We start from the raw sequence: 70,870 nt of genomic DNA, 5'->3' as shown, positions 1-70,870 counted from the left end.
TTCGCCTTCATCACGAGCCTATTTTAATTCATCTGAAGGTAAATAAGTCATACTAACATGTTACGAAGATTTAACTTCGTTCCAGAATATATTACTTCATTCTAGTAGGTTTTTACTTCATTCTAGTAGGTTTTTACTTCATTCCAGTAGGTTTTTACTTCATTCCAGTACTTAAATGTGGTTTCGCCGTCGCGTGCCGTTCTTTCTCTCTACAATATCTATCACCAACGCCATGACGCTAATATGGTTTAATAAACACATGGAATAATGTAATAAATTATTGGAATGAAGTATGTGTAGAAGCATTTGAAGTACAGAATGAAGTAATAAACCTATATAATGAAGTAAAATGGGCTTGTAATGAAGCCGAATTTTTTTTTCACAGCAGCACATCTCATCAAAAAAACTAGATCTAATGGCCCAAATTTGGTCTCTAGTTCGGTCTTTAAAATTGGTTCGACATTGATCACAACTCTCTCTCTCTCTATATATATATAGGGGAGTGATCAATTGCTAACTAATTAGCAATCCCAAGCTAAGACTAAATCTTAGCTATTAGATTAAAAGATCTAGTGGTTGAAATAATGTCACGTGAATTATATTTTTTAATTAAGAAAATTAATAAATAAAATTAGAGGGTATTAATGTCAATTCCCTCTCATTAAAATCATCTTAAAACTTTAAATTTACGTAACTCTCTCGATTTAAATTATTTTTTCGCTAAAAATATATCAAATTAAAGATAATTTTATAAGAATTCCAACAAGATTTCAATTGCATATGTTCCGACGACGTTCGGATGATGAAATTTGACATTTTTTATTTTAGTTTTCGTAAATGTTGATAATCAGATTTTTATCAACAAATACATCAAAAAATCTCAATAAAACCATATAAAAATCTGAATAAATATGTATTGATATTTTCTTGTACTAGTATTGATATTCTTATGTCATATTGTTGATATTTGTAATACACTATGTTGATATAAAAAAACATCCATGAAAATTATCATATGATAACATAATGACGATATTACTCTTTTGTTGATATTTTGTCTACTATTTATTGAGATTCGTAAGATTTAATCTCATCCACTCATTTTAAAATCTAAGGGTGGAGATTTGATTTTGATTTTGGATTAGGGTGCTATAAGCATTAGAATATGACCCTATATATCTATATCTATATCTATCTACACATATATAAAAGGCGGGTTTTGGTCTTATTTTGAATTTTTATAAGTTTTGACGTAAATTTGAATATTTATAACTATTGTGTACTTAATCAATTAAGAGCATAAATGATGAATGTGTAAGTTAAAAACTTCAAAGAAATTAAAGTCTCTTCAGGAACATTATTATACAATAAAATTAAACCACACTGTATGTAATAATTAGGAAATACTTAAATTGGAACAGACAACTATTTTATTTGTATTTAATGTACATAATAACGTTTAGCAAATTTTTTAAATTTTATTTTATAATCTTAACCCTTATTTTTTTTTTAAAAATAAATGGGACAAGTGAAAAGTTTAAGATAAGGTCTTTCATTTTTTAATGGATTACAAATATATGATATGTGGTACTTATAAATCCGTTCAGTCATTATTTTTGAAATATTTATAAGTTTTGAAGTTTAAATATGAATATTTATGAGTTATGGGTGATTGAGTATAAAACTATAAATTTTCAGTTATTATTTAAAAATTAATTATAAATTATTGCAGGTATACAATGTGTAGTAACGGCCAATCATAAGCAGTTACAAATCTTTAAATAGGATAACTTTTAATCCATGACTAATAACAACAAAAATGAATAAGAAAAGTCAAATTTTGAAACCTCTATTGTTTTAATTTTATAATTTATGATGTTTTAATTCCATGATCTCTCATGGACTAATTTTGTGCCTATAAAAGACATAGAGTGTGGATGAATCACACACCAACAATAACATTTTCATTCTCTCTCAAGTTGTCAACATTTTATTGTACATTTTAGGAACATTGTATTACTTAATTTTTGGAGTCTCATCAAGTTCATCGGTGCCTAGCGGGTTTGGGATGTTATGTACGTTAGGAGGATTTCATCTTTGGGGATAATACGTCAATCCGAGATCACTAACCGTAATGTAATTTGTAAGGAGGAGTTTTCTCAACTAGACTTATAGTTCAGTTTATTTTATATAATTTTTATTATAATTTCCATTTCATTTATTTTTGTTTTTTTCTTTTGATTGCAATAGTTAGAGTACTGCGTGTATATATGATTCGAGAATTTTATCCTAATATTTTTTACAATTCTTAGAGAGGGAAGAATTGTTAATTCTTGACTCGAGAATTTTATCTCAATATTTCTTACAATAGTTACATCGTGTATATATCGTGATTTGCATTTTTCAATAGAGAGATATGAATGATTGTTCTAAATATAGTTTTCAAAAAGTATCAACACTTGATACTCTCTTTTTCGTTGTCCAAATAATTGTGTTTGTATTGGTTCCATTTTAAATAGTATATTTATTTAATTGTTATTTATATATATTTTTCTATTTTTAATCTTACATAGTTATACTCCCTCCGTCCCGCTTTAGCAGTCCCATTGACTTTTCTGTTCTATTTTTGTAGAAATGATATAAAATAGTTAAAGTAGAGAAATGGTAAAGTAAGAGAGACAATAATTTAGATAAGACTCTTCTCTATATTATTATCTCTCTTAATTTACCATTTCTCCTCTATAACTATTTTTTATCATTTTTACAAAAAAGGGCAAAAAAGTCAATAAGATTATTAAAGCGGGACGGAGGGAGTATTATTTATCCACTTTTCTATATTGTTTCTGTGCATCTTGGCTCCACTTTTCTAATAATCATAGTGGTTCTTTTTGGTTATACCTAGGATCCATGATATATTGTTTGGGCAAATTCGGTCAGAAAATTGATTACTGATTAGTACGTTGAACATTACTGATTAAATTTTGTTAAACAGACTATTCTCCACTAGACAATTTAATCAAAACAAAACAAAAAAAAATTAGAAAAACAACCGATCGAGAACAAAATAAAATTGAAGCAAAAGCAGAATAAAGTGTTTTAATTTTCATTTTATTTATTGTTGTTTTTTTTCTTTTGATTGCAATAGATAGAGTACCACCTGTATATATGATTCGAGAATTTTATTCCAATATTTCTTACAATTCCTAGAGAGGGAAGAATCACAAATTCTTAACTCGAGAATTTTATCTCGATATTTCTTACAATAGTTAGAGTACATCGTGTATATATTGTGATTTGCATTTTTCAGTAGAGAGATACGAAGGATTGTTTTAATTAATTAATTTATAATTTAAAATCGTATGATGAAAAAATATTCCGGCGTGCATCGTACGTGGGCTAACACTAGTATATATAAAAGGCGAGTTTTGGCCTTAAATTTGAATATTTATAAAATCTGGATATAAATTTGAATATTTATAAATTTTGGGTATGAATTTAAATATTTATAAATTTTAAGCATAATTTAAACATACTAAGTCAATACAGTTACGACTCTATTTAAGAAAAAATAGGTTACTAACGTTACTAACTTAAATTGATATGGGAATATTAGGGTCATATTCTAATGCTTATAGCACCCTAATCCAAAATCAAGGCTAAATCTCCACCCTTGGATTTTAAAATGAGTGGATGAGATTAAAGCTCACAAACCTCAATAAATAGTAGACAAAATATCAACAAAAGGGTAATATCGTCATTATGTTATCATATGATAATTTTCGTGGGTGTCAACATTGTGTATTACAAATATCAACAATATGACATTAAAATATCAATACAAGGACAAGAAAATATCAACACATTTTTATTGAGATTGGACATGCATAATATTGAGATTTTGCCTACAATATATTGAGATTTTTTGTTGCATTTGTTGATAAAAGCTGCTTATCAACATGTACGAAAATTGAAATATAATTTATCAAATTTCATCACCCGAACATCGTCGGAACATATGTAATTGAGATCTCGTTGGAATCCTTATTAAATTATCTTTAATTTGATATATTTTTTGCGAAAAAATAATTTAAACTGAGAGAGTTACGTAAATTTAAATATTTGAGATGATTTTGAGGAGAGAGAAAGTAGTTAGTTATAATTACTACATATAGGATTTGACATTAATACCCTTTTAATTTAATTAATAATTATTTAAATTTAAAATATATTACACTTGACATTATTATAACCATAAGATCTTCTAATCCAATGATTGAAAATTGGTCTTAATTTAGAATTGGTAATTAGTTAGCAATTGATTACATCCCGGGAATATTATATTATAATAATTATCAAATTTGGTAGATAACGTTTTATGTTATAATTCCAAAAGTAATCAAATATTGAATTTTAATTTAAAGCTTTTATGATTGTGCCAATAGACGGTTTTCAATTGAATAATATTATTACATGATTTTATTTTAGGAACGTTGTATTGCTCAATTTTTGAAGCTCCATCAAGTTCATCGGTGCCTAGCGGGTTTGAGATGTTATATACATTAGGAGAAAGTCCTTTCGTCTTTGGAGATAATACATTAGTTCGAGATCACTAACCGTGATGTAATTTGTCTTGCGGAAAGAGAGTTTTTCTCGACTAAATTTATAGTTCGGGTTTATTTTATAATTTTGATTGTAAAATATACTTCAATTGATTTGTGAATATTTATTATTGGATCTCGATGAGTCGACCAATATCAGTTTATTTTTGGATCTTATAATGATTAAAAACTATTCATTTATATTCCGTCGTGCATCGCACAGCTACGACCCTTATAAATTGACCATTTAACAAATTTAGAGAAGTTAAAATATATTTTAGTATACTACTATTACTAAATGATTATGCATTTCAAAGGCAGTTACTACCGTTACAAACTTCAATTGATTTGTGAATATTTATTATCATAATAATTTCAGTTTATACTCATTAAACATCATTCTTTGTTATTTGTTTTCTCTGTTACTATTTCTTTCCAAAATAGGAGGACTCATCTACGTCTATAAATACTTGGCATGTGCAAGATTATAATTTACTTCTTCATTGTCTTCCCTCATTGCATCATAAATTTTCTACAAAAGATAGTGTTGAAATCATGGAATTCACCTTCTTTAACGATCTACAGACTAGCAGTACTTCGTCGATCATTCGAGTCCGGTGTGTGCATGTTTATGAATTCATTAAACATGGAGACAAATCCAATGTAAACTACTTAGAATATGTTTCACACGACCGCGTGATACGAGTGTCGTTTCTTACCTATTACGTTGTTCAAGTTATTTATCTAAAACCATTAATTGTTTATAGAGGGAACATCTTTTTTGGTCCACGAACTTTACCAAAGTATCATTTTAGGTCCGTGAACTTTGAAAATATCATTTGAGGTCCATCAAATATGGATTAATATCATTTGAAGTACTTTTTTACTATTTTCAAATTTTTTTGGACGAAAATACCCTCAATATCTTTATGGGTATATATTTTTAATAAACTTATCATATACTCATATTTTTTATAAATATCTTTACTATATATTTTGATGAATTTTCTAGATATAATTTAACATTCAATATTATCACTTAATTTTGTGACATGCACGAAAAGATTCTTATTCAATTTTTTATTATTAAAGAAAAGTTCTTTATTCAATTTTAAAATTCTTTAATATAAAAAATTGAAGAAGCAATTTTACTTGCATGTCACAAAATTAAGTGACAATATTGAAGGTCAAACTATATTTAGAAAATTCGTAAAAAATATATTGTAAAGATATTTATAAAAAATATGAGTATATGATAAGTTTATTAAAAATATATACCCTTTAAGGTATTGAATATTGAGGGTATTTTCGTCCAGAAAAACTTGGAAATAGTAAAAAAGTACTTCAAATGATATTAATCCATAGTTGGTGGACCTCAAATGATATTTTCAAAGTTCACGGACTTAAAATAATACTTTGGCAAAGTTCGTGGATAAAAAAAGATGTTCCCTCTTGTTTATATTTTCATGCAGGGCACTAGGATTGAAGGCACGTTTCCCTGCAATTTACAAAATAAGTTTTGTGACCAAATTATGGAAGGTTCAATTGTTACTATTTGCCATTTTTTTTAAAGAAAAAATCGGGTACATACACCTATTATAGATCATGAATTCACAATTACTATTTTCATAGGGTTTGTAACATCCAAAATAGTAGGACTCTTCAATATTGGAAGTCTATAAATATGTAGCATGGGCAAGATTATAATTCACTTCTTTTTGTCTTTCCTCGTTGCATCACAAATATTCTGCAAAAATAAGAATTTGTTGAAACAATAGATTCACTTTCGTTGACGATCTACATCTTAGCAATACTTTGTCAGCCATTCGATGCGGTACGTGTGTGTTTATGAATTCATTAAACGTGGAGACAACTCCAACGTAATCTCATTGGAATGTGTTTTCCACAACCGTGTGGTATGAGTTTCGTTTCTTATCTTATTACATTTTTTTAGCTATTTATCTAAAACCATTATTGTTTATTTTTTCCATGTAGGGCACTAGGATTCAAGCCATGTTTAAAACAATTGATCTAATCAAGCTGATCATGAATTCGCAATTACTATGTGCTCTAAAACACCGATATCTGAAGTCAACGACTCCAAATTTTCAAATTTTATATATTCATTTAAAACAAATGATCTAATCAAGCAGATAAAAAAACTGATGTAGAGTCACTCTTTAGTACTCCCTATTTGAGTACTACTGTTGCAATTATATCCTTATTTATTATTGTTATTATTATTTGCGTATTAACATTGTCTCAAAGGATGCACTGTTTGGCATTTTTTAAATATCTCTAAATTATAATATCATTATTTATTTTTAAAATTGTTGTTGCTTCTATTTTTTTATAGATATTATTCGCGCAATTGTTGACTCTCAGAAAGATTATCACCCATGACAATTCTCAACTTATATAGATTAAAATTGCTGATTCACAGTAAGTGTTGATTCATCGTTTTTTTTTTCCAACATTTTGTTTTTGTTGATTTATCTAAAGTTGTGTTAATATAATTTATGTATATTGTTTTGCATAGTACTGACGATGCCACGCATGAGTTCTTTGTTCTTATGGGACGCATTTTTTTGGCATAAAGAACCATTTGGGAAATCATCTTAAAACCAAAAGACCAAAATTTTATGTTTTTGTAAGGGTAGAATAATAAGATTCTTAAGATGTATGCGGCTGATACGAGCCTATTCCATATTTTGTTTAGATAGTTTAGGGATTCTCATCTCTTTTCCGTATCTTTGTTTTCTTGTTCATTAAGTTAATTATTAGCATTATAACTAGGAGTCATTGTAATCATTTGAAATCGATAAGAATATCAATATTATCGTTCATTCTTTTCTCCGAAGAGAGAAAACCGTCGAACGCCCGCGACAGATATTTATCGATCGCCGATCACCCCGATAGGAGGTTTATCCTATCAAATTGGTGCTTTCATCCCGAGCTCACCATCCAAAACACTGATCGAATCATAGCTATGTCACTGCCCGACGGAAATCCACCGCGCACAGCAACTAGCCACACCAATCGAACCATAGCTACGTCGTTGCCCGACGGGAATCCACCCGCGCACAACAACTAGTTAAGCCTTCCCATCATCTCGAACCAAAGCTTCGCCACAGCACCAGATTTGGTTGCCGAGTCCGCTTGTCCGCCGAGCTCTAGCCGCCAGACAACCCTACTTCCGCAGACCGACATCACACCGCCAATAGTCTACCAAAGCTGATGTTTTCAACTCTCTCTTCATCGTGTCGAAGTTCCAACCTTGAGGACAAGGTGGATTTCAACCATGGGGAGTTGATACCAGCCTATTCCATATTTTGTTTAGATATTTTAGGGATTCTCATATCTTTTCCATATCTTTGTTTTCTTGTTCATTAAGTTAATTGTTAGCATTATAAATAGAAGTCATTGTAATAATTTGAAATCAATAAGAATATCAATATTATCGTTCATTCTTTTCTCTAAAGAGAGAGTTCATTCTTTTCTCCAAAGAGAGAAAACCGTCGTATTCGACGGGCACTCGCCCGCGACAGATATTTATCGATCGCCGATCTACGGACGCTGATCACCCCGATTGGAGGTTTATCCTATCAGCTGCTTATGTTGTCTTTCAAGATTTAATATTCTCTAAAGATTTCAAATGTGTTCAGTTACTATCTGTGTTTCGATTACATGATCAATAAAGTCTTTTAACATTGTTAATGATATTATTTATTTCATTTTTATGTTTGTCTCTATTTATTTTTTATTTTATAAATATTATATACTTTTATAAAATTTATATAATTTTATTTGCGATTTATAAATCCTATATAATTTTATCATTTATCATTTTATTTATTTAATTGGCCTTTTTAATTATATGTGAATAAAATTCAATGGATCGTGCAACGCACGGGGTTGATACTAGTCAATATAATAACCGAGTCGCCCTCTTGTACCTCTTATCCCATAATGGTGATGATGACTTATAAAATATACTTAAACTACATAGTGCTCCCTCCGTTCCATAGTAATGGAGATGTTTATTTTTGGCACGGAGAAAAATTGTATTAGGTGAGTTAAGTAAAAGTAGAATAAAGTGGAAAATGTAAAAGGTAGAGAGTTGAAGAGAGAAAAAAGTAAGAGAAAGTAAAGTAGGTGTCGAAAAATATGTTGACTTTTACTAAAAAGGGAAATGACTCTATTACTATGGAACGGCGGGAGTACTATTAAAATAGTAAAGGGAAGAGACTTAATTCGCCTGCCTCCCTTGGTAATGCTCTCTTATTGATTGGTTACGAGAAGATATGAAAATGGATTGCTCTTCATGCTCTTGGTCGCAAAGTAGATACATAGTCATAGCGACGTCATATAGATTTTTAAAGTATGTTTGAGCCAAAACTACCGCTTGCAATCATTCTTTAATTCTCAAGGAGGGAATCCACATTTTTCTAATGGAATAAAATCAATCCAAAGATCTAGTTAAATAAAGCGGACAAATTCTTGATCAATTGAAATAACAAAACCATTCCCCTTGCTATCACCACCAAAACATATTCAATCGACAAGCAGAAATAAGAAATTATACTGAAACTCCAGTGCAAAATTTGAAATGTCTGAATTTGAAGTATTCTTACTCTTTTCCTCTGTTTTTTTGTGCTTTTATTGCCTCAGATTCTTCCACAAACTATGGATTTCCCCGATTCGACTGCAAGCTAAAATGATGTCGCAGGGAATGAGAGGTCCATCATACAAATTTCCATATGGAAACACCAAACAAATCTCTCAAATGAGAAGCCAATTCTCCCACAAACCAATGGATATTTCACATCATGAACATCCTCTGTTTCCTAGGCTTCATCCTCATGTCTATGCTTGGACCAAGGTTTATGGTATGAGAAAAAACCCAACAAAAAAATCCAATCTTTTTATTAGAATCGCTCTAATGATATGATAATATAACAGGGAGAAACTTCATTTGCTGGGATGGTTCAAAGTGCCAACTGTTTGTGACTGAACCAGAGCTGAGCAAGGAGATACTGATGAACAGAGAAGGCGCTTTTCCCAAAATGGATATGGCAGGCTGTCTGAAGAAGCTCGTTGGGGAAGCACTCACCACAAATGAGGGTGTAAAATGGGCCAAAGTCAGAAAACTGGCTGATCGGAGTTTCCACGCTGAGAGTCTCAAGGTAAGTCATCATTTTATATGCTTCATTTTTGAGCAGTTTATAAAGTAGTCAGTTTTGGCAAGCAGGGTATGGTTCCAGAAATGAGCTCCAGCGTGGCGATGATGTTAGAAAAATGGGGAAACTATGAAGGAAGAGAGATTGATGTCTTCCAAGAGTTCAGGGTTCTGACTAATGAAGTGATTTCTCGGACAGCCTTTGGTAGTAGTTACATGGATGGAAAGCTTATCTTTGAGATGAAAGAGAAATTGACAGCACTTGCTGCCAAAAATCTCTTTAAACTCAGATTTCCAGGCATTAGGTATATGGATTTGAGGTTTTGTTGTTGTTGTTGTTGTTGTTGTTGTTTATAGTCTAATTTGATGTATTATTCAGTTTGCTGGTAAGAAGTGATGATGAGGTTGAGGCAGGGAGGATTGATCTAAGACTCAATGATTTGATTATGGAGAAAGTGAGGGAGAGGGAGAGAGATGGAGAGTTGGGCTGTGATTATCTGGGACAACTCATCAGAATCAGCCATGAATCCGATGTGGAGAAGATGATCACAATGCAGCAGTTGGTTGACGAGGTTAAGGCAATCTACGGTGCAGGGAATCGCACCACCACGAGTTTGCTCGGATGGTGTGTCCTGCTCCTAGCTACACACACACAGTGGCAGGACAAGGCAAGGGAGGAGGTGAAGGAAACATTTGGTGGAAACACACCGGATGCCGGTGGCATTTCAAGGCTCAAAATAGTACTAATAAGCTGTCTTGGCTTCATATTTTTTTATACTCCTACGTCAAATGTTTTCTGATGCATATGCTTTGCAGATGAACATGATAATCAATGAGTGTCTGAGGCTATACCCTCCAGCTCTTTCACTGACTCGGAAAGTTGCTAAGGAAACCAAATTAGGCCAGCTATGCCTATTTCCCAACACCAACATTTTCATATCTGTGCTGGCTCTACACCACAATCCTCAAATCTGGGGAGACGACGTGCTTCTCTTTAAACCGGAGAGATTTGCACAAGGTGTTATTAAAGCAACAAACAATAACACTGCTGCATTTCTACCGTTTGGGATGGGGGCTAGAACTTGTGTAGGTATCGAGTTTACCACCACCGAAGCCAAGATTGCCCTCTCGATGATTCTGCACAACTACAAGTTCGTCCTCTCGCCTAACTACGTCCACTGCCCCATCGAGGACATCATTCTTGTCCCAAGAAATGGAATTCAAGTCATCCTCGAAAAAATCTGAGACCAAAATGTTCATCTAGTTCATGATTGTGTACTATAGTGTTGTTATATGTACTCTAAAACACAGCTGTTGTGATCTTGATCTTTGCATTGTTTGTTTCCTGGTTATGAAAACAACCATATCTTTCAGTTTATTTTGGTGGTATTAATTATTAGCATTATTGCTGGTTATATGTTTTACTAAATAAAGGACCACATAGGTTGTTTGCAGGTCACCATTAAGAGTGATCATAGCCAAATATATTTGACTATTATCAACCTTTGAAGGAACAATAATTGAGAAAACTGCATGTTAAGAATAAGAAAAAAAAATTCGATATATCACATCTACTATGCAAATAAGTGGAATAAGATAATTGCCAAAGATTGAGAAAGATAATAAAAGGTTACATTCTCAAAACAAATTCATTCACAAACATAAGTCACAGAGAAAAATCAGTGCTAATGAGAATGTTAGTAGTGATGGTACTTGTTTCAGCAACTTTGTGCTTCTACTTGCTCAGATTCTTGCACAAAATATTGTGGACTCCGATTCGACTGCAAGCAAAAATGAGGTCGCAGGGAATCCGTGGTCCAGCTTACAAATTCCCTCATGGAGACACCAAAGATATCTCTCACATGAGAAGCCAATTCATGGATAAACCAATGATGGATATTTCACATGACTTACTTCCAAGAATTCAACCCCATGTCTATGCATGGACCAAGGCCTATGGTAAGAGACAAAGGTTCATTTATATTTTTCGACTTTTTTTTCTATGACGAGACAAGATTTGATAGACTTATATTTGGTGACAGGGAAGAATTTCATTTGCTGGCATGGTTCCCAGTGCCAATTGTTTGTTACTGAGCCAGAGCTGATAAAGGATATAATGATGAACAGAGAAGGCGTTTTCCCGAAAATGGAGGTCGAGGGTGCTGCAAAGAAGTTGCTGGGAGAAGCACTCATCACAAATGAGGGTGAAAAATGGGCCAAAGTGAGAAAACTGGCTAATCACACTTTCCATGCAGACAGCCTCAAAGTAAGTCTTCTTTTGGCTATTTTCTGGTGAAAGAGATTTTGTTTTCAAGCAGCATTGGATTTGCATTTGCAGAGAATGGTTCCAGAGATGAGTGCAAGCGTCGCCATGATGTTGATGAAGTGGGAGAGCTATGGAGGAAAGGAGATCGATGTGTTCAAAGAATTCGGGGAGCTGACGACTGAAGTGATTTCAAGAACTGCCTTTGGAAGTAGTCACATTGATGGGGAGCAGATATTTGAGATGGTAGCAAAATTGACAGCAGTTACAGTTAGAAATGTGTATAAAGTCAGAGTTCCAATAATCAGGTATATACATACAGTGCTATCACATTACAGCTTGATAATTAAGTTTAAAAAGTTGTGATGTTATTTGTTACACTGTGATGTGTCTGTCCCATTCAGTTCCCTAGTAAGAAACAATGATGATATTGAGGCGAAGAATCTCGAGCAAAGAATCAAGAGCGCTATACTGGAGAAAGTGCGAAAGAGGGAGATAGATGCGAAGAAAAATGGGAATCTTGATGACTTCGGGTGTGATTACTTGGGGCAACTTGTCGGAAGCAGCCATGAATCTGATGTCAAGAAGAGGATCACGACAGAACAGATGATTGATGAGATCAAGGCCATCTACGGTGCAGGCCATCTCACGACCACAAGCTTGCTCGGGTGGTGTGCTGTGCTCCTAGCGACACACACAGAGTGGCAAGACAGAGCTAGGGAGGAAGTGATGGAAACATTTGGAGGGAGCAGCCCGGATTCTGATGGCATTGCGAGGCTCAAAATAGTAATAAAGTTCATTACCAATAGTCTTGCTCTTGCATATATAGTCATATTGAATGAGATTGTTAAATGTGAATGCAGATGAACATGATCATCAACGAGTGTTTGAGGCTATACCCTCCGGTTCTTACAATGACGAGGAAAGTTGCCAAGGAGACTAAACTAGGACAGCTCTGTGTATTTCCCAACACCAACATTTTCATTTCAGTTCTAGCTTTGCACCACAACCCTGAAATCTGGGGCAACGACGTGCTTCTCTTTAAACCAGAGAGATTTGCACAAGGTGTTGCTAAAGCTACCAATAACAACGGTGCTGCATTTCTGCCTTTTGGAATGGGGACTCGGACTTGTGTAGGTCTCAACTTCACCACCAATGAAGCCAAGATTGCACTGTCCATGATCCTCCAAAAGTACAAGTTTTCCCTCTCGCCTAACTACGTCCACAACCCTGCTGATGTCTTCATACTTACTCCCAAAAATGGAGTTCAAGTCATCCTCAAAAAAGTGTAAATGCAGCTCCACTGCATGAATGTCTTTTATGTGTATGTTTGTAATTATGTGTGATGGAAATAAGTTCATGTGTGAAACAAGTGTTTAAGTTGGAAGAAATGATATTTCCTATGTGTAAGTCGATCAGATCGCTGGATGGAATACATATCGAGGAGACAATGAACAATCGGTATCATAACTCATCTTCATCAAAGACAATAACAAACATACAATGTTTAAGGACCACAAAACTATAATATGTGTAAGGACCACAAAAGATTATTCTTATGTCACCATTTTGATTCACTTAATAAAAAACTAGAAACACAATCTTATTATTGAATGCAATAATGCATACATCAGATAACATTAAAAATGATTATAGTTACATCAGATATATTTCATCACCAATATCACTCTCAACTTCCAATCACCCTTTAAACTAGAAATCATGTCATATCATCATCTCATGGACCACCAACATTTTCTGTTAATTTGATTTTCTGAGACTGTGAGGGTTTGATGTCAATCAATGCATAACACCAAACAGAGTAGTTTAAAATAGTACAATAATTGCTTATTTTAATGTCATGAGATTTGGACAATGATAAAGTAATTTAACAGCAAATTAACACCCATACTTCCACAAGGTAATGGCAAACATTGCTAGTTGGTGACTGATGATATAATACTATGCTACCATCAATTATAATCTTCATTCCATTATCAGTTGAAAGAAGATGGCAACTCTTGTAATAGTAACAATCTTTCTTGCTACATGTCTGTTGGTTTATGTCTTGCGAAATCTAGTTCGTTTGGTTAAGAAAGTATGGTTGAATCCAATGCGCATACGCCACCTCATGTCGTCCCAAGGCATCAACGGCCCTCCGCCCAGATGGCTGTATGGAAACACAAAGGAGATTATGGAGATGAGAAGGGAGGCGACCGGACAAGCAATGGACGACGTTTCACACAATATATACGCGAGAATTCTGCCTCATGTTCTTTCGTGGACACAACAGTATGGTAACTATCCTCAAACATAAAAAAGTCGCTCCGTTTTAGTCTTGCTCATTCGGTTTTAATATTCTCTCTTGTGACAGGTGAAAACTACCTCAACTGGTACGGTTTTCAGCCGCAGTTGGTAGTTACTGAAGCAGAACTTGTTAAGGAAATACTAAACAACAAAGGCGGTGACTACCCAAAAATAGATCTTGATGGTTTTGCAAAGAAGTTGCTGGGAGACGGCGTCTCATCATCTAAAGGACAAAAGTGGAAAAGGATGCGAAAGCTTGCCAATAATTCTTTCCATGCGGAGAGCTTGAAAGTAAGTCTGCAACTACACAAGCATACTTAAAACGTAAGATGTTTCACTCGTGTCATGGCTTCGTGAAACTGTAGAATATGATTCCTGCAATGGTCACAAGCGTGGAGTCGATGTTAGAAAAGTGGAAGAGCTACGAGGGCAAAGAGATTGAGGTGTTCGAAGAGTTCAAGGTATTGACATCACAGGTTATTTCAAAGACAGCCTTTGGCAGCAACTACTTGGAAGGGCAGAACATATTTGATATGTTGACGAAGTTAACGTTGCTTCTTTCAAGAAACACTCTCAAGGTTAAGTTTCCTGGCATGAGGTAAATACCCTACTATACTAACTAGAGTTGTTAAACAAATGTTTCAACTTGTTTTCATCTTGAATTTTCTGGCAGCCTGTTCTTGACAGACAAAGACGAGGTTGAATCAGAGAAACTAGAGAAAGGGATCCGCGACTGCATCACACAGATAATAAACAAACGAGAAAAGCAAGGAAATTTGCGAAAAGATTTTCTTGGAATGCTGTTAGAAGCTAATCTGGACAGGGATCAAAACAATAGGATCTCTGCGGAAGACATAGTTGATGAGTGTAAGACATTCTACTTCGCTGGGCACGAAACAACGACAGCATTGCTAGCATGGACTGTTCTTCTTCTTGCCAAGAACCAAGAATGGCAAGACAAAGCAAGGGACGAGGTTACTGATGCGTTCGGGCAGCTGAATCCTAGTGCAGACGGCATTGCAAGACTAAAAACAGTAAGAAACCCTCTCAAAATATTGTTTTACTTTCACAAGTAATTAACATTCTTGAATGGTTGTATTTAGATGAACATGATCATAGAAGAATCACTGAGACTATACCCTCCAGTGCCATTAATAAAGAGAAAAGTCGATAAGCGAGTTAAGCTTGGAAAGCTAACTCTACCGCCTGAAATGGAGCTATATATTTCGCCATTGGCAATGCATCATGATCCTAAAATATGGGGAGAAGATGTTCATCTTTTCAGACCAGAGAGATTTGCACAAGGGACTGTGAAGGCGACTAACAATAATCCTATTGCGTTCTTGCCATTTGGGTTCGGACCAAGAACTTGTCTTGGTCTGAATTTTGCCACTGTGGAAGCAAAAATAGCACTTTCAATGATTCTGCAACATTACCGGTTGATCCTTTCGCCTACATACATTCACTCTCCAGTTCAGGTGTTTATGGTCATTCCAAAACATGGAGTTCAAGTTATTCTCCTGAAAATTTGACGCAAGATTTCTCTATCAATAAGTATGTGTGAACTTGTGGTTTTTCCTTCTAATACAGTTTTAGTTGTAACTAATAAATAAATGTATGTGTGATTGGTAAACTGATTTTTGGTCATGAATTTAGAGCTACATTCTATCATTTTTGTTCGGTAGATAGATAAATGCAAAATGGCTTCACTTATCAATTTCATTCTCTCTACACCTAATTCACTAAACATCATTTTCTTAAATGTCCAATTAATTTACTAAAGGGATAACTGCCTTAAAAATCATTAACTCCCAATCTCACTCACCTTCAATCCCAGAAACTCACGTTCCATAATTGAACCCAGAATCTCACATTTCAAAACATAAACGAGAATCATTTTTGCATCTCCAAACAATGGAGCTCGAATTCACGACGGGAGAGTGAGAATCGCTAATTGAATCAATTATTACCTCGATATGGATTTCAATATGAAGGAGTTAATATTGCCTACCAAGCTGAAGCTCGATTTCGCAATGGGAGAGGCTGAAATTGAAATTGAAGGTTTTAATCCCTAATTCGGGTTTAATTTGGGAATTTGATGAAATTGAAGGTTTTCATTTGTAAAATGACGTCGTTTTGTATATATAAAACGACATAGTTTTATAAATTTCCGGCGTATTCCACGTAAGAACTCAGGCATGCCACGTCCGCGTTATTTCAGCCGGAAAAGTCATGGGTCGGGTCGAAAGGGAAATTTGCACACTCCGACAAAGTTTATGATTTTGTATGCTACAATGAAAAGTTGTGGGAAAAACCGGAAAATGGCGAAAGTTAATGATTTTTAAAGCAGTTATCCCTTTACTAAATATAATTTTCTTAAATCTCACGCCAAAAAGAAATGTCTCATGGAACAATGAGTATTTGTATTTTGAACGAATTAAGTTCTAATGTGAATATAGTTAGAAAGGGGGGATTCATGGTAAAAGCATAAACTACAACATCGATCCAAATTGAAGTAAATCAAAAACTTCATCCATGAACCTGTACAGATGGGATGAAGCAAGTACCTGTCGGGTACCACGTTTTCGAACCAAAAAGGAAAATTACCAGAACAGAGGCCATCATCATCGCCTTCGCTTCCTATTTTTACCCAACTGGCCAGACTTAAATGCATGCTCCTGTTCTTGAAGGAAAGCTCTGTATTTCCCATACATCTCAGTTTTCTCTTCCTGCATTCGCGCCATTTCCTGTTCCTTCACCTCAAACAAGAAGTGGTTATCTTTCCTTAGTTCACGCACAGCGCCTCTCGCCTCCTGCTGCAGTTGTTTCTTCAACTTCTTTATCTCCACTCGCTCCCGATCTGGAGCATAATCTCTTCCCTTCACAAAGCTTCCACATTTCCACAATCCCATCATCAATTTTGTCTCTACCACTTGCAAAACATAATCTACTTAAAATGGGAAAATAACTTGTCCTCAAACTTTGGAATTGCTGTTTTGATAACCTTCTGCTTTCGGATTCTCAGTGGCAGTCGCAGCGACTGAAACTCCTCAGATTTGGTCTTGATAAGCTGTGCCACATCTTTGATCTCAACCTTCAATGCATCGGGTATCAGATCTTCTTCTGCCAGTCCGTCTAATATTTCTGCGATTGGCAAAAATATCTCCGGGAATGACTTGAACCCATCGCTATGTATGCTCACCCTGTGCATATACATACAAACTTATCCTGAATGATAACGACAATCAACGTGGACTTCTGATATGAGTCTGTTAAATAACCCATACGATCTGCCCCTATTATCAAGCTTGTGAAACGAAAATATGAATATTGAAATGACAGAAATCGTAACCTGAAGTTGTCGGAGGTGAAATAAGGAGAATTATCTGGCATGTCCATTAATGTTAGGAAGTCCAAAGAATGAATATCTTCAACACGTCCTTGCATATGGAGTAATGGCCTTAGTGCTTTTAATTCCATAAGATGGCACAACTGTGTCAATAGCAACATCATTAAGTCATTGCGTATGCAAAAGTAAGTGCACCTTCACTATAAACCAACTCGATAAAGCTGGCTTTAGATTTAATGCAAAGCCACGTGTAAGTGCAGTGAGTTAAGAAAAAAAAACCTGAGAAGCTTCATATCTTTGTCTGTTAGTTAGAGCTGCCATTAATATAGTCTGCAAATATGTAATAGCCTCGGGGCAGAACTTTTGGGATTGTCGACTGACCTGCAACAGTTTGCCAGTGTAAGTCCAGAGAGAGAGAGAGGGATTGAACTTCAAACCTCATATAAATAATGCACAGAAATCAATTGACTTAACAGAAAGGCAATATTGATGAAATAATTTGCGAAAATAGGTTATCAGGGAAAAATGCTGATATTTGATGAAATATATGTTCACGATTTCTCATCCAACATATAATCTACATTGCCATCTAATTTGAACCTCTATAATGCATACCTAATGGAGATTTTTTATGCTATTAATAGGAAGAAAATAAATCACAGTTAGTATTTAACCACTGAGCTGGAAAGAGAAGTAGAATATTGAAAATCAAGGTAATCTAGTCATTTCTTACAAAAGGAAATCCAGACAAGCAATGCAATTAAAGACAGGTTAGGAAGTCGTGGTGGGAACAAGGTAGAGAAAGGGAAGGAGCAGTGGCCTAAAAGAATTCTAGAGCAGGTTCGCCCAATTAAACTATCAGTCCCCACATCACTTAGGCACTCGAAATGCTATCATTTCTGGAAATGGATAGCAATGTACTTGGAGATTTAAAGAAACATCTAAACTCAAGTAAAACAAGACAAAAAGTCAAACAGATGATACTCACAGATAGCAACATAGAGCACAAGAAGGAGCCAATAGCAATATCTGGGCCAGAAGTTATCGGACACCGCATAAGGTATTCAGACATCAACAGGATAGCAGGAGTCATAACAGCATGGCGGAAATCAGAGCATGGGAAAATCATAGACCAAAGCCTCATGAGGAAAAGTGTCTTGAGAGATGGCCAACAACTTTTTCCTGTCATGGAAAAAGAGTTCAGAAGTAGATAACAACTGAATAAAATAAGACTCCACTCCACACATCAGCAAATGATCCCCAGAGAATCATAAGGTTAAAGAAAAACAAATCATTTTGAAGGATAAAGCAGCCAACCTGTTTTGCTAATATCTTGGCAGAATAGGGTACGGGTACGAAGCAACCTCTGACGAGCACAAATGGCTGAAAAGTATGGGGTCTCTGTACTCATTTCCATTAGTGGCTTGACAAGCATATTAAGTAACTTGAAATTTAGTGGCTTTGTGCTTGCTAAAACAGCAAAATATTGCAACAATACCCCATAGAACACCTGGAATCCAATTCAATCCATATTAATATTGTCAACAATAATAATAACACAGGAAACCAAAATACTATCATACTTGCATCTTTTTCCGATTTTCTGCAGCAACAGCAATCGCGTTATATGTTCGAATCCGCCTGATAGCTTCCACAACTTGATCATCAGAATAATTTTCCAATAGGGCGCTAAATTCTTCAAAAGATTTTGGAGCTTCAATTGTATATGGAAGCTCCCCTTTCTTATGCACATCCTCTTTAACAATTGGTTTTACTCTGAAAGCACCTGAATCATTATATTGATTGCCCTTGGTTTTCACCAGTAGTATCATCACTGTCGTTGTCGGCGTCGTCTTCTTCGTCTTCCGAATCAATTTGCTCCTCATCACTCTGTTCCCAGTCCTTGAGGAGTCTGAGCCTTTTCATCTTCATCACTGCTCTCTTCAGATCCTTCTTCCTCCTCATCCTCATCCCCATCATCATCTTCCTCGTTACCATCTTCTTCTTCTCCAGAAGTTGGAGCATCTTCTGCATCAGAATCAGTAACACTTTTTTTTGTGAGTAAGTCATCAATCCAGACAGCTTTAGTCTTTGGAATGGCATCAGAAAATGAGTCGCCGAGATCATCCCCAGACATATGACTAATCTGTTTGGTAGCTTCACCAACATCGTCTTTTGAATCATCAGCATCATCATTGCTGGAATCATCACCATCACCAGCAGCCATCCTCTTCTTACGATCTTCCTGAACAATGTTAAATACTCACGTGAGCTTTCCAGGTATTGTTATATTTGCATCCGCTTGAAATCTGCTTCTTATGAGTTCTATTGTGTTATGCAACAATCATAAGGATGCAAATACAGTTCCCAATGTGTATCTTCATGCGATTTGGAAGCAATTCAAGAAACGTGGGAACATATTATTCTCTTTAGTCCATTAATAAAATATATACACGGGTACTAAAATAGCAACACAATTGCAGAGCCTTAAAAGAAGTGCTAATGGAATTCACACAATGGCCTCCATAACCTCCATTCAAGATCAATCATTGCCACACAAAATAGAAGAAAGACGTGTTTAGCAGCCAAGTACCAGAAGCATGATCTACCTCATGGGCCACCAAGCATGGTTAACAAGCAGGTATGGAAATACTTGGGAACGAAAAACAAGCCAAAGAAGGGGGAGGGGCATCTGATTACGGTTTACGGATTTGTAGTCATCATGAAAATTAGGTTCATAGCTAATGTACAACTTTCTCCAAATATGTTGTCTTTTTTCCTTTTAGATATGCGCAAGAAGTACTCAAGAGTGTACCTCCAACTTCTCTAGATGCTCTTTCTCCTCTTGTGCCAACTCTTCAGGTGCTTTTGTCCTGTCCGATGGCTGAGCCCTCATATCAAGTGCCATTTCACCCACCAGTTTGTCATAGTGATCAGGCTTTTCCTGTAATGATTAATTAGTCTCCAAACTATCAAAAACAGTCAGTGACTAGATCATGGAAACTCTAAGATGCATAGGCTGTTGAAAATCATGTTTATAAAAAGAAGTCATATAGAGACGAAAAGTAACTTCAGCTTTAAGAAAACAACCGTATGGGTTACTACAAGATAAATAGCAGATGTTATAGAAGCTATTAAAGACAATGAAAGAGAATAAAATAGTTTAAGATAGAAGTATACATGCTGAATGGAAACTTTATTATGCATTTTGGGTGCCTCCTCTTTCGTTGCTGCATCATTTGAGTTTCTGTTGTTTACAAGAGAATTGAGAGCACTCATTTTGTTTGGTTGTGTCAGCGACAAGAGGGCCTCAGACTGAACTAAAGAAGCAAAATCCTTGTCCAATTGCTCGGTGAATTGTCACTTTCTTCCTTTTCCTTCGCTTTTTGAGCCTGATAATTGTAAGGTGCAAAACAAACAATACACACACAGGGAACACCAGAAAAAGGTCAGTTAGAAAGCTCATCAATAGTGATATTCAAAGCTCATAAAAACAACTACAACCTTGAAGAATTTTCTTTTGAATATAATATCCTCCATCACCTAATTAGAAGCAGAAGTAGTTCTCTTGTTTTACTAGGAGTTAATGCATTCGGTGCTTCTTATGACGACATTCCATATATGGACAAAATTTCAGCAAATGTTCAGACAGCATGAAGGAAATCATAAAACATGTGCTTCCTTTTCTGGACAACTAAATATTATTCCTCTGATCCTATTTCTGTCCAGAAAAATTAACATGAAAAAGGAGTTGATTTCCCATCAAAAATAGGAGTACAGAAAACCATCGGAGCAACAGAGACATTATGTTCAAATAAACTCCGCAGATCCAGTCATCCAGACCTAACATGCATCCCTTATTCCCTCGATCCCCACCACCGTCCTCAGTCGTTGACGCTTTGCATGATTAAAAAACTTTAATAAAAGAAGGGGGGGAATGAATAAAGGTCATGCTTGTTCCTATTAAAGATTTTATCCAAAGCTTAGTTCAAAACAATTAGCATAACAACAAATGCTAACAAAATAAGTTTTTATAGACACAACAAGGTTAACTATGTAACATGACCACCACACCACCACCGCCGCCACCTCCCCCACAAAAAAAACAATTGACGTGAACTTTTCTCTGAATTTCTTAATAAGATGGAACAAGGGCAAATTAAGCCATCGCAGAGCAAGAAAATAGATTAATAGTACTTATCAAAATATTCCTGTATAGAGACACAAATTTATCCCAAGTAAAGGAACCCATGCAATATCCAACAGAAACCAATAAACTAACACATAAAAAAGAAAAATACTCCCTCCATCCCTTAAATTTTGTCACATTTTGACCGGGCACGGGTTTTAAGAAATGTAATGAAAAGTGAGTTGAAAAAGTTAGTCGAGAGTGGGTCCTACTTTTATATATTAGTTTTATAATAAAGTGTGAGTTGGAATGAGTGAGTGGAATATGGGGTCCACTACCAAAAATGGTAAAAAAGTGAAATGTGACAAATTTTGTGGGCCAGACGAAAATGGAAAAATGTGACAAAATTTAAGGGACGGGGGGGGAGTATGTAGATGGGATTAAAATGTATTAGATGACACAAAACTAATAGTCATACTAAGATAAAACTTGGGTTTAGCAACATATCCAGTGCTTAAAACATAATCTCACATTTTGTTCTTCAGCAGATTTTGAATCTGGATCACCTTCTGCTTCATGGGGATTAAATTGTCTTTCTGAGCAGAAAAATGTCCGTTAAGTGGCACCATATGAGCAAAGCAATATAGAAAATACATAGCTCCTTGGTTACCGAATAACAAACTTTTGAAGCATATTCTCCATATATCGAAATTAGACATGTATCTTTTTCAGTATAATCAGCCAAGAGAGCTTAGTTCAGTAGAACCACTTCAAAATTTGACAATGCTCAGCAGGGAACATAGTGGCATAACATTTGCAAGTACCGACGAATCCCTGAAAACAACAAATGCGTCAAGAAAAAATAGGGAGGTTTTTCATGAAACATTGGTTCATAACAGAATAGAACATAGAAAGCATGCATGATGGTCCATGTGCAAGATTATGCTCTTCAAACACATAGACATGCTAAGAAACCCAAGCAAGATAACAAGATATTTCCATGAACTCAGTCACTCCCAACTCAAAAGTACACCAGAATCCAGACTATGTTCCTCTTAAACTAGCCAACTGATGCTCCTGAGTTGCATAGATTCCAAACAAGACATAATCATGCTATAAAGTACTACTTCTTCCATTTCTTGTTAAAAGAGGCATTTCTTTTCAACGTGTGGATTAAGAAAAAATGTCTGATGGGGAGATAATAAAATAGGAGAGAGAATAAAGTAGGAAGAGAAAATGTGTTAATTTTGCCAAAAATCGAAATGACTCTATTATGATGGAACATATCAAAATGGAAAAACGACTCTATTAATGCGGAACGGAGGGAGTAGCAGATTACAAGCTGAAATTCCAGAATCCAGACTACACAGAATAATATTTCACAAAATAACTGATATAAGGTGAGAACTTGTTATCTTCTCAGAAGGGTTAACTCGAGAATAATAATATGTACAGTTCCATATTAGACGAAAATACTCTTTTTACCTACAGCCTAGAGATATCTGTATATGATTATATAACAGTAACACGTGTAACCTTTTAATTTGGATCCCATAACAAATATGCTGGTGACAACATTGACAACAATCAAGTTCAACAGGCATTCTGCACTGAAGCCTAATATCCACAAAACATAGCCTAAACTTGAATTCATATCTTTCTCTATTGATAATGATAGTTTATCTTAAAACATTTCATATGCTTTCCACATTAGCTCAGACCCTACCAAGTACCAAAGGAGAATCCATAATCAATATACATGTAAAAATCTTAAGAAAGTGCTTACTGAATGGCGAGAGAGCGCGAGAGCCCAATGCGGCGTCGTTCATCATCTTTCCCAGTATATTGAATTTCCGCCGCGACCATATGCTCTCAAATGGATTCTCTTTGGGCCCCTTGATTTTCTTTGAATCTGAATTTAAAGAGCTCAGCTTTTTGTTTATCTTGCCTTTACTTTTCTTCTTCTTCGCGCTCCCTGTGCTCGAACTCTTAGCCATCTTCAAATTCTTTAACCTTTTTGTGATGTTGCTGAGATGAAATGAGAAGAGGACGGCGAGCGCAAGCCCACGGCGGCAGCAAAGGTGAAGAAAAGGGGGCTATTAGAAATGGGTCACTCGCCTCTTAAAATGGTCTTATAAGGGGAGGGTTATTCATCCTTATATAGAAGAGATAAGATCATCACCAAGCTGATGTGGGACAAGATAATAGAATTTTAACACGCCCCCTCACGTGTGGGCTGGAATGACACATCGGACTTCCATCACGTCGGTAGGCAAGAGAAGAGATTAAGAGATAAACCATCGTCGACTTGGGCCCTGCTCTATACCATATTAGAAATGAGCCACTCACCCCTTAAAAGGCCTCATAAAGGGAAGGGTTATCCATCCTTATATAGAAGAGATAGGATCATCACCAAGCCGATGTGGGACAAGATAATAGAATTTTAACAGGAGCTGAGGCGGCGGAGGAAGATTGGTGAGTTTCCGGTTACGTTTGAAATTTTAAAAGTGTCTCCACCGGAGGACGTCCCGGTCGCCCCTCGCCGACGTTCGACCGGACGTCCGCCGTAGTGAGCGGGACGTCCGCCCACACCCGTCCCGAGTGCCCATGGGCTCGCTCCTCGCGCGCACGTCCGACCGGACGTCCGCCACAGTGGCGAAGGTCGGACGTCCGAGATTTTTAATTTTTTTTTTTTAATAAACTCTATAAATAGGGCTCTCCCAACTTCATTTCATTCACACCACTTGTGTTGACAAGTTTCTCTCTCTAAATTTACAAATTTCAATTCTACTACAATAGAGTACAATAGGAATTCCCCAACCACGAGCGGTGGAAACACACCCCCAATTCCCACCGAAACAGAGGGAAGCTTTGCGGGGATGACTCCCCAGATGGCAGGGATGAGGGGATGAATCCCCAAATGTTCTACAATATGTTCCAGTTGATGAGTCAGATGGGTGGGATGATGACCGGGGCAGCGGGGATGGGCGGTACGCCGTCAAATATGGCGGGGGTGGGTGGGATGATGCCCGGGGCAGCCAACCACGAGCGGCGGAAACACACCCCCAATTCCCACCGAATGAATCCCTAATTTGCGGGGATGACTTCCCATATGGCAGGGATGGGGGGATGAATCCCCAAATGTTCTACAATATGTTCCAGTTGATGAGTCAGATGGGTGGGATGATGACCGGGCAGCGGGGATGGGCGGTACGCCGTCAAATATGGCGGGGGTGGGTGGGATGATGCCCGGGGCAGTGGGGATGGGCGGTACGCCTCCAAATATGGCGGTGGGTAGGTCGATGCAGCACAGGAGCCCGAGGACGCCTAGGGAATCTGTCTATCTCCCATATATAGATTTGTTGGCCGACGATTCCCCTAGTACTGTTCCGGAGACTCAGTAGGTCGACATCGAGACTTTCTCTTTTGAGGAGCTGGGAGCGGAGTTGGGGCTATCGCCGATCCGTGAGACTCCCGATGAGGCGGAGTCTGCTGCAAGGAGTAGGAGCAAAGGCAAGGGCAAGACCAGGGGCGGAGGTAGGGGCAAGGGCAAAGTCCCGAGCTCTTCCTCGAACACGGTGGCAAAGGCAGAGGAGGAGGGTGAGGATGAGGCGGAGGAGAGGAGGACGATCTGGACCGTGTGGGAAAATGCCGCACTTGCGAAGGCCTGGGTCGGTGTAGTAGAGGATCCCTATGTCGGGCCGAACCAGTATGTTGACCGATTGTGGCTTCACATTAGTGAGGCCTACCGCGGCTGCAAACCGTCTGGGGTGAAGCCTCACACTTCCGAGCAATGCCGGAAACAGTGGCTTCGGTTGAGGCCTAAGCTCAGTCGTTTTGCCGCCCTCTACCACAACAACATGCGCGTGGAAACCAGTGGCATGTCTGAGGATGATGTCCGGAAACGAGCCTTGGCCCAGTACCCCGACAAAGAATTGAAGTTCAAAGAGTTTGACCAATGGGAGGCCTTTCTCGTGGTCAAGAACTCGCAAAAGTATGATGTGGGTGTCGACTCGGGCTGGAAGCGGACGAAGATCAACTGTTCCGATGAGTACAGCAGAAGTGCTGGTTCGCACGAGCTCCCCGAATTTAGGATTGCCACCCATTGATGATTATAGCGTCGAGATTGGGGGCGGGCACGTCGGAGGCGGCAGCGGCACGAGCGACGGGGAGGAGGACAGGGACGAGGACGAGAAGGAGTGAGAGCCGAGGGTATTATGTAATTTTATTTTTAAATTATGTAATTTTCTTTTAAATTATGTAATTTTTTTTTAATTATGTAATTTTTTTAATGAAGTTTTTGAATTTTCCCGTATTTCGTGTCGACATTTTAATTTCGTAAATTATAAGTCCGTAAATTGAATAATTGTGGGAAGTCCTAGTGGGAAGTCCTAGTGCAGTGGGAAGTTCTAGTGATGTGGCAGTGGAATGGGAAGGGCTAGTGATGACGTGGCAGGCAGTTTTGTGGGAAGTCCTAGTAGGAAGTCCTAGTGGGAGGGGCGCCACCGGAGACGCTCTAAGAATAGAATTAAGTAGTTTGAGAGAATCAAATTTTTTAATGGGCCAGAATTAAATTAGAGTGATTTTAGAAAAATAGATTAATCTTAATTTGAGCTTTTTGAAAGTGGCCAAGATTAATTTAATTATTGAATAGGAATATCGTTTCCAACCTTGGTTTTCTCCCCCTTGTTGGCTGAACTAATATGTTATGAAAAGCTTATTTTGTAATCGTAGTTTTTTGTGGGCATGTTTGATGGTTGTTAGAACCAATCTCTGCTAAGTGTTTTGTCTGCCCATTTGTCTTTGGTGTCCTTTATATGCATATAGTTAGACCTTGTAAGCATGGGAAAACCGACTCTAGTCATATACTTCTTCTTCTGTCCCATTAGAAATGCAACGTTTTTCTTTTTGAGTTATCCCACTAAAAATTAAACGTTTCCTAAAATAGAAACATCACTCTCTCTATTTTTCCTTCTCTCTTACTTTACTCTCTCTTCATTAACTCATGAAACACTATTGCATAAAATCCTATGTCAGAAACCAAATGTTTCATATTTATTGGGACGGAGGGAGTATATTACTGTATTGAGTCCATTAACATCTATCTTATCATATACTTACTCCATATTTCTTTTTCTGGCTTCACATTGTTTACTGAGCAAGGAGGCCATATCATTGAAGATAGGTTCTCCAATGTGGTAATATGTTGCAACTAGCTTGTTCTTCTGTGCAATATGGCCAATAAGAAAAGAGTATATGGTTATTGAAAGGGATATTTAAGGGCACTTCTGAAATTTTTGTGACTAAACGAAGGCATACCTTCAAGACTTTCTTACATACATCGTCTACAACCTCGACAATGTTCGAGTTAATTTCCCAATGAGTTCATGTTGCCTTCACAACCTCTTTGAAGTAGTGATAACATCTCTCGAGAAACACTAACCTCTCATTTATATCATTGCTAGTGAAACTACTACCACGCTTCAGATTGATATATGGTTGTGGTTGCTTCTTCCACGACATGTCTGGGTATGACCTTGCCCTGCAACTCCAATTCTTTGTTTTTTCCAGATGATTGTTTCAACAAGTAGTACATCAGCCACTAGGGAAGGATACGTGCATGCATCGTGTAGAGAGAACGATCCGGAATAGAAAAAAAGATCGGGGTTTTGCACGCTCTCGAAGGATGATCAAGTGGTTCCAGATCAACCAAAAAGTTAATAGTAATTTATTTAGTAGCAATTTTTAAAAATATATCTATTCTAATAAATAACATTAATTAATTCATAAAAATTAACAATTGAGGTGACCAAAAAGTTAATGATTTTTTAGTAGCTTTAACTTATTTCCGTATATTCTTGATTTTAAAATAATGAAATCTAAGTCTTTATATATATGGTTAGAGTTTAAGTTGTTCAAAATTAATTATGTTAACTATTCAAGTACTCTTTGAGAAAATAAACAATTCAATCCATGAAAACACAATTTAAGTTTGAGCGAATATCTTTTTAGGTCCATGAACTTTGCCAAAGTATCATTTTATGTCCGTGAACTTTGAAAATATCATTTTAGGTCCGTGAAGTACAAGTTAATATCATTTGAGGCGTTTTGAACTTTTTCCGGACGAAAATGCCCTTAAGGCATTCAAAGGGCAATTTGGACAATTCTTTCGCTACTCATCTTGCGTCAAAGACCTAGAGTTCAACAATTTTTGTACTATTTAATTCAGTTACTATCCAAATTGAATTTAAATATAATTAAAATATGTCGTAAAAAATATGTGGTAGTTTTTCAATTATTAGATCACTAATTATTTAATGATAGTGAATTGACCTTTGAAGGTCTTAAGGGCATTTTCGTCCCAAAAAAATTCAAAAGACCTCAAATGATTAACCCATAGTTGATGGACCTAAAATGATATTTTCAAAGTTACGGACCTAAAATGATACTTTGACAAAGTTCGTGGACTTATAAAGATGTTCCCTCTTTAAGTTTTATGGTTGGAGTTTAAGCTATTCAAAATTAAATATTTGAAAGTTTATTCAAATAATATTTACATCTTTGAGAAAATATATAATTCAATCTATGATAACATATAAAATTCAACATTCATTGTTTTGGCAAAACAAATTAATATAAATATAACATTAGTTTCTTTAATTTAATCATCTGCTATGCGTTGTGGATGCATTAAGAAAGACTTGGAGGATAAGAAACAAATATTTTGAGTTTTATTTATTTTCTAGTTAGTAAAATTAGTAGACGTAAAAATATTAATTATTTTTCCTTCTACAAATTAGGTTTTCCTTTTGGATTATTTTCCTTATAGTTATTTTTGCTTATTATTTTTTATTTATCTTCTTTAGGATTTCCCTTTGCCTATATAAAGGCTTCATTGTTGATCTTAAGAGACAAGACTTTGATTATTTAATTTTACATCGAGTGTTTATATACTATTTTAAGTTCTCAAATATTTGAGGTCTTTTTACCAGTTCAGTCATTCTCAAACGTTTCACTGTTCATTTTGAATCAATTGGTATCACGATCCAGGTTGATTATCAATGGCTTAACGTAGATATGGCGGTAGACGTGGCGATGCTCGTAGTGGCGGTCGTGTGGGAGACGTGGAGATCTTCCAAACGAAGAGGCTGCACGACAGCGTGATCTGCGCGACATTGAGAACGATGATCTGAGACAACAGGTTCAAGACCTCCAGCGCGACATCGAGAACGGTGATCTGCGACAACAGGTTCGAGACCTACAACGACGATTGGCGCGATTGGAGAAGCGTCTGGGGAAATCCAACCCGATGAGATCTAATGCGTTGGAGCATCGTTCAGTGGACGATTCGTTATTCTACGACGTCTACGGTGGCCAGCCTAAGCCCGTATACGACAAGTATATATTGTCGATGCCGGTGTATGATGAGCCCTTATACGACGAAGATATATTTTCGATACCGGTGTATGATAAGCCCGTATATGACGAGGATATATTGTCGATACCGGTGTATGATAAACCTGTATATGACGAGGATATATTGTCGATGTCGGTGTATGATAAGCCCGTATACGACGAGGTTGAAGGGGGAACCGCCTCCTAGGATTCAGGTTTGGGAATGTTGTTGACATTTTCGATTTGGATTTCTCCTTCGACGATCTCTACATTCCACCCAGCAAAGAGCTCGACGACCTCCTCCCTATCCAGTTTCAGGAGTTCGGATACAGAGCGAATCTCCCGCAATTTCAATCGGATGCCAATATTCCATCAGAATCGGATAGATCGAATAAAAGGAACTTTTGCAAATTGCGGCAGTGGAGTGGACGTGTCGGATTGTCCTTCGCCGGAAACTAAAGCTTCGGGGAATTTCGGCTCTAATATCTCTGAGGACTCCAATGTTCGTGGTGCAAATTCGGTGAGTTTTTCTCCACATATGAATAAGAGTTTGACTAGAATTGGTGTTGTAGATCCGAAAATAGAGCTGCCTAAAATCAACGTTAGTAGCTCTTTGTTGAAAAGGAAAAAGGGTTGTGAAGAGTTGCCTTTTAAGAATGTTTTCCTCCGCATGGTGAATTGCTCAAAACCGAAAGATACAGACACTAGTTGCTTGGGAGCTGAAATTAAAGATCAGGACGACTATATGGATTTTGATAGAGTTATGCCCACTTTTGAGGATGGAATAGATTTTGGGCTTAATAGAGTTAACATTGACGGCTTGTCCAAAAAGGATGGCATGAAGACTATAGTTGGAGAAATTTTAATTGGGTTAAGATGCTATTTCAATAAAGCATACTCGAGGACAGACTCGAGGACGAGTCTTTTTCAAGAAGGGGAGTATGGTGCAGTAGAAGACAAGACTTGGAGGCTAAGAAAAAAGTATTTTGAGTTTTACTTATTTCCTATTTAGTAAAATTAGTAGACGGAAAAATATTAATTATTTTCCCTTCTACAAATTAGGTTTTCCTTTTGGATTATTTTCCTTATAGTTATTTTTGCTTATTATCATTTTAGTTATTTTGTTTCCTAAGTTTAGAATTTTCCTTTGCCTATATGAAGGCCTCATTGTTGATCTTAAGAGACAAGACTTTGATTATTTAATTTTACATCGAGTGTTTATACTCTTTAAGTTCTCGATTGTTTGAGGTCTTTTTACTAGTTCAGTCATTCTCATACGTTTCACCGTTCATTTTGCATCAATTGGACTAGTTAGTTTTATGTAATTTACAGTTTTCGATCTCTGATTTTTTTATATGCTTTCTCTGCCGTGCTTAAAGCAAAATTTACTTTTATACATGAAATTTTATGTAGTATTGTTTTAAGAATTTGATAAATAAAAAAAAGATGATAATGTTTCTATCTAAGAAAGACTAAAGTCTCTTTTTGGTCCTTAACATATTACGATTTTTTAATTTTGGTCCATAACATTATCTTTTGAATTATTTGGTCCTTAACAAATAAAAATCGATCACATTTGGTCCGAAATGGATGGAGCTGTTAAAAATTAACAGTCAACGAAACTTAATTTAATTTCATCAGATTAAGATTTTAATTATATTTAATTAATGTCTAATATCTAATTAACCAAAATCTGAAAAATTACAAAATTTTAAGTAAATAATAATAATAACTATTACAGAATAAAATTAAACATAAAATGATATAACAAAAGAAAGAGGAAATCGCGAAATCTCCCACTCTCTCTCAATCGCGAAATCGCCTCCATCTCCCAATATCTTTCACTTTGCAAACCAGAGAAAAAAGACTAGTTTTCGCCGGCAAATCGGAGTGAGGTTCTCGTCGGCGATTCCACCGTAGTTCGCGATGGCGATTTACATACAAATCAACCGTCGATTCAACCCTAGCTCCCGCGAAAAACCCTAGTTATCCATGAGTTGGTTCGTGTACGACTCCTATAACCGTTGCTTCGGCGATCCTCGTGATAATAAGTTGACGTTCGAGAGGAGGAAGAAGGCGCTACACAGTCAACCAACTCCGAGTGAAAATCGAGAAGGTAACTTTGCTTCATGTTTCATATCTTTTCCAAAATTTTGTGTCTCTTTGTCTTGATTTTGTCTCGATTCTGTTATATTATGAATTGATTTGTTTCTATTTTGTCCTATTATGCGCTGAACATGTGGGGAAATAATGGAAATATGCGCTGAGCATGTGGGGAAATAATAGAAATATGTGGGGAATATGTGTTCTGAGCATGATGGAAATATGTGGGGAATATGTGTGTTGAGCATGTGGGGAATATGTGGGGAATATGTGTGCTGAGCATGTGGGGCATGTGGGGAAAAGATGGGGAATAGGTGGGAATATGTGTGCTAAGCATGTGGGAATATGTGGTGGGCTGGATGTGTGTGTTGTGTGCTCATTATATGGGGAATATGTGGGGAATATGTGTGTTTATTCTTTAATGTGTGTTGGTGGGACCAAGATTGGTGATGGTCAACATGTTAGGTATAATCTTTGATGTGTGTTTAAGAAATTTAAATGCTTATGGTCTCGTGTTGGGGAACAATTTTGGTAGTGGGGACCATACTTGTTGACATAAATATTTGGTTGATTAAGGTACATGTTTAGGACTACTATGATTTTTTTTTTTGTATAAAGATGAGACTTTCACAACACGGGTGCATTATTCTAGTGAGATGGATGAAAGCCGTGAAAGCCTTGGAAAACAATATATGGATGGGATGATTGACTACATCCACAAATGTGATCCAGACAAATGGTCCAAACTTGAAGTAGATGATTTTATTGAGAAAAAGCTTGGTCTAGATGTAAGTGAGTTGGAGTACTTTTACCTGAAGACTGGTATGAATTTAAAAGAAGGCTTGGTCCGCTTATTTGATAATAAATCTTCTATGGATATGGCTGAAATTGGAGTAAAAGCAGGGGTAGTTGACCTCTACGTTGTGGACACCAGATTAGAGGTATTTGTCAGTCAAGTAACACAAGACCATGGAGAAAGGGTGAGTCAATATGAGGATGAGGATAGAGGATGAGGTACTGATGAAGTAGAGGATGAGCAAGAAGACAAGGCAAAGGGAAAAAGTATGGGAAAGGCTAAGGAGGCAGTGGGTAAGAGGAAGGCTAAGGAGGCAGTGGGTAAGGGGAAGGAGAAGGCAGTGGGTACACCAGCCTAAGGTTTACCGAACCTGCGGTTAATGCCGAAACGTAACCATCGGTTATGGTTCCGAACCGAAACCGTGAGAATTTACACGAACCGAAACCATCGATTTTAGAACCGTGGTTCGGTTTAGGTTCAAAATTTTTTGAACCGAAACCGTGCCAGAACCGCCGGTTCTGGGCGGTTTCAAACCGGAACCGCAAAAAACCGGTGGTTTGGAACCGTGAAAAACCGCCGAAAAACCGTCGGTTCGGAACCGAAACCGGTGGTTTTGGAACCGGAACCGGAACCGCGAAATACCCTCGCGGTTCGGTTCTGGTTCAACAATTTCCAAAACTGAAACTGGCGGTTCCGAACCTTAACCGTCGGTTCCTAAACCGTGGGCACCTCTAGCAGTGGGTAAGGGGAAGGCTAAGGAGGCGGTTGATGATGGAAAGTCCACTGATAAGGCTGATGAAAGGCTAGATGCGACTGATAAGGGGAAAAACAAGGTTGATGTTGCAAAGGAGGACGATGTGGAGGTGTCTCCATTTGTTGATAATGACTATGGCCTCAGTGATAAAGATGAAGATAATATTATGGCTGCCCAAGTAGAAGGGTGGAAAAGGGTTGTAGATGTAATGGCAAGGCACCCTAGTGATGATACTAGTGATAGTGATCAACTACCGAGTGACTCGCCAAGTTCGGGAAAGGAAGATGAAGAAGAGAAACAACATTGTGATGATACAAAGCGTTTGACTAGAAGATACAAGGCTGACACTGATCGCAACGACCCGAGATGGGAAATTGGGTTGTGTTTTAATTCCAATGAAGACTTCAAAGAATTAATTCGTCACCAAGGAGTATTGTTAGGGAAGAAGCTGCGGCTGAGAAAAAATGACAACATTCGTTGCATAGCTCACTGTTGAGGGGTACCAAGAAGCAAGAAGAAAACCGAATGTCCGTGGGAGGTGAAACTGGCTCATAGGCCTAAACATGGGTTTTGGCAGGTTTCAGGGCTCCGCACCAAACATAAGTGTGGCGGAGCTTCCTATACCCATGGATGTGCCAATGCACGGTATCTCGGTAAGAAATACAAGGAAGATCTTCGAGTGATGACTGGAATTATTGTTGGGCAGTTTATAGAAAAGGTGCATTGTGATATGAGGATCACCATTTCTCCAGGAAAGGCCAAGAGAGCTATGCAACATGCACAGAGGCTGATAGAAGTGGACTTGGTGAAGCAATACAAGCGCCTACATGACTACAAGGCTGAATTCTCAGGGCTAATCCGGGAAGCACGGTTGTCTTAGCAACGCAGCGGCTCGGGGGATGGAAATGATAAGTTCAAGGCCATTTACATTGCTTATGAAGCATGTAAAACTTCTTTCAAACGTCATTGCAGACGCTTGATAGGCCTAGATGGGTGTCATCTGAAGGGCCAAGCCAAGGGGATTCTTTTGACAGCCATCGGATTGGATCCGAATGATCAGATGTTTCCCATAGCATTTGCCGTAGTTCGTATTGAAAATACTGATACATGGAATTGGTTCATGGGGCTGTTGGTGCAAGATTTGGAAATTACGGATTCTAGCAAGTGGACTTTCATCTCGGACAAACAAAAGGTACATTTATGCTAACATATTTTTTATTCTTTTGGTTGTGCTGAATTTGTATCACTTTGTGCAAAAAAAATAGATTTTGGTTTTTTGGCAGTTTTTTGCTTCTTTGGTATGCATACTGTCTGAATTTGTATCAATGTGTGAAAAAAGTCAGAGATTGGTTTTGTGGCTATATTTTGCTTCTTTGGCTGTGAATAAGTAGGTTTTTTATTTTGGTTTTGTTGCTGTATTTTGCTTCTTTGGCTGTGAATAAGTAGGATTTTTATTTTGGTTTTGTGGCTGTATTTTTCTTATTTGGCTGTGAATAAGTAGGATTTTTATTTTGGTCTTGTGGCTGTATTTTTCTTCTTTGGCTGTGCTGAATTTGTATCACTGTGTGCAAAAAAATAGATTTTGGTTTTTTGGCAGTTTTTTTCTTCTTTGGTATGCATACTGTCTGAATTTGTATCAATGTGTGAAAAAAGTCAGAGATTGGTTTTGTGGCTATATTTTGCTTCTTTTGCTGTGAATAAGTAGGATTTTTATTTTGGTTTTGTGGCTGTATTTTGCTTATTTGGCTTGTTGTGTGTGTGTTTTGTGTGGATTCGAGGTATGCATTTTAGAAGTAGTGACACATTCATCAACAATTGTATCAACTAACACATCCTTTTCTAAATGACAGGGGCTAATCAATACCATGAGAAATTGTTTCCGACATGCCGAACATCGGATGTGCGTTTGGCATATGCACAACAATTTCAAAAAATTGTTTCCTTCAATCATTTTGAAAGACTTGATCTGGGAGGCAGCTCGAGCAACAAATACTTATGGCTTCGAGAAGGCAATGAATGAATTGAAGGAAGAGAATGAAGAAGCGTACAAGTGGTTGGCAACTCACACAACGAAGGAGAATTGGAGTCGGGCCTTCTTTGGGTTTGAAGCAAAATGTGACATCCTTGTTAATAACATTTCTGAATGTTACAACAAGGTGTTACTATTTGCTCGGGAGAAGCCGTTGTATGGAATGCTGGAGTGTATTCGAATGTATCTCATGGATAGGTTTACTACAAGGAGGAAGATGGGGGCAAGGTTGGAGGATGCATTTGGGCCTAAAATCAGAAAGAAGCTTGAGAAGAAAAAAGAGAAGATTGGAGAATGCATGGAAAAAGAGACCGGGGTATGGATATATCAAGTCAATACAAAGTGGAATGAACAATTTGTTGTGGACCTGCGAGACCGCACTTGTAGCTGCAGGCAATGGATGTTGACGGGATTACCGTGTCAACATGACATTGCAGCGATTGAGATGTCTTCGGAGAATGTTGACGACTTTGTTGCAAAGTGCTACTCCAAGAAAACATTTGAAATGGTGTATGAGGCCATCATCTATCCGGTCGAAGGACCGCAGCTATGGACAAAGACGACCCACCCGGACGTTGTTCCACCAAAGCTGACCAAGTTGTCGGGACGTCCGAAGGGAGCTAGACAAAAGAGCGTGCAAGAGGCACGAGAAATGACAAAAAGAGAAGGCTCGGGCAGCCCGTATAGTGCAAGCTATAGATGACCTTAATGGAGGCCAAAAGATGTCACGGAAAGGGTTGATGATGGATTACAAATGTCGTCTTTGTGGTGTTGTTGGTCACAACAAACGAAAATGTCCCCAACGTGAGCCAGCAGTTCCGAGCAGCCCAAAACGCACGAAAGGTATAATTGTCTTCCATATTATAAACCCTAAACAAACATAAATCTTACTAATGTTGTTGATTGTCAACAAACTGTTTTGTAGGGAAGAAGCGACAGCGAGGCGAAGAGAAACAAAAATGCACATTGTGTCATCAACCCGGTCACAATAGGGTACAGTGCCAAACTGTTGTTGCCGATATGTTTATGGATCAGGCCTCCACGGCTGCGGGTGACAACCAAGCTACTTCATCAACTATGAAGAACTAAAATTATTCTAATGTGTTTTTGTCTACTAAACAATTGTGTTACCACCTGACTTTCTTTGGTTTTTTTGGCTGATTTGGTTGATTTTGGTTTGGGCAGCGCCCATTGTGGTGAATTATTGCCTACTTGTTGTAGGTTTTGGTGGTTTCACTTTATAAACTGCCTTTTGGGTTGATTTTGGTGGTTCTCTTTTTGGTTAATGTATGTTGGAATGAAATGAATTGTATGTTTTGTATATTTTCTGAATTTTTTACTGTGGTGGTTATTGGTTTTGCTTCTAAATTGATCAAAACTGGGTTTCAGGTGGTTCTGCCGAAACATGCAATAATTTTGTCATTTTACTTAAGTTGTGATTGGTGATTTGTGAAGTTTGATAAAGAAATTTTGGTTATAAAAAAGCTTTCTTGGTGTTAAAATTATGTTCTTTTGGTTATCTTGCTTTTTTTATTCCTTCAATAACTGGTGCTATTCATGGATTTGGCAAAATTTGGTATGCATTTTTATGCTTAATTTCTAATCCTTTTATGCACTCTGTACTCATTATCTGTCCTCATTACCTTGTATATCTCATTACAATAAACAAACCCGGACGTTTTCCTCGTATCGCAATGCTGCTGTAGACGCCTGACCCGTGCGAATTGAAGGCAAAAAACGCCCGGGGACAGTGGAAATGCTCGACTTTAAGGCCAAAATGCCCGGCCTCTTGCAGAGAAACGCCCGGCCTGAATGCAAACATCTCCTCTTGACCTCACGTTGACTCCTGTTTCTTTTTTCTGAATTGGACTCAAATATTTGGTATGAGTATCGTTGTGTGCATTTATTAATGTTGTTGTGTGCATTAATTTCATTGAATTGTTAGGCAACATTTTACCTTCCCCCATCTATTTATAACACAAAATAAGTGACAAACAACACACCACTATCTGCAACTCTCCACTGCGAACATGTATAGCAACAACAAACTTTCGGGGTCCGAGGTTGAGAAGATAATGAAAAAATTGAGGAAATCGAGTGACGTCGCCACCACATCGTCGAATACACAATTGGAACCGAAGTGAAATACAAAACACAAATCAAGAAATAAATTGGAGAAGAAAGGAGAAGGTCGATCATCAACTCCAGCTCGAGATTGCTGAATTGGAGCAGATTTGTAAGATGGAGTGAATTCCTTGTAATTTTCGACTAGGTATTTTATCAAACACTTGGTGTGCAACCAAGTATGTACTACTTCTACTTTTTAATGAACAAATATTTCATTTTGGAATGCAATTCTTACCATTCTGGAGTGCAATTCAAATACAAACATACACAACAACAAAGAAATGAAATTTGATTCAAAATTCCAGATTTGATTCACCATTGGAAATGAAATTTCGAAATTTCATTACTTGAACCCTAATATACAAACAAACACCACAACAAAGAAACAAAATCCATACATTACAATACTGCGTAATTTCTTTATTGCCCTATTATTCTCCTCGATTGATGACAATATCAAACTAAAACTCTCACATTCGGTCTCCGGCAGCGGCATTGAAGAAGTCACGGCGTCGTCTTCGTCGATTGGCTCACACCACTTGAAAAATTGGCAATCATTTCTCTCACAAACAAAGTATAGCTTTGATACGCTCGGATTTTGCACTGTTTTAAGGCCATTATTTGGTCCGTTTTTAATGTCAAAGTCACTCTACACGTGCTTGGAAGAGAAGTCCTGCCCGGCAACCGCCGGAAGACGTGCGGTCGTCTTTGCCATATTTTGGAGATATTTTCCTTCTACACCAAGGAATGACTTTCCCTATAAATAAGACCTCAAGCTTCATCAAAAAGAGAGAACTTCTACTTGCAAAATACTTCATAGAGATCAAGACCTAGAGTACTTCATTGGTGCAAGGAGTTGGAGAAGGATTTCAAGAACATCAAGAACGACAAGGATTCAACCTACGGGTTTTATTTGCTTTAGTTTTATGTTCAAATTGTCTTCCCTTCAATCTATGTTTTTAGCTTATTCATTTATGTGTAACTAAACTCATAGGATTCTAGGGATGTGTTAGTAACGACTTTGGTTATACAAATTCCTTTTTCTATTTAATATCCGTTTTGTTTTTACTTTGTTTCTTCCCTAAGTAATTTTGATGCTGCATGATTGAGTGACACAATTGTGTATGATTTAATATAACTTGCTTCATAACTGTGACAGAGTTCTAGCGAGTTAGATCCACTTAGTAGACGCTACAGTTAGCTTCCCTTAAAACGGCACTGTTAATTGAGAGTGAGGACTTTTCAAGGGTCTTAGGAGCTTTTTGGAGTTACGTGTTAGGATTGACAACCCTAATCTTGTAATCAACGTTTGTATCGCATGAGCATAAGCTAGGTGACTCGTTCTATCAAAGTAATAACTGTGCTAGGGTATTGTAGTTGGAATTTTGTATAACCATAACTGTGAACACACATCCCTGGGATTCCCTTATCTCTATCGTCTTTCTCCGTGTTTTATTCGCTTTTAGTTGGTCTATGCTTTCTATTGTTTTTAGTTTTCCAAAAGTTTTCAAAACCCACTTGTTTTTCCAGATAGTATTTGAGTCTTAGTAGAGGATAGACACTTTGTGTTCGTCTTCCCCGTGTTCGATATCCGGTACTAACCTTTAGCTATACTATATATACTCTGTATACTTGCAGGTTTATTTAGTGCTAATAAAAAGTGCATCAAGTTTTTGGCGCCGTTGCCGGGGAAGACAATTCACTTTGGAGTGATATCTTCAAACGGACAATTTTGCTACTTTGGATTTTAATTGCTTTCTGTTTTTAATTTTAGTTTCTAATTCGTTTTTGTTTTTGGTTCTTGCAGGTTTTGTATGCGAACGCGCTCTGGGAAGGACAACCTAGAACCGCTCGATTTGGAACTTGAAAGAACTCGTAGGAAAATAAGAAGTGAAAAAGGATCAGGATCAGGAACAATGGGTGACCGAACAGACATCGAGAAATTGCAGGAAATGGTGAAGCTACTGATGGATGAGAGAGATGCGGAAAGGGCAGCCCGCGAGGCTTTAGAGAAGAAGAATCAGGAAATACAACCCGTGATGAACATGTTCAATCATGGGAATATGATAACCTTTCCCGAAGGACCTCGTATAGACGCTAACAATTTCGAGTTACGCATGCCCCTTATTCAAAGGGTCGAGCAAACTCCTTTTGCAGGTAGGGCTACAGAGGATGCCAATCGCCATCTCTCCAAATTTGTGGAGATCTCAAACACTCTCAAGTTGAATGGTGTCGATGACGATGCCATAACCTTTTCATTAACTAATTATGTTAAAGAGTGGTTTGAATGTACGCCAGAGAAAAGGTCTCCACATGGAAGGACATTGTAGCTGCCTTCCTCGACAAGTACTATTAGCCGGGCACAATTTTGAAGCTCAAAAGCGAGATCTTCCAATTCATACAAGGCCATGACGAATCCCTCTATGAGGCATTTGCTCGTTTCAAAGCCCTTCTCCGAAAGTGCCCTAACCATGGTTTCATTGTGGACCATCAGGTAGGAATTCTCTATAATGGGTTTAACGAGAAAATTTGTGCTATGCTTGATTCAGGTGCAAATGGAGGGTTCTTAAGGAAGTCAGGTGAGGAAGCCATGGCGGTGATAGAGGAATTCACCACCAACAGCAGGGGGTGGTCGAAAGAAAGGCATAACCTAAAAAGGATAGCTGCAGTTGAAGAAGCCGAGGAAAGCTCTTTTGCAAAGGAATTGGCCGAGCTTCGAGTTAGGGTGGACCAAATGGATTCATCAAGGAAGGAGGACCCGATTCCACCAACCTCCATTATAGCAGTCTCTAAACCCGAAACTCCTACCCCGACAATGGAGGAAATCAACTACATGCAAGGAGGCGGTCCCAATAGAAATTACAACAATAATTATCGCCCTAACCAGGGGGGCGGTAATTTCAATAATTATAATGGAAACCGACCTCATCCTAATCTCTCTTATTCTAACAATAATTACTTGCAACCCCCCGCAGGATTTAATGTTAGCAAGGGAGGAGTAGTTGAGACACTCAAGAAGGAGGAAAAGTATGAACAAGGGATCACAAGGATCTTGGAGGTAATCGCGCAAGACAGGAAGGTTAATGACACCAAGATCGGAGTGGTCGAAGCTAGAATAAACAACCTCGAGCAGGGAATGAACACGATCTCAACTGCCCTAGCCAACATCAACACGCAAATGGAGAAATCCAAAAGAAGTTAGATGAGGACAGGGCAAAGGCAGCCGCACGAGTGGACGACGTCAACAAAAAGTGGGTGGCAAAGCAGAAAACTGGGGACTGCCGCACACCACGTGGCGGACCGCCACTGAAGCACAGAATGGAGTCTGCCCAGCCGCCGGCGGACCGCTGCACACTACGCGGCGGGCCGCCACAGAGAAGTCAGAAGCACCCGCTCTGCAGGGACTCGTGCGGCACAATGGGATTGTGCTACCTTTCCAGCCAAAGTGGAAGTTTAAGCTCGAAGAGCAGTTCAAACATTTTTTGAACATGTTTTATAAAGTTCATACTAACATTCCTTTAGTTGAATCGTTGCAGGAAATACCTAGGTACGCAAAGCTACTGAGGGAGGCGATGATGAGGAAGAGAAAGCCAACAAAAGCCGACCTTAAGCTACCACCTCATTGCAGCGAGATCATCCAAAAGGAGAAGACAGTGAAGCAGAGAGATCTGGGCCAATTCATTATCCGATCCCGGATTGGAGAGGGAAAGGTTGACAAGGCCCTATGCGATCTAGGATCTTCCATCAATCTCATGCCGCTGAAGTACTACGAAAAGCTCAACATTGGGCCACTCAAAACTTCAGGCGTAACACTCTGGTTAGCTGATAACTCGACCCTAAAAACTTTTGGTATGATTGAGGATGTCTTAGTGAAAATAGATGGTTTCATTTTCCCCGCCGATTTTATTGTGCTTGACATGAAAGTAGACAAGAACGTCCCTCTAATCTTAGGGAGAGATTTTCTTGCCACTTGCAAAGTTTTGATTGATGTAGGTCGTGGCGAGATCACAATTAGCGACAACCATAGCCAATCCACCTATAAGATCGAAAGCGAGATGCTCAAGTTTAAGGAAGCAAAGCGGGCAAAGATGGAACAGCAGTGTAGGGCAGTCATGGTCGCAGATTTGACCAAACCCCAAGACCCCTTTGAAATAGGGGAGTATACTACATAATCTACACTATAAAAGAGGTAAGACGTTCTCCCAAAAAGGCCGATACTAATCGCTCCACTTCTGTCCCGCAGAAAAAGAGGCAAAAGAGGAAGAAGGCAACCAAGGAGGACCCTGAGATTTATGTTATCAAAACAAATAGGGAAAAATACAAGTGGTGGAAGAAGCTAGGGACCAAGTTGCTCCCTATGCCTATTTTCAACACTCGGGTCGCCGATCTACCCAATTAGTGGGCCACTTCAAGTCGAGCTAACGACTAAAAACAAAAGCGCTTGTTGGGAGGCAACCCAATTTTGTTATTTTGTTCATTTTCCTTCTTTGTTTTTTTTTTAAATGAAAATAATAATAAATTATTTAACGCGTGGCGGTCGCCGCACTAAACACGGCGGTCGCCACACGTGTTTTCACATGTGCAGGATAGGTCGGGCTTAGGGCAGGATTAGGGCGGGCCGGATAAACCGCTGAACGGGCCGCAGCAGCCCGCCACGAACCGCTATTTTAAGCGCCCGTGCGGCGGCCCGCCGCGCGCAGTCCAGAGACGGGAATGCAGTTATAAAAGGTATGTTTTCCATTCCTTCTCAAATTCCTTCCTTGCACACAACCCCCACCATTATAAATCACCAATTTCACACACCCACGCCACAATTCTCTCAATTCTCTTCAAGTTTAGAGTTCTTCATCTCCAATTCTCAATCAACACAAGATATGCAATCCTAACTAAATTTCTGAGTTTTGTTCTACTTCTTCCATGGATTTAAGCATGTTTTGGGTGAATTGTTCGGTGAAAACTCTTATTTTATGATGGGGGATGATTGTGTATGCTTATTTGTGGATTTCCATGGTGATATTGTGTTTTGGTGATAGTTTTGAAGCTTTGTGAATAGTGATTCCTTCTTGTTTCTACTTTGCAATCATGTTCATAGCATTGTGAGGCTATTATTACTTCCATGAATTGCAATACTGTAGTATCCTATAGAGATTGTTGATATGTATTGATCTATTGTTGATACGTCTCTGCATGGGGGATGAATTCACGTTGGGGGATGGATTTGTGTTTCCTAGTTTGGATGTTTATGTCCTACATGTTTCTATGCTACCATCTAGGAAGTTTTGTTCACATAAGCTTGCACTTACATGTCTTACATTTTGATACGTTGGTTTTGTATATAAGAGTGCAAGTTTGGGGGAACCTTTGATTTTCCCATTATTGGTACACCGTCTAATTGTTGTATTTCTCGTTTGTAGGAACATGGGATCAAAAGGAAAGCCCGACAATGCGAAGAACTACGGTGTTAGCCTTGCCTCGGACGAGCATAAGGCTATGTGGAAGAAGTTATCGGCGCGAGAGACGGCGCCCTCGAGGTACCCCCACGATTTCCCTCTCCAAACTTTGGGGATCGCGGAGGACTTTTGGGTGTTGTGCGACGTTGGAGACGGGAACGGCCTCCGGTACATGTTTGAGAAGAAGTGGCCGTCGTTTAGGAAGTATACTCTCGAGTTCCTAAGCTCGTTGAAGGTCACAAAAGATCGCCGGCAAAACATCCCGCTTAGCATCGATTTCTGCCTAGGCAACCGATGGCACTCGCTCACCATGGAGGAGCTTTGCGGAATCTTCCATTGCTTCGACCCCAACCCCGAGACCGATAATGATTACGACTTTGATGAGGTTTCGGGTGCGATGACAAATGAGCACGAACACGCCGCGGGCTACGCAAAGTCCTCTTCAATTCGCAACCCGGTTTTGCGATATCTCCACCGAGCTATGACCCAACTTATGTTTGCTAGGGTCGATGGGGGAAGTGTCTCCCAAACAGAGTTGAATGTGATTTGGTGTCTCCTCAACAACAAGGGATTCTATTATGAAACCCTTTTTACTATCTACGTGGATCAGATCACGAAGAAGGATGGCGGCGTTATATGTTGTGGTCGTTTGATCACAGCAATCGCCGAACATTTGGAGGTTCCTTTCGTCGGTTTGACGGAAGATGGCGGTGAGCGCTTTATCACCTATGAGGTGCTCTTTTCGGTGGGGCTCTTGAGGACCGACTCTTGGGGACAAGGATATTTCCTACAAGTGGCGGGGGATCACTTCCCCGTTCCCATCCCGCAGTTGACTAAGGTCGACGTTTGGACAAACCAAGTTAATTGGAAGCTCAACACCCCGGCGCACCGGAGAGCCATTGAGGCTAACCCCGTCAATGGGGAGTTTAGGAAGAGGAATGTCCCGGCTCGCATCCCCATTTTTGAGGCCGATGAGGACTCCGCCTTCGAGGCTATCGATCACTACACCGAAGAAGGGGAGCACTCGCACGCCCAAGAGAGTGAAGTGCCGCCGCCACCGCCGCCCCAACGCCGCCAAGAAGAAGAAGAAGAAGAGGAAGAAGTAGAGGGACATCGCCACCGGACTAGAGCAAACCGCCACCGCGGAAGGCCGAACCCCGATGAGAAGTTTCAAGCAAACACCTCCGCCCAACTAAGAGATATCTACTCCTACATGCAAAACGTGTCCAAACACTTGGGACACCCGATGGGCGGAGCAACAAAGGGAGAACGCCTACAACCGCCAAGGATGGACGGCTCAAGGTGATTGGCGTACGGTGGAACAACAATTTTGGGAGCATTGAAGAGTTCCAAAGGATGGCCGCCGAAGCTCGACAAGAGCGCCAAACCATGAGTGGCGATATCGCCTATCTTATTGGCGCATTCGACGACCTCAATGCCCGTTTCCCTCCTCCTCCTCAAGATTGAAGAAGTCAAGCTCAATGACTATAAATGAGCATTTGTATCATTTTTGGATGTTTTTAAGACAATTTGTTTCCTTGTTTTTGACAATTTTTGCTTTAAGTTAAGTATTTTTGGGTTTTAGCTCAATTTTGGGCATTGAATTTTTTTTCGCAGGCTCTGACCTCACCGCGGCGACCGCCGCATGTGCTGCGGCTGTCCGCCACCTGCTCGCTGGAACATTCTGTTGTCGCACGGCGACTGCCGGACATGCTGCGGCGGGCCGCCGCCTGGGCGTATTTTTCCAGCGCGATTTTTCCGAAGTTTCTCAACTTTCGCCCGGTTAAGCCTCGACGCAAGAATTTTCAAGGTACGTTTTTTTTCAGTAGTCCACTCACGTCCCTACCGACTCTGCAAACTTATTTTGCACTTTGTTGTAAATAAGTTTGGGGGGATGAAGTGGTGGACCGTGAGTTTAGGTTTTTTTCTTTATGTTTTAAGTTTTTTGTTTTTGTTTTTCAAAACCCAGTTGGTGAATTTTGTGTTCTAAAAATGTTTTCTTGAATCCATGTCGTGAACTTAACATTAAGAACTTAGAAACACGCATGCTTAGGGACACACTTTAGATCGTGTTGCCAATGATATTACATTCCATCTATGTTTAAGTGTGGCTTAACGTTTTGATTTGATGGTTTGGTGAAAAGATGCATAATTAGTGAATTGCTTGTTCACCTTGAATCATGCTTTATACCTTGTGAGGATTTGAGCCTATATTTCATTCTTGTGTGATTTATCTGCATTCATGTTTATGTTTCTAGAAGTTGCTCCTAGTCTTGCCTAAGTTTACATAGTGTTTAAGTTGGTTTAGGAGGATGATTGACCATCTTTTCTTAGCCTACTTTTGTCCAAAATATTGACCTTCTCAAAATTTCAAATTTTTTCCCTTTGGAGCCAATTTTGAGCCTTTAAGCCTATTCTTTTGAAGCTAAAATAATGGGGACAATTCCTTGGGTTAGTTAGTTTTTGCTATCCTATTTTGTAAAGGAATTGGAGAGATAAGGAGAAAGTATAAAAAGTGGTGTGCTTAATGTAAAGAAAAGTATAAGTTGTGAAATTGAGAAAAATTCCAAATATGTACTTGATCTTAGAAAAAAAAAAAGAAATGTGTGAAAGGTTGTGAAAAGAAAAGAAAATCAAATGATTGAAAAGTGAGTTGAAGGAGAAATAAATAAAGTGTTAATAGTGTCTTGGGTTTAGAAAAGTGGAGTTATCTTTACTCTACTTGGAATATTTTTATTTTTAAGTCACTTTTTAGCCAAATATTCCTCACCTACCAAAGAGCCTACATTACAACCAAAGATAAAGACCTTTCGGACTTTTGAAGCTTAATCACATTTAGTAGATGGATTAGACTTTGAGAAAGCCTATGGTAAACTTTGCATGATGCATGATTTGAGTGCTTATATACACATTATCCTTATACACTTTGAGAGTGAGAGAACACTTCCCATCTTTGGAAGTTTGTCACATGCGAGGGCTTGAATTCAAGGTGTTCCACGAGTTAGTAATGAAAGTTCACTAATAAGCCCTGCTTGATTTGATTGTGTTAATACATGTTTAAACTGTTCTTCCATCTTTTGAGGCAATTATGACATCTAGTCCTTGTGCATTCCGTGCGTCTATCCTTGTGCATTGTTTTAAAGCCATTATTTGGTCCGTTTTTAATGTCAAAGTCACTCTACACGTCCATTATTTGCATATTTTGTCTATTTTTGTATTTTGACGTGTTTTGTGAGAAATGTGCATAATTGAGCCGAAAAAGGAAGCCAAAACGCCAAGTTTGGAAATCTGAGTCGACGGCGACCGGCGACACGCGGATGTGTGCGGCGACCGCCGGCGCCCAGGCGGGCAGATCAATGCAGCGGTCCGCCTCGGAAAAATTTGCTTGGAAGAGAAGTCTCGCCCGGCGACCGCCGAAAGACGTGCGGCGGTCCGTCGCCGAGGATACAGACTCTCTGGACTCCAACGCAGCGACCGCCGGCCAAGGTGCGGCGGTCCGCCGGAGAAAGGCGGCGAATTTGAGAAGCCCTAGATTTGCGCCCAGATTTACCATATTTTGGAGATCTTTTCCTTCTACAACAAGGAATGACTTTCCCCTATAAATAAGACCTCAAGCTTCATCAAAAAGAGGGAACTTGTACTTGCAAAATACTTCATAGAGATCAAGACCTAGAGTACTTCATTGGTGCAAGGAGTTGGAGAAGGATTTCAAGAACATCAAGAACGACAAGGATTCAACCTACGGGTTTTATTTGCTTTAGTTTTATGTTCAAATTGTCTTTCCTTCAATCTATGTTTTTAGCTTATTCATTTATGTGTAACTAAACTCATGGGATTCTAGGGATGTGTTAGTAACGACTTTGGTTATACAAATTCCTTTTTCTATTTAATATCCATTTTATTTTTACTTTGTTTCTTCCCTAATTAATTTTGATGCTGCATGATTGAGTGACACAATTGTGTATGATTTAATATAACTTGCTTCATAACTGTGACAGAGTTCTAGCGAGTTAGATCCACTTAGTAGACGCTACAGTTAGCTTCCCTTAAAACGGTACTGTTAATTGAGAGTGAGGACTTTTCAAGGGTCTTAGAAGCTTTTTGGAGTTAAGTGTTAGGATTGACAACCCTAATCTTGTAATCAACGTTTGTATCACATGAGCATAAGCTATGTGACTCGTTCTATCAAAGTAATAATTGGCTAGGGTATTGTAGTTGGAATTTTGTATAACCATAACTGTGAACACACATCCCTGGGATTCTCTTATCTCTATCGTCTTTCTCCGTGTTTTATTCGCTTTTAGTTGGTCTATGCTTTCTATTGTTTTTAGTTTTCCAAAAGTTTTCAAAACCCACTTGTTTTTCGAGATAGTATTTGAGTCTTAGTAGAGGATAGACACTTTGTGTTCGTCTTCCCCGTGTTCGATATCCGGTACTAACCTTTAGCTATACTATATATACTCTGTATACTTGCAGGTTTATTTAGTGCTAATAAAAAGTGCATCAAGCTTTCCCCTTTTTGGTTTTCCATAGGTGTTGACGATTCGGAGTGAAGCCCGATTCTTGCAATGGCAAAATTCGTACCGGAATCGGAGGTCACGTCCACCGCCACTCCCACCGGTCTCTCTGCTGTAGTTCGAACGGTCCATGGTTGGTGAGTTGGGCTTACTTGATGTTCTTCCAAGAACTAGGGTTTTGTCCAAAAGAAACGATGAAGATGGAAGATGAAAAAAGAAAAAGAATTCTAGGGTTTTTAAATATAGAAGCAATTCCTTTTAATAAAACTAAATTAAAAAAAATAGAATTTATTTGAAAAAGAAAAAGAAATCTAATTTTTAAAACTCTTAATCCGGTCAAAATTAAATTAAGTTTCGTTGACCGTTAATTTCTAACGGCTTCGTCCATTTCAGACCAAATGTGATCGATTTTTATTTTTTAAGGACCAAATAATTCAAAAGATAATATTATGGACCAAAATCAAAAAATCGTCATATGTTAATGACTAAAAAGGACCTTTACTCTCTAAAAAAACGTGTCAATTTAAATGGGGCGTCCCTAAAAGAAAAACAAGTCACCATGGGGTATTATTCATTTATGTAGTGTATATATATGGATAAATAGTAGGAGTAAGATACATTCCTTCCGTCTCATTCAAAATAAAACGTTCTCCTTTTTGGGTTATTCCATTTAACATGAAATGTTTTCTGAATGGAAAAATCATCATCTCTACTTTTTTCTTCTATCTTACTTTATTATCTCTTCGTTAACTCGCCAAACAGTAACACTACATAAAATCTAATGCCAAAAAGCAACCGATTCATATTTAATGGATGGAAGGAGTACAAATTACAGAGATTATATTATTACTCAATAATCCATTGAGTTATTCTATTGATTACAGTTGGGCTGTAGAACCTATGCCGACCCACACATAAATAACTCATGGTATACACTCACAATGTAATAACAACAGCAACATACATATATATATATATATATTCTATAACAGATCATCTTATTCTCACAAAGATTACAACCAAATCCCCGTGAACATGTACCACGATTGGTTTCACGCAGCAAAGCATCCCAGATGACATGAGTGGAGTGAATCAAGAGTGAGGTCCAGCTCGTTCCTTCTCGCCTCAGATTCTTCATTATACGTGCTGCCTCTGCATCAACGGCGTATGAGAAGAGGTCTTGGTAGATTTGTATTTGCCAAATTGTAAACTTTGTTTGAGAAATTAATTTACCCCATGTTTACGCAAGGAAGTTGAGATGCCATGAGGTATTGAGGTTGTGTGTTTGTGGTGGGATTTTGCTGCTCCCATTGTGTCTCATGTACCAATTCCTTTTCCTTGTCTTTGATCTATGTCATGTAACACCTATACTTAATGGAGATTCCTCACCACTAGCTAGAGAGAGAGAGATCAGAGAGAGAGAGAGAGTTCACCTTCTTTGCAAGCATGCTGTTTTGCTCTTGGATAGCCTTCTCCTGGAATTATTCAGTGAAAAGAAACAGCAGGAGAAGTTGATATTATACATTTAAATATTGAGTTTTTGGCTTTTTAAACCAAAACCTTTCCCCGAATTCCAGTTTTTCCCATGAACTACGAGATTTGTTTTTAAAACCACGAACTTTCATTTCGTTAGGATTTTCCCCTCGCGGGTCAACTACAAAACCCGGATTATCTACATGTCAATTTTAATCCTATTTGTCACTAAATTGATTACTTGGATACTATTTGGCACAATAATACATACACTCACAATACATAACAAATGACAACTTTTGAATAAACAAAACACAACTTTAACATTTTGAATTATGCTACTCGGGTCGGAAATGTGTTATTCGGGTCGGGTTGGAAAAATCCTAACGAAATGAAAGTTCGTGGTTTTAAAAACAAATCTCATAGTTCATGGAAAAAACCGGAATTCGGGGAAAGGTTTTGGTTTATAAAGCCAAAAACCCTTAAATATTTTGGAAGGAACCTTACGCACATTTTAGTTGTTCTAATTATGATCATTGTTATAACCTTATAAGTTCAATCATTAAAGCCTCTTTATTTTTAGCATCTTAATAATAAGCTCTAAAAGAATTTTATAAAATATAATTACACACTATCAAAAACCCTAGATCTAAGCAATATTTTAAAGGATCTTCTCTATTTATATGCATAATGCATGTCAAGGAACCTATAAATACAAGTGTTCTTGGAGTAGTAGCTAATTTAACACTGAAGGAATGCATGTATGCATATTTACCACTCATAAAATTTAATGTTGCATTCATGTTAGTTCATATTTCATTACTAACACTGCATATTATGTAAATGATGAAGTGAAATACTCCCCTCGTCCTAAGATAAATGAGCCATATTCCCTTTTGGGATGTCCCACATAAGTGCGTCATTTCCTTTTTTATTAAAAAACCATCTCTCTTGCTTTATTCTTTCTTTATTTCTCTATTTTTCTTTCTCTTATACTTCACTCCTTCAACTTATTTAAATTTCAATTCCTTAAATCACGTGCCCAAAAGAAGTGCTCCGCTTATTTTGGGACGGATGGAGTATAAGATACTACCTCCGTCCACCAAAATTTGTCCCATTTTTCCATTTCCGTCCGTCACCCAAAATTTGTCCCATTTCACTTTTACTATTTTTGGTAGGGGACTCCATATTCCACTAACTCATTCCAACTCACATTTAATTATAAAACTAATATATAAAAGTATGACCCACAATTCACTAACTTTTTCAACTCACTTTGCATTACATTTCTTAAAACCCGTGCCGGGTCAAAGTGGGACAAATTTTGGTGGACGGACGTAGTACTACTGTATAACATAAAGAAAAATTGAATCAACTTAGGTTCAAATATCGATAAGTAATGCGCGTTGCATGGAAGGGACAAACCTTCTTCTGCAACTCCGATATTGAATCAAACAGGAGCTGATTCTGCAGATATTGAAGATCGATCACATTAGTGTAAATGTTTGCAATTAAAAAAAAAGCATAATTAGGTATTTGTGTGTGTGTGTGTGTTTGTGCAAGATATAGTAGTATACCTTTCGTGATCGGATGTTCTTAAGAGCACTGTCGAGTTGTTGCTCCATGTTCTGCAGATCTTTCACGCTCATCGTGTCTAGATCTTCCCCCATGTAGTGCCTGACCAATTAAGGATATTTGCTTCAAAAAAGGAAAAAACCACAAGAATGCACTAATCACAAATTTTTGTGGGTTAATTTACAACTACTTTACCTTTGATTTCTTTGCAAGAGCTCAATTCTGGCCTTAAGTTTGCTGTGTTCGAGAGTCCAATTAACCTGCAATGTCACATAAAGTTATGGACGCCCTTTTGAGTGTATATATACACTCAATTTTATTGCTAATTTCCAATAATTACTTAGGAGATTAATTAAATTACTAAACAACACGAGAAATTCAATTGCAATGCCATGAAAATAGTAAGAGCTTACAGGCGACTCAGGCTCGTTGGCAATTAACTGTCTTTCTGCAAACGAGTATCTTTCATACTTCTCCAAAATCCTATCCATACTGTTTCAATTTTCACCAAATCAATGTCAATCAATTAATGTACAATCCTTACTACTGTACCAGCAAAGCAAAGATGAACATGGAGACATAATTAAGAAAACGTAGTGAAGTTTTCAAAAAAGAAGAAGAAAAAACAAATAAGTATAAACATTGGTCTTACCTATTAATATTTTCAATAGTTTATAGCTATTTAATTTATTACTGTGTATTTCTGACAATTTTCTCTTTTGTACGTATGAAGAAATTAAAACCATTTTGAAGCTTAATAAATCTACTCCCTCCGTCCCAAGAAGATAAGTGAGCAAAAATTTTTCGGCGCAGGATTTAAGGAAATGGGATTTTGTTAGTAAGTGGAAAGTGAATAAAGTAAGAGAGTTAATAAAGTAGAGAGAAAAAGTAGGAGAGAATAGCAAAAAAGGAAATTGTTTACTTTAAGCCTTGAAATATGAAAGATTTATGGCCTCATCTCCCCTTTTATCCCTCTCCCACTTGAATCTTCAATCTAGCTACCTAGTCAGTTATTATGTTCGCAATATCAGATATCTCAAAAATAATCTTTGATGTTTAATTACCCTTTATTTAGGCGTAATTTCTTTGCGAAAAACATCTATTTAGACTTTAGAGTGATTCAACATAATTAGGTTATAAATAGAAAGAGAAAAAAACAATGGAAAGTAAACCATTTTACGGTAGCATTTTATTTCAAAATTTCCATTGTTATTCAAAACATCAATTCTACTCTCATGGCTAGGTTTATAAATTACCTACACTCTAGAATCTATCTACACAACACTAAAAACAAAGCAAAAGAAATAAAATTGTCAGGAAATATGACAACTTTCGATAAAGTTGAAGTCATAGTAGCTAGTAAAATGCAGAGAAAAAACCCTTGTATAAACGTGAAGTCTGCACGTGTTTGAAATGCCATATTTTAGGTGTCAGCACTATGACGAGAAGGGCGAATTCTATTCTATTAATTTGTATCCACCCTACACAAAAAACTACACATAGTTCACATAGTTAGTAGTATTACACAAATTTTAAAATTCATCTTGCAATTTTTATCAAGCACATAGTTATTACACAAATTATGCCCATATTCAAGAACTAAATCCCCACAAAATGAATTAAGGAGATTAATCATCGATAAAATAAGTAGTAAATAAAAAAAAATAGGAAACCAGACCTAAAACTTGAAAACACCAAGCAAACAAAATCAAGATCCAAACTTTATAGTTGAACACACAACAAGCAAACATGACAACAAAAACCCTAATTTAATAAAGAAAAAAATGAAAACCCCAAATTCAAGAAAACAGCAGATCTCAAATAATAATGAAAAAGAAATGTGTAAGCACTGACCAAGAATCAGTGGAATACTCAAAGAGCTTCCCCTTGTGAGAGAAAACAATGAGCGCCACCTCAGCATCGCAGAGCACAGAGATCTCATGAGCTTTCTTCAGCAAACCAGCCCTCCTCTTGGAGAAGGTAACCTGTCTGTTGATCTTGTTCTCTATCCTCTTCATCTGCACCTTCCCTCTACCCATCCCTACTTTCTCTCTCTACACTCTCTCTTACTCCTTAATTGGTCCCGAGACCTAAAAATGGAAACCCTGGGATGCAGGAAATTATGATTCCAACTGATTTATTTTGGGGTTTTAGTAATTGCTCTCTTGGTAAAACAAATTGAGGTGGAGAGATGCCCTCAGTTTATCTTATTACAGTTTTTGTTTCCAAAAATTTCATCCCACCAGTTGAATTGAATCGAATCGATTTTTATTGCATTTTGGGTGAAAAAAAAGAAATGGTGGCGCATTCCAGATGTATTTTATAAGAGGTAATTGTAAAATGCTGTCTCATAAAGAGGGTACATAAGTGGAATGTGAGACCACAAATTAAACCAATACTCGTGAAAACCAGGCGGTTTTTTAAGGATTTGCTGTCAACCTCTCATTGGCTCGAGCTATTTGTCCGCTGGGATGTGTTACCATCCGTGTATTTACACCCTTTGACCGTACGATCATGACAGCCTTGAAAGCTACGGCTTTGTATTTACTGTTGATGTTTTCACTGTTTTACCATATGAATTTATTTCATTTAATTTTTAGTACTCCCTCCGTCCCAGATAATTCGTCTCAGTTTTCCATTTCATGCCGTCCCATATAATTTGTCCCATTTCACTTTTACCATTTTTGGTAGTGGACCTCATATTCCACTAACTTATTTCTACTCACATTTTATTATAAAACTAATATATAAAGGTAGGACCAACTTCCCACTAACTTTTTCAACCCACTTTTCATTACAATTCTTAAAACCCGTGCCTGGTCAAAGTAACCCGAATTATCCGGGACGGAGGGAGTAATTGTGATAATGGAGGATCAATGCATCTCAATTGGGTATTAAAGGACACACTTCGTCCCATAGTAGATGTCACACTTGAGGATTGACACGAGATTTTAGGAGGTGTTGTTTTGTGTGTTAAGTGAAAAGGGAAAATAATATATCCATATTAATGTGAGAGTAAACTTTTCCAAAAAAAGAAATGTGATATCTTTTACGGGACAAACTAAAAGGGAAAGTATGACATCTATTATAAGACGGAGGGAGTAGTTAATTAGCCCTATATCCATCTAATTAAATTGAATGAGTGATTAGTAAACACTAACTTTCTAATTTGAGTTTGGGGATGATTGGATTGACTGATTGAGATTCAAATTTTTTTATTTTACAAAATACCTCTCTGAAAAGTTACAAAATGGAAGTTTGAAGGTTCCATGCAACAAATGTAAAAGTTCACATGCGATGATGCAGTTCTATCGGACGACATCGACGAAGTTGAAAATAGAAAGAATGCCAATTGTGGAGAAATGATTTGAAATTCATGGTTCTTGTAAAACGTGTTGACGAGTCAAACTCATTGCCTTTGGCATGACATGCGATGGATTTTGGCCATCTGACATCGCTTAAGTGGCAAAAACATCATTTTATTGGCTTTTCATTGTTTTGCGTTTGGTTTTTAATCAATAATACTTCCATCTGTCCCATAAAAACAGGTCATTTACAGTTGGCTCGAGATTTAATGCGTAATTAGTAAAGTAAGAGAGAAAGAGATAAAAATGTTGAAATTGTGTAGTGGATGACGAGGTTCATAAATAATATATTTATAAATAAGATTATTTCTATGGAATAGACGAAAAAAGAAGTAATATATTTTGATTTCAAGAAATTAAGATTTGTCTAATATCTCTACATTTCAGTTATTTTGTGGCACGTCGTGCATACTCAATACAACAAATTAGAATTAAACACACTAGATAATGACATTGAACCAGACAGTGAATGCGAAAAGGACAGCACGTTAAATAAAAATATTAAATATTTTCTATCTGAATTGAGCTTTTCATGCTGTATCAACTTATCATGTGAATTTATAACTTACCATAAAGCCAACTTACATGAACCGCTTTCACAAAATGAATTATTGAGAGACAAACCGGAAGTCATCAATTGAATAATTTCTATATATATATCTATGAATACCCAAAAGAAATGCACTTGTCCTGAATATTCCGTAAAGTTGGAGTCACAATTTCCCCAAAATACATAATTTCAAATACCCAATTTTGAGCTGGAAAATATGTTTACATTTCGTCCCGTCCCTTTCTGGGCATTAACTATGGTCTTCATCTATTGGTTGCACATGCTTCAGGTGTTAGGCCATTTGCCCAATTCTATGTTTGGCATTTATCTAGAAATATCTGATCAACAAAGAAGAGTAGTTAATAATAGTTCTTTCTGTTTAAGGGTGGTAAGATTTTATGTTTAAATGTCCAATGACCGCTACCAATCAAGTAGGAGTATGAGACTTATTGAACTAATGATGTTTTAAAATTGATGATAATACCATATTTTCAGCAATTTGAATGAATTGTTCGGGCAAGGTGCCAACCATGTTGTCGGCAATATTATAACAATGATAACATGTAACCACTGTTCGACATGCTCATTTAATAAACTCTAATTTTGTGTAAAATCATGCAGACATAATAAGCGGCAAACACTTTAAATCAGGTTCTGATGGGCTCAATCTATTGATCATTGGTGAAATTCGAAGGTACAACCATTTTACCACTGTCAAATCCAAGCAGGGGCACAGTTATGGAGTACATTTTATTAGTATTAAGACTAAGAATAACTACAAGTATAAAGTGCATACTAATGATAACCACGTAGTATTGAACACGGGGAATAAGTTTACAAATTGACTACCACAAAATATGATTTTATTATTTGAATTTACTAAAATTAACAACAATCAAACTAAACAGAGTGAATGACATAGAACAATTAAACAGTGATTGAAATTCAGAGGAGACAATAGAATTCTGCGGATATGATTTCACTACTTTAGATTCAAAATACAATTATGATATCCGAACATGACTACAGGGTTATTTTAGGCAAGTCACATAATTATTCTTGTTGACCAATAGAGGTAGATTACTAACATTAAGGTTGACAATCTTAGCTAATACTCCTTTCGTCCCATGTTACTTAAAGCGTTTTTTTAGCATGGAATTTAAGAAAGTTGTATTTAGTGAGTTAAATAAAATAGATGAGAGAATAAAGTAAAAGAAAGAATATAGTAGATGTGATTAGATGTTCTGTTTTTAGCCAAAAAGAGAAATGACTCAAGTAACTTGGGACAGGGGGAGTAACTCTTGTAAAGCCCTTCAACTTAGTTTCGATTTTTTTTGGGATATTAACTATAGTGTCATACGAATTCCCTTTCGATTCTCCCACATGCCATTAAATCATCTTAGTTGTTTGTCAGAAACTCAGAAGCATTATTCCTAAGAATTGAACAAAATAGTCTTGGATATCAAAAATTGAAATTAAGTAAATATGAAACAGTTAGTCTCAATCCCTATAATTGAACAAACTAGTTACTCATAAACGAGGTAGCAAAATCTATAATAAAAAAGAGTAAACATTAAACAATCAATTAACAAAAATCATATGGAATGAATCCTGAAGTATTCGTCTTCTCTTCTTGCCTTACTCCAATCTCCAAGGATGAATAGTGAATAATTAAGTATGGAACGGAAGGCGTAAATCCTGGAGAGAGAATTCCGAACTTAAAAACTAGACCTTTGTATGAAGCACCGTGGAGAGTATTTATAGACTTGAAAGCTCCTCCTCTGATTAGGTAACTATTCTGGCTCGAAAAGGTAAGTCTTGGGGCGAATTAGGGCTGAAAACATTCGCTGCACAAACTCAGCGGACTGCTGAAGAAGTCAGCGGGTCGCTACTCTCTAGGTTCTCCTTGTAGCTCTCACAGGACCGCTGGTCTGGAGGTCTTAGCTCAGGCTCTAGGGTTTCTCGTAAACACTTGTTTGGGTAACTGCACAAGTACATGTACGCTCGAAACAACTTTTAGTATATAAACCCCAACATACGGACCGTGGTTGCTACATTTGCATAGTTCAAGAACAAAAATTTGTAGTTCTCTAAATTGCAAAAGTACAATAATGCCTATTTGGGTCACAAAATATCAAAAGGACAAAAAAGTCACGAAACAATTGTAAATAACTTATATATATAGCAATATTACATCAGAAGTTAGACCCGACTGATGATATTTCAAAAGAACAGGGACTACATTTCATATTACTGCATAGTTTAGAGACTAAATTACAGCTCTCTCAAATAGAAAACATTAGAAATAAGTGGAGTAATTGAAAAAATGATGTAATCCTCCGTCCAACAAGAGTATGCAATCTTTCGTTTTTAGTCCGTCTCACAAGAATTTGCACTTTCTAATTTTGGAACTCTCTTATCTCTATTGAGGTGGGACCCATTCTCTAGTACTAACAATATTTTAATTCTTTTTTTTCTATCTCTATTTTACTTTATCAATCGTGTACTAAAATCTGTGCTCAACTAAAAGTGCATACTTTTTTGGGACGGAGAGAGTAATAATAATGAAACCAAAAACAATAGCATATGCCAAAGGAGATTCGAACTATAGCTGGAGAGAACCCAAGACCCAAATGAAACAAATATGCCATAAAAGATCATTTGATACGTTGGATAAAAAGCTTCAATAAATTAAAAATTTAAAAGAGAACTCAAAAGAAATAAAACTCAAAATATTATTAATCTTCAAATGTGTACCATTTTAGTACAACAATGAGGTTTTTATATAGGCAAAGAAAATCCTAAATATAAGAGAAGATAAAAATTAATGGAAATAAACTAAACAGAAATCTTAATTGGTAGAAAAATAATATCAAAGTTAATTAATATTGGTTAAAAACTTTCTATTTACTTTTTATTTTTTGGTAATTACTAAGAGTATTCACCAACGGACCCATTAACTATTCCCTGATTTGTAGGCATCTTCTACTTATTTTAATAAATACTAAAACAATTTAAGAAAATGTATGCATCATGAATTACAAAAAGTCAAAGCAATACGATATCTTAATAATATGCTAAATAAATGTATTCAAGAGTATGGAATTTATGTAGGTGATAAAAATATGAGCAATTGATATGACACGGGAATTAAGAAAAAATTTGTAAGTAAGAGAGAGGAGGAGAAGGGTAGTTAAAGTAGTTTTAGTGGATATCGAGCCTCATATTATTAGTAGTGTTTAATGGTGGTATAAGTTGTAAATAAGTTGATGTTAGGGGTAACAAATTGGAATAACTTTCCAAAAATGCTATACACATATTTTTGTGGGACGGTCAATGAAAAATGCATGTATTTTTATGGACAGATGGAGTAGTAAAAATAAATTCAGTCAACCTAAAAATTTGAGGAATGCATTGCGTGGTAATTAGTTGTAGCTATTTTGCATATTATGGTTCCGTTACACTCATGCATGTATGCATTCATGAAACAAAATAAAATAATATGTTCAATTGCAAATATATATGATGGAGCTGCCCGTCCATCTAAAAATAGGCAATTCTTCAAATATTTGAAAATAAAACAACAAACAAACGTAAAACTTCAGATCTAAAAATCAATTCCGTTCACCATTGTTGAATCGCACGAAAGTGGATATATATAGAGTGATATAGAGAGAGAGATGGGATTATAAAGGGCTTTGAATTTTATGGTTTTGGTGCACTGTGGGCTGGGCCTTTGAATGAGTAGATGGGCCCATTTTACACAAATGCGAGATATTTTTTTATTTTGGAATTGTCATATTTCGTTTATTTAGAATCCCACAATGGGGAAGCCGCGCGCCGCGCCTCATAACCGGAACAACGAATATCATAATCAAATTAAAATGTCAAATTCCGTTTAAGGCAAATCTCAAAAAAAGGATATTCGTGAAACCAACAAATAACAGATTTCAACCCATAACGACCTAAATATTACAGTCTTCCACATTATATTAGATGTATATAATTTAGAATCTTACAGAAACAAAACATTTATAATAATATACCACATTGAATATATATAAGATCAAATTTTGGTCTTATTATTAATAAGACAAGTAGTTTTCATATATAGAGATAGATATTCATTGCATCCATTCCCACGTCATCATACCATTTCCATTATCTCTCACGTTATCTGCTTCTACAACCGAGTCATATCTGCTTAAGAATAAAAATAAATAAAAAATCATTTAACTGCTACCATCCTATTTATGATACTCAAAAGACAAAATCAAATGATAATAATACTAATTAAAAATTAAATACCGGATTTCTGGTGTGTTGTTGGGATCAAGAAAGTAAGGTTGCTGGTATTGTGCGTTAGGCTCGTGTTGTAATTGCCATGTTGATTCAAGTGGTGTACTATTTCCTTCAAGCTGCTATATATCAACAACAAAATATTCATGCATGGTGTGCAAAAAATTTGTTATACTATATTATTTATAATAATATTATAATGAAAGAGTCTTCGAGATTTTTCATGCTGTCAACATATGAACAGATTTTGAAAACTTAAATACCTTATTCATCAAAGCAGCATTAAGCTCCAATAAACTTCTTTCCTGCACATCAGTAAAAGTAATTGCCAAATTATTATTTTTAGATATCCAAAATTAAATTGGAAAATTGGAGTCTGTCTCAATAAAATTTTATTCTCTACAAACAACATACCTTTTGCTGAAGATCAGAAAGCTTATCATACAAACTGTGATTCTGCATTGACATAAGGTAGCCAACTTATTAGTTGGAATACAGAAAAACTTGAAGATATTAAATTTTCTGTATATCAAAATGTGATGGTATTACAAAACTGGAATAAAAGGTAGTTTAAGTTTTGAAAAATAGTAAAATAAGAGCATCATATCATATAGTTTTAACCCTAAAAATGAATAATGAATGAGTGACGACCTTCCTGGACCGTGTTTGTTTCAACGTTCCATCTAAGATATGTTCAAGTTGATCAAGCTCGTTTATTCCCAACTCTGCCAAATCTTCCCCTAAAATATGCCTGATAACAAAACATATGCAAAATTTAAATAAAATAATTAATTAGAGGTAGGTTAATTATGGTTGATTAAAAATCAATTCATCAGCTCCTAATTGATTAATTTTCTAAAATCCAATTATTCATTGAACTATCAATGCATATTTACCTGAGATTTTTAATTTTTACCATCTTATAAAATAAATTATATTACCTCTGAGATTGTTGTAGAGCCTCAACTCTTTCCTTAAGCTTCAGATACTCTTCATAAGTATTCTGCGATGAAAAAGAGATCATGTTACTCAACTTGATTTTTCACCTAACCATTTAATTTCTCCTTGTTTACAAATAAAATTACTACTACATATTTCACTGAAGAAAGTTAACTCAAAGTTGATCTAGCAAGATATGATTTGAAACATAGTAAGAGAGAATAGGATAGATATTACCTGGTCATTATTGGGAGATTGATTTGCTTCAGTTTGATCGTAGCTACATCTGTGGTATCTCTCCACCGCCTTGGTCATACTAATTAACATCAAGCAGGAAATTAAATCAAGTGTACTTAATTAAACATGTCCATTTTTATGCAACTATATGTACATACTCTCTCTCTCTCTCTAGAAAATCCTTTTCATCATTTAGGGATTAAGTCGACGCGCGTGTCATTTTCGAATTGAAGTTATCTACTCCTCCAACTAGGCCCCTCTAAAGAAATTGATTGAATTAAAAAAAAAGTAGTACAAATATAATGTAGAGAAAATAACAATTTTACGTACATAGTATACACTCAACCGTTAGCACATAAATGAAGAATCAAGTAATTGTAGAAAAATGCAACAAAGCTGCTCCTTAAATGCATATTTAAGCTACATCGAGAATTTAACTAGCATTTTATAACATAAATAAAATCTCAAGTACTTAGAAAAAGAGAGCAATCAACACAAAAAGTCAAAAACCAATGAAATTAACTAAGGCTTGGGGTGTTTACGTATTAAAGGTAACCGAAAAATCATTTACAGTGTTCGTTACAAAAACTATAGGTCTCAAATATTTTATTCATATTTAAAAAGACTGAAAAATGAACAAAAACTACTACTCCCTCCGTCCCAAGTTATTAGACCCATATACCATTTTGGGGTGTCCCAACATACTTGAGTCATTTTTATTTATGGTAAAAATTTACTTTATTACCAACTCCACTTACACCACAAAACAACATCTCCTAAATTCTTATGCCCAAAAGAAAGGGGTCTAATATCTTGAGACGGAGGGAGTATTATTGAAACCCTAATTAGAAAACCAAAATAGGATTTGTTTGTTCACTTCTCTCATAGAAATACTTTGGATATCGTCTGTTTATTCGAGATTTTGGGAACCACACGCAGAGATAATATTTAATAATCCCTCGATCCCATTCAAGATAACTACCTTTCCTTTTTCGTTTGTCTCAATCAAGATGGTCACTTTCTAATTTTGGAAATAACCTCCTCTCTCCTCTCTCATTAAAATATTTAACTATTTTTTTTCCCTCTACTTTATTCTACCTAACAACACTTCCTAAAATCTCGTGCCACTAAAAAATGTGGTCATCTTGAGTGGGACGGAGGGAGTATAAATTGAGAGTACCATAAGTTCAAACAAAAGAATATTTTTTTCCTGATTACTATAAATCGAAGACTAAAAATTATTGAAAAAAGTACAAAGATTTTCGATTGAGAGAATTGTTCTTTGATAGTATTTGAGAGCAAAATATCCAATAAATAAAGAAAAAAGAAGCAGAAATCTATATTCTTTTTTGCAGTTCCAGCACACAGAGTATCTTTTTCCCAATTAACAAAGAAATGCGTTGTTAACAGAGAATTTACCAAGATTTTCATTTTCAATTTCCAACTCAAGCAGTTTAACTAATGAAACATGCCATGATCTGAGCACAGACTTAGTTTGTTTTCGTCCTTTTAGTCAATCTTAATGAGAGTTCTCACTCATATCTCACCAATGCTGCAACTAGAAATGATTCTTCATGATCAGAAAATAATTGGCACTATATTCGGATCCCTCAAAATAAAATTAGACAAATTTTGTTACATAATTTAAACCAGAACTAAAAATTAACAATAAAAAAATATTAGTGTGTGTGGAAGTGTTTATGAGAGAAAGAGACAGAGAGACCTAGAAGTGCTGCAGTACTCATAGAGTTTGCCTTTGGTGGAGAAGATGATGAGAGCAACCTCGGCGTCGCAGAGGACAGAGAGTTCGTAGGCCTTTTTGAGTAATCCATTTCTTCTCTTGGCGAAGGTAACTTGCCTATTTATCTTGTTCTCGATCCTCTTCAGCTCTACTTTCCCTCTCCCCATCCTATCTATATATGGAATTTTGCTACCTACTTTCAAAGGTATTTTTTTTTATTTTGAATATAATATTCAAAATTGAGAGGTGGTGGTACTGCTATATAAAAGAGAAACAGATGATGAACAATTATGGTAGTGTTTCTCTTTATAATATCACGCTTATCTTCTCTCCTTCACTCCTGCTTTCCTAGCAAGCCTACCTACTGTCTCTGCTTGTACTCCTTCCGGGGCCCCACTTTCATCATTAATCTAATTACTCCCTCCGTCCGCCATAAGATGTTACACTTTGGCTCAGCACGAATTTAAGAAATGTAATGGAAAGTGACGTCAAAAAATTAGTGAAACGTGAGTCCTACTTTTATACTGTATTAGTTTTATAGGGTAATAAAATATCAGTAGAAATGAGTTACTAGAATATGGAATTCATTACCAAAAGTAGTAAAATGTAAGTGTGACAAGTATTGATGAACAAACTAAAAAGAAGAGAGAATAAAGTAGGTGGAGAATAAAGTAAGAGAGATGATTTTTTGCTAAAAATGGAAATAGGTCACTTATAGTGGGACACCCCAAAAAGGAATACAAGTCACTTATCTTGGGACGGAGGGAGTAACATTTAGTGGTGGACGAAGGGAGTACTTCACTTTGTTCGAATAATTTCCTTTTATTCATGTGTGTGAATACTACTCTAGTTACTTTTTTTTGTTAAACTTACATACCGATATTTTGGTTAATCTTTGCTTTTAAGTAGTTATACTTCATTCGTCCCACAATAAAAGTCACATTTTATTATTTCGATTCTTCATATAATAAGAGTCATATTTAACTTTTATTATAAATGGTAATTAAGTAGGTCTCACATTCCACTAACTCACTTCACTCACATTCTACTATAAACCAAATATAAAAAAGTAGACCACATATGCCATTAACTTTTCCAATCTACTATTCTTTACATTTCTTAAATTCGTGCCTACACCAAATGTGACTCCTATTATGGGAAGGATGGAGTACATTTTATTTTACAGCTCAACAATGGAGCTTCTAGAACCATGAATAATCCGGTGTATAAACCCTAATTTGATAATTTTCCCCGATGGTGCCCGAGAATATCCCTAGTGTATGTAAAAAGTACTCCCCCCGTCCCTCTGTAGTAGAGGCGTTTCTTTCGGCACGGGATTTAAGAAATTGTGTTAAAAGTGAGTTAGGTGAATAGAGAATAAAGTAGGAAAGGAAAAAGATAGAGAGATGAAGAGATAATAAAGTAAGAGAGAATAAAAGTTGGTGCTTTTTGCCAAAATAGGAAATGACTCAGCTACAGAGGGACGGAGAGAGTATTATAGTATAAAGAAATTAACTTATACTCCTTCTTTCTGCCAATAAAGGTTTCACTTTAACTTGATTCTAGTTTTAAAAAATGTAAAGAAAAGTTGATAGAAAAAGTTAGTGGAATATGAATCCTACTTATATATATTAGCGATAAATTGTGGATGGGATAAAGTTAGTAGAATATATGGTCCATAACCAATATGATTAAAAAAAGAGATAATTATTAACAGACGGATGAAAATGGAAAATAAGGGCGATTAATGGACGTAAGGGAGTATATAGAATATATGTACACCTGACAAACATGGATTTTGCATGTTTTTAAGGACTATATTTAACTCGTTTTAAATGTCAATCATACAAATTATGTTCTTAAATTTCATATGCTATACATTTGGTATTTTTGACGTGTTTGTTTGAAATGATAGAAAAAGACATAAAAAGGAGCAAAAAGGAAAGGTACAACAGCCTCAGTTCAAGACAATTTTCCCATAGCTTTTGAAGTCTAATAAGTGATTAATTCATACCATTATCTTTATCTTTGAAAGAGCTTTGCGTGGATACCTTGCACGGCTCAATCGGAGTTCTGTGGAAAAAGTTATGACCATTCTACGAATATTGCGCAGTGCAATCAAAGCTGGAGAGAATTTAGGCGGAAATACATGGAAGAAAAGAAATTATTATATTATGAAGCCAAATCTCTCTCATTTCTTGTAGGCCACGAAAAATATCAAGACTAACCCTTATTTTTAAGCCTATAAATTCCCCTAAATCTAATTCATAATATTTATCTCAGAGCCTCCAGTCCTTCTCCCTCTCTACACCTGCTTCCATCCCAAGAGAAGATTGAAGATTCAACCTTGGGATTTATCAATTTCTTTCATATATCGTACTTTAACTGGTGTATTTACTTGTCTATGAGTGGAACATCTTTTGTAGAAATTTTGGTGAAGATATTCAATTGATTTTACTTGTTAGCTCTTGCAGTTATTTGATTTATTATTGTGCTTTCTATGTTCAATTGATTAGCTACCTCTTGAATACATGTTAGAGTTTATTAAAAGTACTCGGGATAAGAAATAATAGACTTGGAAAAGGGATAATTAACACTTTAATTCAATAAAACTCTGGAGAGTTGAGGTTTCATGTAAGGTCATTGGTCTTAACGATCTTGTGGAAGTTAGATGTTAGAGATTTAAAGGGGACTTTGATCTTAACATCTAATCTACGGATTTCTCACCTCGGGAGGGGTTTTAATCGTGACCGACTTAATAACTCTAGAGACCGTAATTCAAGGAAGTCGATTGGAGAATAGCTCGTGACTGTGTTTTTGGATTCTGAAATTCTACTTTCATTCGCCTGCTTTGTATTATTTGTATTTTTATGCTTTCTATTGTTTGTTTATTTATTTATGTCTATTTTATAAAATCAACCCAAAAATCTTGTGTCTATAAATAGTATAGACGCTTAGTATATGGTAGTCAGTTGCAATCTTATTCCTTTTATTTGATATCTCGGTCTGACCTTTACCTATACTAGATCTATCATGTATGCTTGCAGGTATTTTTAATGCTAATAATTAGTGCGTCAACACCACTCCATTAATTTGTTGTAAGAGCATCCACAAGAGATCGGACTAGCCAATACCCTAGCACTAGGACTAACCAAAAATACCTCCTGCCACGTCACTAGGACATCCTACAGCCTGTCACAGCAATAGGACATCCCACGGCCTAGTAATAGGCTGGCACCAGGACTAGCCGACGCCCTATCCAATAAAACAAATACACAAATTCATAAATACGAAATTAAAAATTCGACACGGATATGGAGAAATTGCAACCATTTTATTTCTAAAAAAAAATACATATTTCAATTAAAATAAATAAATAGTCTCAATGAAAAAAAAATATTGCCGTGATCCATTTTTCTTCAATAGAAATGAGAGTGGAGAAAGAGAAACTCGTTAATACAAGTAGTGCAAATGACATGCAACGAGCAGCATATAGAGAGTTGAAATAAAAGAAACAATAAAAAAATAGCGCTAGCCGATCGCTTGCTGAGCGCGTCAACACAATAGCGGACGAGCGATCGGCTAACGCCAACCCACCGCGGACGAGCGCTTGTCCGCCCCGTTCATCCTACCCGCGTTTGCCGACTCCAATAGCGGACAAACGTGACGCTCGAGCCGCTTAGCCGGTCGCTAGCTCTAAGCTACATATACGTTCCATTAAATTAATATTGATTCTTATATAAGATGACATATCCCCATGTCTAATATCACGTTTAGTTAGTGTAAATAAAGATATGGATTGGGTGTTTTGATCAAAATGTCACCCAGTCGAAAACCACCATTGCCTTATAAGTCGGGCATGTTAATTAGTTTATGTGATCATTACTTATTATACAAGAGCACTGTTTAGTGAAACTGCACCATTTCCTGAATCCTAATGTGGTGGTGCACTCTTTTTTTTATGCGATGGTTCTTCGTCTCCTACATGGGTCGTACGCACAATACACATTACAACAAAGTTACCTTTTCAAAATTCAAGAAGCAATTATTTATATTGAATTTTTTTGAAAAATAACTTAAAGTAAAGAGTTTTTTTTTTATTATTATTGTGTAGGTAGTTTATTTGAGTAATTAATGACATCAAATTAGAGACACAATTTCTTAAGTTGAGGAAATAGTGTCAATTATACATTAATCTTTTTTCGGATGCATTCATATTATTTTGTTTCAGTTGAGACACTAGGATTGAACTCTTTTTCTAAAGTATAGAGGATTTTTAGAAAATAAAGATTGAAATCCTTAATTGACACATTTTTTTATTGTAATGACACCACGTGACTTTGTGAGTTTATTACATTAACAGAGTTGAGTTGACTTAGGACACTATGCAGTAGTCGTGCAAAGTTCAAAATCTTTTTATTTTTAAGAGCATCCAAAATGGGGCGCCCTGAGGTCCAACGTATAAGGCACCTATGCTCTGTCACGTCAGTACTTTATCCTTCAACCTTTTCACCTGCAGTGGGACGCCCTATAGCCCACCTTATAGTCCGCCCTAAGCATTTTATTTATTAGAATATTTAAAACACTATAAAAATTGAAAAGAAAAACTTCATTTCATTGAAAGTGAGAACATTACAGTACGAAATAAAAAAAAACTACAAATTCTCAATGGCCGTTACGGTTCCAAACTTCTTCAATCATGTCGTTCCTGAGCTGAGCATGGGCTTGTTGGCTGTGTATTGAGGCCTGCCTAGCTAGAACCTCATTGAAGCCCATCGGTAATCCTCGAACGTGGGGCGGGGTCGCCGTGCTGGAGCTAGATCCAGCTTCATCATCGCCCCACTTGGTGACTCTTCCACCTTCGTGTTCGACTATCATGTTATGCAAGATGATGCACACATACATGCATCAGCGATGGCGTCCTTGTACCAGAACCGCGCCAGACCCTTCACTATTGCCCACCGCGATTGGTGCACCCCAAATGCCCGCTCCACATCCTTCCGCGCAACCTCCTGCTTTTGCCCGAATAATACTCTCATGTCACCCATTAGACAGCTGATCGTCTTCACAAAAATAGGCCACCTTGGGTATATGTCATTGGCGTCCGTTGGCAGTGAACTCGATGATCGCGCCGTTGCCATTGCATTGCTCGGTGAAGAGGTTGGAAGAGTTGAGGACGTTGATGTCATTGTTCGACCCCGCTACACCAAAGTAAGCATGCCATATCCAGAGCCGATGGTCAGCGATGGCTTTGAGGATCATCGTCGGGTGGCAGCCCTTGTATGCACTAGTAAATTGACCTCTCCACGTCGTCGGGTAATTCTTCCACTCCCAGTGCATACAATCCATGCTCCCTAGCATTCTAGGAAAGCCATGCGTCGTCTCGTGCATCTTCATCAGGGCCTGGCAATCCACAACTCCCCTACAAAAATTATTGAAGCAATCGCGGCCAGTTGTCTCCTCGACGTGAAGTTACTCGTCGAACATATCCGTCGTGATGTCGTAGGCCAACTGCCGAAGCGCAACCGTGCACTTCTGCGACGGCGTAAGTCCGGGTTTGCCAATGTCATCTCTCTGATACTGGAAGTATTCATCACGAGTCTCCAACGTTAAGACTATGCTGAGAAATAGGTCTCGCCGCATTCTGAAATGCTGTGAAAAACTGTCGGGCCCCACCGTGGTTGCTCGGCAAAATAGTCTGCGAACAGACGTTGGTGAGCTACGTCGTGCTCGCGGCGGAGAAACATCTGACGTCGAATTGGCCTCGGGATCTGCCTCGCCTGGGCCTGTTTCGCCGCCTCGCGCTCGCGCTCCTTTTCGGCCAAGCATTCCGCTGTAGCCTCATGAACGCAATCGATTAAGGCCGGAGTCAAGGACCGAGTAATGCCCTCCGATTTACAGTAGTCGTCGTCGGGATTCATTTTTTAAGTGAGAAAGTTTAGGGAAAGAAATATTAGAAAGTGAGAAATGGGAGAGAAACTGGTGTGGGAAATGAAAGTGAAATGTGGGTTTAAACAGATGAAAAATTCGAAAAAAAAAGAAAAACGAGTTGTATCGTCCGCGTTGCCCGCAGTGGGGCGGATGATACCGCGGACGATGCATGGTCGACCACCTAACGTCCGCGGACGATCTGTAGGGCGCGGACGATGAATTAGCTATCGTACACATGGCTACAGTGGTGGACGATGCATCGGGCGGACTATCGTCCGTCCCATTGTGGATGCTCTACGTAGTTCTAGCCACATAATTTTATCTCTCTTATTTTATCAATTACTCATGTCAAATTTAATAATAGGTCATTTTAGTTTGTTTCGGACAAACTAAAAATAAATAAATAAATAAAATTTGTCTTTTTCAATGGAACTGAGCTAGGGAGTGAGTAGACTTTTATTAAATTGCTTAATTCGAATCTTAATTAATGAGCTTGGGAGTATGTAGACTTTTTATTAAATTGCTTAATTGAAATCTTAATTAATCATAACTAACCCTAGGAACCATCACATAAGTCTTATCACATACTAACACCGTCATAGTCGGAAAGGCATATTGTCATTGGATAGTCAAAATCTCTTTAACGAGCTGTCCTAGTACTTGATTTATTTATTGGCCCAGAGTTTGACCTGTTATTGCTTTTATTTTTTAAAATAACTGTATTTATTCATCCACGTGTCATATACAAATATATGATTTGAGTAGTCATAGCATAGCAGTCATTAAAAGATTGATGGTCCTGGCACGATAAGGTCGAACAATCACGCCAAAAAAAAAAAAAATTATCCGCCTAGTCGTTACAATCACAAAAACTTATTTCATTTGGTGATCATAGCCACAAAAATTTGTGTGCAACAATAACAACAACCAAAAAAAAATTTATCCACCTAATCATTACAATAACAAAAACTTATTCATTTGGTGATCATAGCCACAAAAATTTGTGTGCCACAATAACAACCACGCCGCAACAAAATCACATTATTTATCAATTATTGGTATATTTTAATTGAACTAGAATAAAATTAATTGAAAAAAAAAATAGAATGGAATGGAATGAAAGAAATGAATTGAGAATAGATATTTTATAAATAAAAATTAAAGAATTAAAAAAATGAATTAGACCGCAGGGGCGGTCTCGATGGCTCACAATAGGTCGCCGCAGAACCGCCGCGCGACAGCCGTCCTCCGCCCCGACCCCGCTGCGGCTCATCCACGCCTTGCAATAGACGTCGCGGCGACCACCGCGACCATCCCACTGTGGACACTCTAAGAAACATTATTTTCTTAACGGTTGAATCAAAATGAATCAATAATTTTATCTATAAAAAAAAGTTTCATGAGATTCTCGTGTCAATTAAAGAAAGATTCAACTTCCTTGGAACGAAGGGAGTAAGAGCATCTCTAATGGCTTTAGGCCAGCCATAGACCAGCCATAGCCCAACCATAAACTCCTCCTGCCACATCATCAGGACAAGAAATAGGCCAGCCAAATTATAAAAAACAAATAAATTACAATCACGCAAATTACGGAATTAAATTTACAAAACATATACGGGAAAATGAGATAATTTTATTTATAAATTAATAAAAAAGTACAAAAACAAAATTACATAATTAAAAACAAAACTATCGTCATGCAGTCTTCCGCGACCACAACTCTTCGATTAAATCCTCTTGGAGTCGAATATGAGCATCCACTTGACGCATGTCGTTATGTGCCTTGAGGGGCTGGCTTCATCGTGAGGTACCCCCTTCGTACGTTGGGGGTGGCAACGCCGTGGCTTGGACCGGCTATATCAACATCTTCATTGGCCCAACTAGTCAGTTGTATGCCTTCATCTTCGACTATCATGTTGTGCATGATAATACAGGCGTACATTATATCAGAAATGCAGTCGACATGCCACAAACGCGTTGGACCCCTAATTGCCGCCCATCGGGACTAGAGCACACAAAATGCCCGCTCCACGTCCTTGCGTGCCGACTCCTGGCCGTTCTACAAAGTAGGCCTTCCTTTCATCAGCCTGCGCATCTGATCGTCTTCACAAACACGGGCCACCTAGGGTATATCCCATCCGCCGAGGTAGTGTTCGACCCGGCTACCCCAAATAGGCGTGCCAAATCCACAGCCGGTAATCAGCTACAGCCTCGAGGATCATCGTGGGATTCTTTCCCTTGTAATCGGTTGTGTAGAACCCTTTCCAGGCGGCGGGACAGTTCTTCCATTCCCAATGCATACAGATCTATGCTGCCCAACATCCACGGAACCCATGCTGCTCCTCGTGCATCCGCATCGAGATCCTGGCAGTCTTTGGGGGTAGGGCTTCGAAGATACCGCTCACCGAATATTTCAATGACGCCTTGACAGAAATACTTCAGAAAAATCCAGGGCAGTCGTCTCGCCGATGTGGAGGTACTCGTCCCACATGTCTGCGCCGCGCTCCGTAGGCCAACTTTGCCTGATTGCCGCAGTGCACTTTTATATAGTTGTGTGGCCGGGTCTGCCCGCCACGTCGTACCTGAACTGGAAACACAGGTATCGACGCAATAAAGCGTTAACGATACGCACAAACACTGGTCTCCTCATCCTAAAACGCCGCCTGAAATAGTTGTCCCCAAACCACGGCTCCGGCGTGAAGTAGTCTTCAAATAGCCACTGATGTGCAGCGACGTGATCCCGATCAACCACAGCTCGGCGGTGAACAACGGGTCGAGGTACAACCGACTGCTGCGGTTGCAAGGCCCTTTGTATCAGCCGATTAACCTCGGGGGACATATGGGCGTCCAACTCTTCGTTGAATCGCCGTTCGAACTCCTCAGCATTCCCACCACTACTCATTTCGCGATATTGCTCTTGTACAGAAATGAAGACAGATAGAGATACTCGTTAAAACAAGCGGTATGAATGAAAATGACGTTAAATCGCTTATATATAGAGTCTCGAAAAAAAAGGGTGCTCGCCGATTGATAGCCGATCGGGACGCCACAATGGCAGCTAGCGGATTGGCTAGCGCCCGCGAATCGGCGAGCGCTAGCCGATTTGTCGCTAGCCGGTCCCAGTGGTCGGCTAGCGGACCGGAGAGCGCGCGCGGAGCGGCTAGCCGGTCCGCTAGCCGTCATTGGAAATGCTCTAACAACCAAAAACTTTTGGCCAAAAACTTTTTTTTTTTCATTTGGTATGCTCTTTTTTACTTTATGATAATATTTCCTTCTCATTTTTCTCGTTTTCGGATCTCATTTACTAGTTAAAGTATTGTTTTTGTAGTACTCCCTTCGTCCCTCTGTAGTTGAGTCGTATTCTTTTTTAGATTGTCTCACTGTAGTTGAGTTGTACTTTTTTTTCGAGTTTTCTTACTATAGGTGAGTCATTTCCTTATTTGGCAAAAAGTATCTTACTTTCTCTTACTTTACTCTCTCTTCATCTCTCTACCTTTTTCCTTTCTACGTTATTCTCCTTTTACTTAACTCATTTAAAATATTTTTTTTTTAAATCTTGTGCCGAAAAGAAATGCTTCTACTACAGAGGGTTGGAGGGAGTAATATATACTACCTCCATCCACAAAATATCGACAAAGTTGTAAATGATATGAGTTTTAATACGTAATTGGTAAAATAAGAAAGAGATAGGGAAAATGTGGTGGAACTTGAAAGTAGTGTTAGTGGATTGTGGATTCCATATTTAGAATAATATGTAGGGTTAA

General features: G+C 37.4%; 7 protein-coding genes and 1 non-coding gene across 11 annotated transcripts; 3 read left to right on the top strand and 5 right to left on the bottom strand.

Annotated features, from left to right (window-relative positions):
• The first annotated feature begins 9,109 nt into the window (after positions 1-9,109).
• On the top strand, positions 9,110-11,155 carry LOC125219997 (cytochrome P450 CYP749A22-like). The gene is made up of 5 exons (XM_048122097.1): positions 9,110-9,487; positions 9,561-9,784; positions 9,850-10,082; positions 10,157-10,517; positions 10,594-11,155. The coding sequence occupies exons 1-5, from the start codon at positions 9,208-9,210 to the stop codon at positions 11,020-11,022; spliced, it is 1,527 nt and encodes a 508-aa protein (XP_047978054.1). The 5' UTR covers positions 9,110-9,207; the 3' UTR covers positions 11,023-11,155.
• Positions 11,156-11,402: 247 nt separating this feature from the next.
• Positions 11,403-13,458, top strand: LOC125219980 (cytochrome P450 CYP749A22-like). The gene is made up of 5 exons (XM_048122079.1): positions 11,403-11,736; positions 11,820-12,043; positions 12,116-12,348; positions 12,445-12,826; positions 12,904-13,458. The coding sequence occupies exons 1-5, from the start codon at positions 11,466-11,468 to the stop codon at positions 13,330-13,332; spliced, it is 1,539 nt and encodes a 512-aa protein (XP_047978036.1). The 5' UTR covers positions 11,403-11,465; the 3' UTR covers positions 13,333-13,458.
• Positions 13,459-13,959: 501 nt separating this feature from the next.
• Positions 13,960-16,018, top strand: LOC125219855 (cytochrome P450 CYP749A22-like). Its single transcript, XM_048121941.1, has 5 exons — positions 13,960-14,337; positions 14,415-14,638; positions 14,713-14,945; positions 15,021-15,381; positions 15,451-16,018. Exons 1-5 carry the CDS (start codon positions 14,052-14,054, stop codon positions 15,877-15,879), a joined length of 1,533 nt encoding a protein of 510 aa, XP_047977898.1. The 5' UTR covers positions 13,960-14,051; the 3' UTR covers positions 15,880-16,018.
• Positions 16,019-16,750: 732 nt separating this feature from the next.
• Positions 16,751-23,822, bottom strand: LOC125220263 (nucleolar protein 14-like). Its single transcript, XM_048122423.1, is given in 14 exon segments — positions 16,751-17,550; positions 17,700-17,839; positions 17,976-18,077; positions 18,685-18,878; positions 19,014-19,206; positions 19,280-19,517; positions 19,519-19,604; positions 19,606-19,941; positions 20,512-20,640; positions 20,877-21,058; positions 21,061-21,088; positions 22,357-22,421; positions 23,362-23,442; positions 23,612-23,822. Coding segments are annotated over 14 exon segments (2,241 nt in total). The 3' UTR covers positions 16,751-17,294.
• A 15,578-nt stretch (positions 23,823-39,400) lies between these two features.
• LOC125185746 lies at positions 39,401-39,507 on the bottom strand. Its single transcript, XR_007170247.1, has one exon. It is a non-coding gene; the product is annotated as a small nucleolar RNA R71 (small nucleolar RNA).
• Positions 39,508-47,797: 8,290 nt separating this feature from the next.
• LOC125217965 (truncated transcription factor CAULIFLOWER A-like) lies at positions 47,798-52,335 on the bottom strand. The gene is made up of 8 exons (XM_048119544.1): positions 51,899-52,335; positions 50,458-50,536; positions 50,240-50,304; positions 50,047-50,146; positions 49,895-49,936; positions 48,430-48,471; positions 48,230-48,345; positions 47,798-48,148 (listed from the first exon to the last, which is right to left on the bottom strand). Exons 1-8 carry the CDS (start codon positions 52,081-52,083, stop codon positions 48,049-48,051), a joined length of 729 nt encoding a protein of 242 aa, XP_047975501.1. The 5' UTR covers positions 52,084-52,335; the 3' UTR covers positions 47,798-48,048.
• A 5,534-nt stretch (positions 52,336-57,869) lies between these two features.
• On the bottom strand, positions 57,870-61,429 carry LOC125217966 (MADS-box protein 04g005320-like). Of its 4 annotated transcripts, none has more exons than XM_048119545.1 (8): positions 61,158-61,429; positions 59,435-59,513; positions 59,200-59,261; positions 58,910-59,009; positions 58,673-58,714; positions 58,522-58,563; positions 58,268-58,380; positions 57,870-58,162 (listed from the first exon to the last, which is right to left on the bottom strand). In XM_048119545.1, the coding sequence occupies exons 1-8, from the start codon at positions 61,340-61,342 to the stop codon at positions 58,084-58,086; spliced, it is 702 nt and encodes a 233-aa protein (XP_047975502.1). In that variant the 5' UTR covers positions 61,343-61,429; the 3' UTR covers positions 57,870-58,083. The 4 variants fall into 4 exon arrangements, with proteins under 4 accessions (XP_047975502.1, XP_047975503.1, XP_047975504.1 ...); XM_048119546.1 differs by having other exon boundaries at positions 57,870-58,159; XM_048119547.1 differs by having other exon boundaries at positions 58,268-58,377.
• A 4,840-nt stretch (positions 61,430-66,269) lies between these two features.
• LOC125220262 lies at positions 66,270-67,096 on the bottom strand. The gene is made up of 3 exons (XM_048122422.1): positions 66,839-67,096; positions 66,652-66,755; positions 66,270-66,597 (listed from the first exon to the last, which is right to left on the bottom strand). The coding sequence occupies exons 1-3, from the start codon at positions 67,094-67,096 to the stop codon at positions 66,270-66,272; spliced, it is 690 nt and encodes a 229-aa protein (XP_047978379.1).
• Between the last annotated feature and the right edge of the window lie 3,774 nt (positions 67,097-70,870).

Source organism: Salvia hispanica, chromosome 4 (assembly GCF_023119035.1).
Source record: "Salvia hispanica cultivar TCC Black 2014 chromosome 4, UniMelb_Shisp_WGS_1.0, whole genome shotgun sequence".
In the NCBI taxonomy this organism is placed as follows: domain Eukaryota; kingdom Viridiplantae; phylum Streptophyta; class Magnoliopsida; order Lamiales; family Lamiaceae; genus Salvia; species Salvia hispanica.
The sequence above is the reverse complement of the archived record's forward strand: the minus strand, read 5'-3'. Positions and strand labels throughout refer to the sequence as shown.

Coding starts and splice junctions, on each gene's coding strand:
- LOC125219997 (XM_048122097.1), top strand. CDS start 9,208: ATGTCTGAATTTGAAGTATTCTTACTCTTTTCCTCTGTTTTTTTGTGC. Junction 9,488..9,560: donor TGCTTGGACCAAGGTTTATG/GTATGAGAAAAA, acceptor ATAATATAACAG/GGAGAAACTTCATTTGCTGG. Junction 10,518..10,593: donor GCATTTCAAGGCTCAAAATA/GTACTAATAAGC, acceptor TATGCTTTGCAG/ATGAACATGATAATCAATGA.
- LOC125219980 (XM_048122079.1), top strand. CDS start 11,466: ATGAGAATGTTAGTAGTGATGGTACTTGTTTCAGCAACTTTGTGCTTC. Junction 11,737..11,819: donor TGCATGGACCAAGGCCTATG/GTAAGAGACAAA, acceptor ATTTGGTGACAG/GGAAGAATTTCATTTGCTGG. Junction 12,827..12,903: donor GCATTGCGAGGCTCAAAATA/GTAATAAAGTTC, acceptor ATGTGAATGCAG/ATGAACATGATCATCAACGA.
- LOC125219855 (XM_048121941.1), top strand. CDS start 14,052: ATGGCAACTCTTGTAATAGTAACAATCTTTCTTGCTACATGTCTGTTG. Junction 14,338..14,414: donor TTCGTGGACACAACAGTATG/GTAACTATCCTC, acceptor CTCTTGTGACAG/GTGAAAACTACCTCAACTGG. Junction 14,946..15,020: donor GTTAAGTTTCCTGGCATGAG/GTAAATACCCTA, acceptor ATTTTCTGGCAG/CCTGTTCTTGACAGACAAAG.
- LOC125217965 (XM_048119544.1), bottom strand. CDS start 52,083: ATGGGTAGAGGGAAGGTGCAGATGAAGAGGATAGAGAACAAGATCAAC. Junction 50,537..51,898: donor GAGTATTCCACTGATTCTTG/GTCAGTGCTTAC, acceptor AAATTGAAACAG/TATGGATAGGATTTTGGAGA. Junction 48,149..48,229: donor CTTCCTTGCGTAAACATGGG/GTAAATTAATTT, acceptor CCGTTGATGCAG/AGGCAGCACGTATAATGAAG.
- LOC125217966 (XM_048119545.1), bottom strand. CDS start 61,342: ATGGGGAGAGGGAAAGTAGAGCTGAAGAGGATCGAGAACAAGATAAAT. Junction 59,010..59,199: donor GCTCTACAACAATCTCAGAG/GTAATATAATTT, acceptor TTTTGTTATCAG/GCATATTTTAGGGGAAGATT. Junction 58,715..58,909: donor AACAAACACGGTCCAGGAAG/GTCGTCACTCAT, acceptor ATGTCAATGCAG/AATCACAGTTTGTATGATAA.
- LOC125220262 (XM_048122422.1), bottom strand. CDS start 67,096: ATGAATCCCGACGACGACTACTGTAAATCGGAGGGCATTACTCGGTCC. Junction 66,756..66,838: donor AACCACGGTGGGGCCCGACA/GTTTTTCACAGC, acceptor GAATACTTCCAG/TATCAGAGAGATGACATTGG. Junction 66,598..66,651: donor ACGACGGATATGTTCGACGA/GTAACTTCACGT, acceptor TAATTTTTGTAG/GGGAGTTGTGGATTGCCAGG.